Source organism: Barbus barbus (genome assembly GCF_936440315.1).
Source record: "Barbus barbus genome assembly, chromosome: 24".
NCBI lineage: Eukaryota > Metazoa > Chordata > Actinopteri > Cypriniformes > Cyprinidae > Barbus > Barbus barbus.
In genome coordinates, this window is record NC_136752.1 from 8377983 (window position 1) to 8449200 (window position 71218).

Consider the following 71218-nt stretch of genomic DNA (forward strand, 5'->3'; position numbering starts at 1 on the left):
TGTGGTCGCTTATTTCCGTTGTGCTGTGACTTTTCACTTGTTTCCATTGTGCTGTGGCTTGTTTCTATTGTGTTGCGGCTTGTTTCTATTGTGTTGCGGCCTGTTTCCGCTGTGCTGCGGCTTGTTTCCGTTGGGTTGCGGCTTGTTTCCATTGGGTTGCGGCTTGTTTCCGTTGTGCTGCGGCTTGTTTTGCTTGTTTCCGTTGTGTTGCGGCTTGTTTCCATTGTGCTGTGGCTTGTTTCTATTGTGTTGCGGCTTGTTTCTGCTGTGCTGCGGCTTGTTTCCGTTGTGTTGCGGCTTGTTTCCGTTGGGTTGCGGCTTGTTTCCGTTGTGCTGCGGCTTGTTTCGCTTGTTTCCATTGTGCTGCTGCTTGTTTCCGTTGTGCTGCTGCTTGTTTCCGTTGTGCTGCTGCTTGTTTCCGTTGTGCTGCTGCTTGTTTCCGTTGTGCTGCTGCTTGTTTCCGTTGTGTTGCGGCTTGTTTCCTTTGTGTGGTCGCTTGTTTCCGTTGTGCTGTGGCTTGTTTCCGCTGTGCTGTGACTTGTTTTGCTTGTTTCCATTGTGCTGCTGCTTGTTTCCGCTGTGCTGTGACTTGTTTTGCTTGTTTCCGTTGTGTTGCGGCTTGTTTCCGTTGTGCTGCGGCTTGTTTCCGTTGTGCTGCGGCTTGTTTCTGTTGTGTGGTCGCTTATTTCCGTTGTGCTGTGGCTTGTTTCCATTGTGCTGTGGCTTGTTTCTATTGTGTTGCGGCTTGTTTCCGCTGTGCTGTGACTTGTTTCGCTTGTTTCCGTTGTGCTGCGGCTTGTTTCCGTTGTGTTGCGGCTTGTTTCCGTTGTGCTGCGGCTTGTTTCTGTTGTGCTGTGGCTTGTTTCGCTTGTTTCCGTTGTGTTGCAGCTTGTTTCCTTTGTGTGGTCGCTTATTTCCATTGTGCTGTGGCTTGTTTCCATTGTGCTGTGGCTTGTTTCTATTGTGTTGCGGCTTGTTTCCGCTGTGCTGTGACTTGTTTTGCTTGTTTCCGTTGTGCTGCGGCTTGTTTCCGTTGTGCTGCGGCATGTTTCCGTTGTGCTGCGGCTTGTTTCCGTTGTGCTGCGGCTTGTTTCCGTTGTGCTGCGGCTTGTTTCCGGTGTGCTGCGGCTTGTTTCTGTTGTGTGGTCGCTTATTTCCGTTGTGCTGTGGCTTGTTTCCATTGTGCTGTGGCTTGTTTCTATTGTGTTGCGGCTTGTTTCCGTTGTGTTGCGGCTTGTTTCCGTTGTGCTGCGGCTTGTTTCTGTTGTGCTGTGGCTTGTTTCGCTTGTTTCCGTTGTGTTGCGGCTTGTTTCCTTTGTGTGGTCGCTTATTTCCATTGTGCTGTGGCTTGTTTCCATTGTGCTGTGGCTTGTTTCTATTGTGTTGCGGCTTGTTTCCGCTGTGCTGTGACTTGTTTCGCTTGTTTTCGTTGTGCTGCGGCTTGTTTCTGTTGTGTTGCGGCATGTTTCCATTGGGTTGCGGCTTGTTTCCGTTGTGCTGCGGCTTGTTTCGCTTGTTTCTATTGTGTTGCTGCTTGTTTCCATTGTGTTGCGGCTTGTTTCCGTTGTGCTGCTGTTTGTTTCTGTTGTGCTGTGGCTTGTTTCGCTTGTTTCCGTTGTGCTGCTGCTTGTTTCTGTTGTGCTGTGGCTTGTTTCGCTTGTTTCCGTTGTGCTGTGACTTGTTTCCGTTGTGTTGCGGCTTGTTTCCTTTGTGTGGTCGCTTATTTCCGTTGTGCTGTGGCTTGTTTCCGCTGTGCTGTGACTTGTTTTGCTTGTTTCTGTTGTGCTGCGGCTTGTTTCGCTTGTTTCCGTTGTGCTGCAGCTTTTTTCGCTTGTTTCCGTTATGCTGCGGCTTGTTTCCGTTGTGCTGCGGCTTGTTTCCATTGGGTTGCGGCTTGTTTCGCTTGTTTCCATTGTGTTGCTGCTTGTTTCCATTGGGTTGCGGCTTGTTTCCGTTGTGCTGCGGCTTGTTTCGCTTGTTTCCATTGTGTTGTGGCTTGTTTCCGTTGTGTTGCGGCTTGTTTCCGTTGTGCTGTGACTTGTTTTGCTTGTTTCCGTTGTGCTGCGGCTTGTTTCCGTTGTGCTGTGACTTGTTTCGCTTGTTTCCATTGTGCTGTGACTTGTTTCGCTTGTTTCCATTGTGCTGCTGCTTGTTTCTGTTGTGCTGCGGCTTGTTTCGCTTGTTTCCGCTGTGCTGTGACTTGTTTTGCTTGTTTCCGTTGTGTTGCGGCTTGTTTCCGTTGTGCTGCGGCTTGTTTCCGTTGTGCTGCGGTTTGTTGCCGTTGTGCTGCGGCTTGTTTCCGTTGTGTTGCTGCTGGTTTCCGTTGTGTTGCTGCTGGTTTCCATTGGGTTGCGGCTTGTTTCCGTTGTGCTGCGGCTTGTTTCCGTTGTGCTGCGGCTTGTTTCCGTTGTGCTGCGGCTTGTTTCCGTTGTGCTGCGGCTTGTTTTGCTTGTTTCCGTTGTGCTGCGGCTTGTTTCCGTTGTGTTGCGGCTTGTTTCCCTTGTGTTTTCATTTGTTTTGCTTGTTTCCGTTGTGTTGCGGCTTGTTTCCGTTGTGCTGCGGCTTGTTTCCGTTGTGCTGCGGCTTGTTTACGTTGTGCTGCGGCTTGTTTCCGTTGTGCTGCGGCTTGTTTTGCTTGTTTCCGTTGTGTTGCGGCTTGTTTCCATTGTGTTTTCATTTGTTTTGCTTGTTTCCGTTGTGCTGCGGCTTGTTTCCGTTGTGTTGCGGCTTGTTTCCGTTGTGTTGCGGCTTGTTTCCGTTGTGCTGGCTTGTTTCCATTGTGCTGTGGTTTGTTTCCGTTGTATTGCGGCTTGTTTCCGTTGTGCTGCGGCTTGTTTCCGTTGTGCTGCGGCTTGTTTCCGTTGTGCTGCGGCTTGTTTCCGTTGTGCTGCGGCTTGTTTCCGTTGTGCTGCGGCTTGTTTCCGTTGTCCTGCGGCTTGTTTCCGTTGTGCTGCGGCTTGTTTTGCTTGTTTCCGTTGTGTTGCGGCTTGTTTCCGTTGTGCTGGCTTGTTTCCATTGTGCTGCTGCTTGTTTCCTTTGTGTGGTCGCTTATTTCCATTGTGCTGTGGTTTGTTTCCAATGTGCTGTGGCTTTTTTCCGTTGTGTTGTGCTAATTTCTTTGTGCTGCAGCTTGTTTCCGTTGTGCTGGCTTGTTTCCGTTGTGTTGCGGCTTGTTTCCGTTGTGCTGGCTTGTTTCCGTTGTGTTTTAATTTGTTTTGCTTGTTTCCGTTGTGTTGCGGCTTGTTTCCGTTGTGCTGCTGCTGGTTTCCATTGGGTTGCGGCTTGTTTCTGTTGTGCTGCGGCTTGTTTCGCTTGTTTCCGTTGTGCTGCGGCTTGTTTTGCTTGTTTCCGTTGTGTTGCGGCTTGTGTCCGTTGTTTTGCGGCTTGTTTCCATTGTGTTTTAATTTGTTTTGCTTGTTTCCGTTGTGCTGCGGCTTGTTTCCGTTGTGTTGCGGCTTGTTTCCATTGTGCTGCCGCTTGTTTCCTTTGTGTGGTCGCTTATTTCCATTGTGCTGTGGTTTGTTTCCGTTGTGTTGTGCTAATTTCTTTGTGCTGCGGCTTGTTTCTGTTGTGCTGCGTCTTGTTTCCGTTGTGCTGCGGTTTGTTTCAGTTGTGCTGTGGCTTGTTTCGCTTGTTTCCGTTGTGTTGCGGCTTGTTTCCGTTGTGCTGGCTTGTTTCCGTTGTGTTTTAATTTGTTTTGCTTGTTTCCGTTGTGTTGCGGCTTGTTTCCGTTGTGTTGCGGCTTGTTTCCGTTGTGCTGTGGTTTGTTTCCAATGTGCTGTGGCTTGTTTCCGTTGTGTTGCGACTTGTTTGCGTTGTGCTGTGGCTTGTTTCCGTTGTGCTGCGGCTTGTTTCGCTTGTTTCCGTTGGGTTGCGGCTTGTTTCCATTGGGTTGCGGCTTGTTTCCGTTGTGTTGCTGCTTGTTTCCGTTGTGCTGCGGCTTGTTTCGCTTGTTTCCGTTGTGTTGCTGCTTGTTTCCATTGGGTTGCGGCTTGTTTCCGTTGTGTTGCGGCTTGTTTCCGCTGTGCTGTGACTTGTTTCGCTTGTTTCCGTTGTGCTGCGGCTTGTTTCCGTTGTGTTGCGGCTTGTTTCCATTGGGTTGCGGCTTGTTTCCGTTGTGCTGTGACTTGTTTTGCTTGTTTCCATTGCGCTGCGGCTTGTTTCCATTGTGCTGCTGCTTGTTTCTGTTGTGTTGTGGCTTGTTTCGCTTGTTTCCGTTGTGCTGCTGCTTGTTTCTGTTGTGTTGTGGCTTGTTTCGCTTGTTTCCGTTGTGCTGCTGCTTGTTTCTGTTGTGCTGTGGCTTGTTTCGCTTGTTTCCGTTGTGCTGTGACTTGTTTCGCTTGTTTCCATTGTGCTGTGGCTCGTTTCCGTTGTGCTGTGGCTTGTTTCTATTGTGTTGCGGCTTGTTTCCGCTGTGCTGTGACTTGTTTTGCTTGTTTCCATTGTGCTGCGGCTTGTTTCCATTGTGCTGCTGCTTGTTTCCGTTGTGCTGCTTGTTTCTGTTGTGTTGTGGCTTGTTTCGCTTGTTTCCGTTGTGCTGCTGCTTGTTTCTGTTGTGCTGTGGCTTGTTTCGCTTGTTTCCGTTGTGCTGTGACTTGTTTCGCTTGTTTCCATTGTGCTGTGGCTCGTTTCCGTTGTGCTGTGGCTTGTTTCTATTGTCTTGCGGCTTGTTTCCATTGTGTGGTCGCTTATTTCCGTTGTGCTGTGACTTTTCACTTGTTTCCATTGTGCTGTGGCTTGTTTCCGTTGTGTTGTGCTAATTTCTTTGTGTTGCGACTTGTTTCCGTTGTGCTGTGGCTTGTTTCCGTTGTGCTGCGGCTTGTTTCGCTTGTTTCCATTGTGCTGTGGCTTGTTTCCGTTGTGCTGTGACTTGTTTCGCTTGTTTCCATTGGGTTGCGGCTTGTTTCGCTTGTTTCCGTTGTGTTGCGGCTTGTTTCCGTTGTGTTGCTGCTTGTTTCCGTTGTGCTGCGGCTTGTTTCGCTTGTTTCCGTTGTGTTGCTGCTTGTTTCCATTGGGTTGCGGCTTGTTTCCGTTGTGTTGCTGCTTGTTTCCGTTGTGCTGCGGCTTGTTTCGCTTGTTTCCGTTGTGTTGCGGCTTGTTTCCATTGGGTTGCGGCTTGTTTCCGTTGTGTTGCTGCTTGTTTCCATTGGGTTGCGGCTAGTATCCGTTGTGCTGCGGCTTGTTTCTGTTGTGTTGCGGCTTGTTTCCTTTGTGTGGTCGCTTGTTTCCATTGTGCTGTGGCTCGTTTCCGTTGTGCTGTGGCTTGTTTCTATTGTGTTGCGGCTTGTTTCCATTGTGCTGTGGCTCGTTTCCGCTGTGCTGTGACTTGTTTCGCTTGTTTCCGTTGTGCTGCGGCTTGTTTCCGTTGTGTTGCGGCTTGTTTCCATTGTGTTGCGGCTTGTTTCCATTGGGTTGCGGCTTGTTTCCATTGGGTTGCGGCTTGTTTCCATTGTGTTGCGGCTTGTTTCCGTTGTGCTGTGACTTGTTTTGCTTGTTTCCATTGTGCTGCGGCTTGTTTCCATTGTGCTGCGGCTTGTTTCCGTTGTGCTGCGGCTTGTTTCCGTTGTGCTGCTGCTTGTTTCCGTTGTGCTGCTGCTTGTTTCTGTTGTGTTGTGGCTTGTTTCGCTTGTTTCCGTTGTGCTGCTGCTTGTTTCTGTTGTGCTGTGGCTTGTTTCCGTTGTGCTGCGTCTTGTTTCAGTTGTGCTGCGGCTTGTTTCCGTTGTGCTGCGGCTTGTTTCGCTTGTTTCCGTTGTGTTGCGGCTTGTTTCCGTTGTGCTGGCTTGTTTCCGTTGTGTTTTAATTTGTTTTGCTTGTTTCCGTTGTTTTGTGCTAATTTCTTTGTGTTGCGACTTGTTTCCGTTGTGCTGTGGCTTGTTTCCGTTGTGCTGCGGCTTGTTTCGCTTGTTTCCATTGTGCTGTGGCTTGTTTCCGTTGGGTTGCGCCTTGTTTCGCTTGTTTCCGTTGTGTTGCGGCTTGTTTCCATTGGGTTGCGGCTTGTTTCCGTTGTGTTGCTGCTTGTTTCCGTTGTGCTGCGGCTTGTTTCGCTTGTTTCCGTTGTGTTGCTGCTTGTTTCCATTGGGTTGCGGCTTGTTTCCGTTGTGTTGCTGCTTGTTTCCGTTGTGCTGCGGCTTGTTTCGCTTGTTTCCGTTGTGTTGCGGCTTGTTTCCATTGGGTTGCGGCTTGTTTCCGTTGTGTTGCTGCTTGTTTCCATTGGGTTGCGGCTAGTATCCGTTGTGCTGCGGCTTGTTTCTGTTGTGTTGCGGCTTGTTTCCGTTGTGCTGTGACTTGTTTCTATTGTGTTGCGGCTCGTTTCCGTTGTGCTGTGGCTTGTTTCTATTGTGTTGCGGCTTGTTTCCGCTGTGCTGTGACTTGTTTCGCTTGTTTCCGTTGTGCTGCGGCTTGTTTCCATTGGGTTGCGGCTTGTTTCCATTGTGTTGCGGCTTGTTTCCGTTGTGCTGTGACTTGTTTTGCTTGTTTCCATTGTGCTGCGGCTTGTTTCCATTGTGCTGCTGCTTGTTTCCGTTGTGCTGCTGCTTGTTTCTGTTGTGTTGTGGCTTGTTTCGCTTGTTTCCGTTGTGCTGCTGCTTGTTTCTGTTGTGCTGTGACTTGTTTCGCTTGTTTCCGTTGTGTTGCGGCTTGTTTCCATTGTGTGGTCGCTTATTTCCGTTGTGCTGTGACTTTTCACTTGTTTCCATTGTGCTGTGGCTTGTTTCCGTTGTGCTGTGGCTTGTTTCCATTGTGTTGCTGCTTGTTTCCGTTGTGCTGCGGCTTGTTTCGCTTGTTTCCGTTGTGTTGCGGCTTGTTTCCATTGGGTTGCGGCTTGTTTCCGTTGTGTTGCTGCTTGTTTCCATTGGGTTGCGGCTAGTATCCGTTGTGCTGCGGCTTGTTTCTGTTGTGTTGCGGCTTGTTTCCTTTGTGTGGTCGCTTGTTTCCATTGTGCTGTGGCTCGTTTCCGTTGTGCTGTGGCTTGTTTCTATTGTTGCGGCTTGTTTCCATTGTGCTGTGGCTCGTTTCCGCTGTGCTGTGACTTGTTTCGCTTGTTTCCGTTGTGCTGCGGCTTGTTTCCGTTGTGTTGCGGCTTGTTTCCATTGTGTTGCGGCTTGTTTCCATTGTGTTGCGGCTTGTTTCCGTTGTGCTGTGACTTGTTTTGCTTGTTTCCATTGTGCTGCGGCTTGTTTCCATTGTGCTGCGGCTTGTTTCCGTTGTGCTGCGGCTTGTTTCCGTTGTGCTGCGGCTTGTTTCCGTTGTGCTGCGGCTTGTTTCCGTTGTGCTGCTGCTTGTTTCTGTTGTGTTGTGGCTTGTTTCGCTTGTTTCCGTTGTGCTGCTGCTTGTTTCTGTTGTGCTGTGGCTTGTTTCCGTTGTGCTGCGTCTTGTTTCAGTTGTGCTGCGGCTTGTTTCCGTTGTGCTGCGGCTTGTTTCGCTTGTTTCCGTTGTGTTGCGGCTTGTTTCCGTTGTGCTGGCTTGTTTCCGTTGTGTTTTAATTTGTTTTGCTTGTTTCCGTTGTGTTGCGGCTTGTTTCCGTTGTGCTGTGGTTTGTTTCCAATGTGCTGTGGCTTGTTTCCGTTGTGTTGTGCTAATTTATTTGTGTTGCGACTTGTTTCCGTTGTGCTGTGGCTTGTTTCCGTTGTGCTGCGGCTTGTTTCGCTTGTTTCCATTGTGCTGTGGCTTGTTTCCGTTGGGTTGCGCCTTGTTTCGCTTGTTTCCGTTGTGTTGCGGCTTGTTTCCATTGGGTTGCGGCTTGTTTCCGTTGTGTTGCTGCTTGTTTCCGTTGTGCTGCGGCTTGTTTCGCTTGTTTCCGTTGTGTTGCTGCTTGTTTCCATTGGGTTGCGGCTTGTTTCCGTTGTGTTGCTGCTTGTTTCCGTTGTGCTGCGGCTTGTTTCGCTTGTTTCCGTTGTGTTGCGGCTTGTTTCCATTGGGTTGCGGCTTGTTTCCGTTGTGTTGCTGCTTGTTTCCATTGGGTTGCGGCTAGTATCCGTTGTGCTGCGGCTTGTTTCTGTTGTGTTGCGGCTTGTTTCCGTTGTGCTGTGACTTGTTTCTATTGTGTTGCGGCTCGTTTCCGTTGTGCTGTGGCTTGTTTCTATTGTGTTGCGGCTTGTTTCCGCTGTGCTGTGACTTGTTTCGCTTGTTTCCGTTGTGCTGCGGCTTGTTTCCATTGGGTTGCGGCTTGTTTCCATTGTGTTGCGGCTTGTTTCCGTTGTGCTGTGACTTGTTTTGCTTGTTTCCATTGTGCTGCGGCTTGTTTCCATTGTGCTGCTGCTTGTTTCCGTTGTGCTGCTGCTTGTTTCTGTTGTGTTGTGGCTTGTTTCGCTTGTTTCCGTTGTGCTGCTGCTTGTTTCTGTTGTGCTGTGACTTGTTTCGCTTGTTTCCGTTGTGTTGCGGCTTGTTTCCATTGTGTGGTCGCTTATTTCCGTTGTGCTGTGACTTTTCACTTGTTTCCATTGTGCTGTGGCTTGTTTCCGTTGTGCTGTGGCTTGTTTCCATTGTGTTGCGGCTTGTTTCCGTTGTGCTGTGACTTGTTTTGCTTGTTTCTGTTGTGCTGCGGCTTTTTTCGCTTGTTCCTGTTGTGCTGCGGCTTTTTTCGCTTGTTTCCGTTATGCTGCGGCTTGTTTCCGTTGTGCTGCGGCTTGTTTCCGTTGTTTCCATTGGGTTGCGGCTTGTTTCCGTTGTGCTGCGGCTTGTTTCGCTTGTTTCCATTGTGTTGCGGCTTGTTTCCATTGTTCTGCTGCTTGTTTCCGTTGTGCTGCTGCTTGTTTCCGTTGTGCTGCTGCTTGTTTTGCTTGTTTCCGTTGTGCTGTGACTTGTTTTGCTTGTTTCTGTTGTGCTGTGGCTTGTTTCCGTTGTGCTGCGGCTTGTTTCCGTTGTGCTGTGACTTGTTTCGCTTGTTTCCGTTGTGCTGTGGCTTGTTTCCGTTGTGTTGCTGCTTGTTCTCTTTCATAGGTTCACTCAACGCTGCGTAGCTTACGCAATGGGAACACCCCCAGGTGTGACGATTGTCTGAAGCCCTTATAGAATCACGCCAATTCATTGGCTGATGGCGCGAGATGCCGCCCCTACGTCATACGTGATTGACATAGATAGCGCCATCTTACTCCTCAGATTTTCCTCTCTTCAGAAGCGTTCGCTTCTCGCGGTTTTTCTGGCCCATTTCTCGAAGACGTTTTAGTCTGGGATTCTTTCCACTTCAGCGACCGCATCTGTGGAATTGTATTCTCCTAGTGGTGTGTGTGGAATGGATTTTAGGCGATGCCAACTGCTGTGCTCTCTCCTCATCGCGAGTGATGACCAGCACTGTAAGTACGTCAGATGTGTGGGCCTGGCCCACGCGCGAGACGCTATCTTTGGTATTTCTAACTGCAAGTACTGCGATAATTTTACTCTTAAAACGTTGCACGCTAGACTCGCGGTTTTTGATCGAGAATCTGCCGTTCTCCCCCCGCCGCGCTGCTCCGGAGGCCTCCTCCCTCCGCGAAGCCGGGGCTTGGGGTTTGGATGCGGAGCTCGAGGCTATGGAGAGTGAGCAGTTTTCACTTTCTCTCCCTCCATCGCCTAGGCGTTACCGTGCGATTTTCTCCGGTCCAGTTTTCTCGCGGCTGTCTTGCACCCAGCCCGGAGGCACGGGAAGCCGTTTCCTTCGGGTTGGAGGCTATTTTATATACTGCGGCCTCCGACTCTGAGGACTTCGGAGCCGCGTCATTCGACGTTCTCCCGCCTAGCGGCCAGGAGGCGCGGCCTTCTCCGGCCTATACTGAACTCGTGGATGTTTTGGCGCGCGCCACTGAGAAGTTGAACTTAGATTGGCGGACGAGCCTTGCGAGTCCCAGTCATCTAAGCTCGACGAGCGTTTCCTCAGTGGCTCTGGTTCGCGCCCGGCGAGGAGAAAGTTGCCTTTCTTCCTTGACCTGCATCACAAGATTTCCAGGTCTTGGAAGCAGCCTTTCTCCTCCCGCCTCACTAATGCAGCGGCCGCTGACTTCACCAACCTCGTTGACTTCACCAACCTCCCAAGTCCGAGAGGAGGACTGGTTCGTCACTGTCGACTTGAAGGATGCCTACTTCCACATCCAGGTGGTTCAGAGACACAGGAAGTTCCTCAGGTTCGCCTTCGGGGGAAAGGCTTACCCCGCGGCGGCTTCTTCGGGTCGCTCCTGATATGAGTATCAGGAAGAGGAGAGCTTCCCCCGCCTCGCGACGGACCGTTAAAACGTTGACCGTTAAAACTCTGAGATGCTCTCCTCCGCCAACTGCGCCATCCTCGCCGGTAGTGACGTCTCGAGGAGCGCAGGCCACTTCCCCTCTTCGGCGACCATTGAAGGTAAGAGACACTTCAGGTTTTCTCCCCTCAGAGTTGCTGCAGGCTGCAGACATTGTACACACGGTAAGGGACGCCCAGCGCTTTCCCCCCGTACCAGTATCTCCTGCCCTTACCTTTATGGCCTCATTAGGTCATGCCTCCATGCACGAGGACGCTGTGAGCTCTCCTCTGCTTCGGCCTGATACATGCCCCTCCCTTCAGGGGGACGTTCAAAGCAGGGACCCCGTGTTGGTATCCCCCTTGATATGTTCCACTCCGCTACCTCTGTCGGCCTTCCTCCACGCCTGGAGGGACCTGCCGGGAGTGTCGCCCTGGATTCTTCGTACGATCCAGTTTGGTTACACACTCCAATTTGCACGCAACACCCCCCCCCCCCCCCCCCCCCCCCCCCCCGTTTCAACGGGGTTCTTCTTACTGCTGTGAAGCGCCAACGAGGCTTGGAAGTCTCCTCGTTTCTGCTCAAAGGGGCAATAGAGGAGGTCCCCTCTTCGGACCTAAACCACGGCTCCTTCAGCCGTTACTTTCTAGTCCCGAAGAAGGATGGGGGTTTGCTTCCTATACTAGATCTGCGCAGGCTGAATTACTCTCTCTACAGAGGGAAATTCAGGATGCTGACGCTCAAGAGCATTCTTTCCCAAGTCCGAGAGGAGGACTGGTTCGTCACTGTCGACTTGAAGGATGCCTACTTCCACATCCAGGTGGTTCAGAGACACAGGAAGTTCCTCAGGTTTGCCTTCGGGGGAAAGGCTTGAACAGGCATGTGCATCGGCTGCTTCTTTGGGCACAGGGCAGATTCTTGTCCCTGAGAGCGGTCCATGTCCCAGGGGTCCTGAACCTAGCGGCGGACTTTCTGTCGAGGCAAAAACTCAAGTCGGGGGAATGGATGCTGAACCACCGGACGGTGGATCAGATTTGGGAACGTTTCGGCGCAGCAGAGGTGGACCTCTTTGCGTCTCAGGAGTCGACCCAATGCCCCCTTTGGTTCTCCCTCTCTCATCCTGCCTCTCTGGGGATAGATGCGCTAGCGCACCCCTGGCCAGACATGAGTCTGGCCTTCCCTCCGGTCAAGCTCATCCCGGCAGTATTGTGCAGGGTGAGGACATACGGAGTCCGTCTTCTCCTAGTAGCCCCGTTCTGGCCTTCCCAGACATGGTTCTCGGAGTTGGTCTCCCTTCTGGAGGGCGAGCCGTGGGAGATTCCAGTCAGGAAAGACCTGCTGTGTCAGCTTCAGGGCAGAATTTGGCACCCACATCCGGAGATCTGGAAGTTGTGGGTATGGCCGATCATAGGTCGCCCTTAGCTTTTGGTCTCTCAGATGGAGTCCGTGAGACCATTAATAGTGCCAGAGCCCTTTCCACTAGGAAGCTCTACTCCTCCAAATGGAGGGTTTTTGAATCCTGGTGCTTGGCTCTTGTTGTAGACCCAGTTAACTGCCCGGTTGGTTCAGTGCTGGAGTTCCTGCAGGATAAGTTTTCGGCTGGAGCGGCCGCTACCACCTTGAGGGTCTACGTTGCGGCTATTGCTGCTCGAAGGGACTCAGACGATGTCCCGCTGGGTAGACATCGTTTAGTATCCTCCTTTATGCGTGGGGTAAAGCGCTTGAGGCCGGTTCGTCCTCCTAGTTTCCCTTCTTGGGACCTTTCTGTTGTCCTGAAGGGGTTGATAGAGTCTCCTTTTGAACCTCTAGAGTCAGCTCCCGTGAGGATTCTGACATTAAAGGTTACTCTTTTGTTGGCGTTGGCCTCGTTTAAGCATGTGGGAGATCTGCAGGCTCTGTCGGTCAGCGAGTCCTGCACTGAGTTTGCTCCTGGTCTGGTCAAGGCATTTCTGAGACCTAGGCCTGGTTATGTCCCCAAAGTTCTCTCTACGTCTTTTCGTTCACAGGTGGTAGTGCTGCAGGCTTTCTCTCCCTCCTCCTCGAGTGAGGGTGATGATCTTCATCTGCTCTGCCCTGTTAGAGCCCTGAAGATGTATGTGGACCGTTACAGCCAGTGGCGTAAGTCCCTACAACTGTTGGTGTGTTTTGGTGCAGGCCGCAAAGGGCTAGCCGCGTCTAAACACACAATATCCCACTGGGTTAGGGATGCTATTTCGTTGGCCTATGAGGTTCGCAGTCTGCCTTCACCTCTGGACATCATAGCTCATTCCACCAGAGGGGTGGCCTCCTCCCAAGCTTTGTTTAGAGGGGTTCCCCTGGAGGACATTTGTATGGCGGCAGGTTGGTCCTCTCCGCATACTTTTGTGAGGTTCTACAACCTTGATGCGAATACAGCTCCTGGTTCCCAGGTTCTATCTGTTTGAGCCAGCTAGGTTTGTAGTGTTCTGGTCTGTAATGGGCCAGGTCTGGCAGCGCGTTAGCTTGGCGTGTGTGGTATATCGTTCCCATTGCGTAAGCTACGCAGCGTTGAGTGAACCTATGAAAGAGAACGTCTCGGGTTACTTACGTAACCCATGTTCTCTGAGTAGGGAACGAGACGCTGCGTCTGCTGCCAAGCTCCTCCTGCTGTCGACCTGCTTCTTCGACAGGAAAATCTGAGGAGTAAGATGGCGAGATCGCGGGTCTAGGTCAATCACGTATGACGTATGGGCGGCATCTCGCGCCATCAGCCAATGAATTGGCGTGATTCTATAAGGGCTTCAGACAATCGTCACACCTGGGGGTGTTCCCATTGCGTAAGCTACGCAGCGTCTCGTTCTATGTCCTACTCAGAGAACATGGGTTACGTAAGTAACCCGAGACGTTTCCATTGTGTTGCGGCTTGTTTCCGTTGTGCTGCTGCTTGTTTCCATTTGTGTTGTGGCTTGTTCAAAAAACACATTATTTTCCACATACTGTACATTATTGTTGCTCCTCTATGCCCCCCTTTCTTATTTTAGCTCATCATTCTGAGAAGCGAGGCGTGCTCTGATTGGCCAGCTATCCAGTGCGTTATAATTGGCCGAATGCCTCAAGCGCAAGATGGAAATGTTACGCACTTCACCGTATTGTGATGGCCTTTCCCGTCGAGACAAGACTAAACAATAAAACCCATTACAAACGAGGCATTTGTTGCATCCAGTGGGGACATAATTACTGAATATACTGTTGCGTTGTATCGCGCCGCATAAACATTGCCATGTCTGCATTTGTGATCAGAGAAATGACAAACAACAAGCACTACACTGCTCAAAACTCACGTTTGACTAGTCAGTAGCAGAAATGTACTTACAGGCTGTGAGTCAGAAGTGCCAGACTGTCCCTGCAAAGTTGGAATCGCCCCACTTTATAGAAACAGCCTTTGTGCAAGCCTGCAAGCAAGGCTACTCTCCTGCCAGGTTCAGGAAACAGTTCTCCGTAAATTGCGCCGAACGCACTCTAATATTTGGGTTAAACTCTTCTGGAACAGTGTTGTAAATACAACTTAACCACTGATTTAGTTGTGTCCTCTTTTGGAAGCCCAAACAAAGTACTTTCACTTTCACAAAGCATCTCTACGACATGGCAGTGGCAGCAACAATACTGCAGCGAGAATAATTGTTCTGCGTTCTTTCTTTGTGTATACATTTGGGCGGTGTTTTGCAAATCTCCCCACACCGTGACGTAGACATGTGGGGACGCGTTTGAATAAGCCGTTTTAAGGGGGCGAGTCTTAACTTTTATAAAGAATATCTCTTTGGTTCTGAGACTTTAGTCCTTGCAACTTCAGGGACCTTACCTATGCACGAACAGCTTGTAACACTCCAAAGAGAAAGAAAAACTTGGAAATCACATCATATGACCCCTTTAAAAAAAATCAAGGATTTTGTTTTTTGTTATGTTGTTGTTTTGTAGAAAAGGTACATTGCCATCTTATTCTGACCAAATGATTTAAATGCAACTGATATTGTAAATGCGAACTTTCCAGGGCGTCTTGAACGCACCATTAAAGTACACGAAGAACAGTGACACTGAAGCTAGCTAAAGAACCACTGAATGCACCTTTAACCCTCTAAGCACCAAAGTTGCAAAATTGCGACAAGACGTCATACTTCATGAAATAGACTGTAATTCCTAATATGGTGTAATATCTCATTTGTATTCCCTTCCACTAGATGGCAGACATGTAGTACTTCGATTCTAGACCAAAAATGTTCGACCAAAATAGCAAAGCAAGTGAGCTATCGTGTCATTTATGTGGAAGCAGTTCAGCTCATAGCGTCTGAGTAAATTGTGAGATTTGTGAGAGAAAATCGCCAAATGGCTAATAAAAAGTTGTACTGTGAGGATGTTGCAAATGTTCTGACTCTGAAGGGGAATATTTGCCTTTTGGAAATGACGATCGGCCGTCTAATGATCGCGCTTCTCCAGGTACATCTTTTCCGCGCAATGGTGCCGCCACGCAAGGAGTGATCGTTCACAAAGCACAAACAAGTGATAATTTCAACACTTTTCCCAACGGAATTTCTGACCAGGACCGCCTGCTCCCGCAACCTGCGTATTCCACTCCCGCCCGCACCTGCAATGTTTGTCCACTCCCGCGGACTTTCTCTCAGAGCTTGTAAAAAATGTTGGCTACACAAATACTCAAATATTCGTTCAACTTAACATCCAGAATAGCAGGCTTTAAACATGATTGCGTTTAAATAAGATGAAGTAATGCTAAACCAAAGCACCACACCTGTCAAAAACATTGGTAGGCCTATTTATTTTCTTATTAGCGTTATAAAACATTAACCGTTAAAACAAAAGCACAAATAGCAGCACCTCAGTTTTTAAAAGTAGCCTACTGCTTGATACACAAGCACCAAACGATTTACTAAAACAGTTTAAAGGTCATTTCACACCCAGTCCAAAATTTTCACATGTTAAAAAATAAATACAACCTCACTTTATGTCAGTCACGTTTACACACTGCCTCCGAAACTTTCGTCCGTCATAAAAAAAAAAAAAAAAATCAGATCAGGTTCGAGTTTCTGCGTTTTCGTGTCCATAGCATGCATCTTGATAGGAAAGAATGAGGAATACGAAAAATCTGAAAAATGCATTAATTTCGGACTCAGTGTGCAATGACCTTAACTGTTAACAGTTTAAGTAGGCTAAATAAGCCAAAGTAAAATATGAAATAACTTTAACATAAATAAACACATAGAACTTAGAAAATAGGTATGTCGCCTCAGGGCAGAGGTGCCAGGTGTATGTCCTTGTGCACATTTATCGCAAATTACGAAGTTTAACTCTTTCGCATTTTTTTTCAGTGACAATTGAGAATTGTTTCCAGATGTCTGACTTGCCTTGCTTTGCTTTTGTCAAGTAAACAGCCGCTTTAATTTTCTTCTCAACTTAATGTGTTGACTCAATTTCTATTACTCACCAAATCTCACATCCCTGCGGGTGTCCCGTGAAATTTTCTAACCGCCCACTCCCGTCAGCAGCAAAGGTAAAACCGCCCGCTCCCGCGAGATTTGCGTTGGGTCTCGCGGGAGCCAAACCCAATGCAGCTCTCTAGTACCATACTCTCAAGAACTATAAACTGTGTCACCTAGATACCTGATTGGGCAGATAGCTGGTCAACTGATCAAAAAATAGGCACATGTATTTTACTATGGCACAGTAACATAGTAATAATTTACTACATTCTCCTGTTTTACTGTCGATTTCCTCTTTTCCAGATCATTTGGAATGAGGATAAAAAGACAACAACAAAACAAAAAACCCTGCAAATAAGTTAAAATATCCATTCAATATCTATTATTTCCTGAATATTACTGATCAAAAAGTATAGGCTACTCTTCACATGCGTTTTACTACTATATAGTATACTAATATAGTAATAATTTAGTACTTTATCCTGTTTTATTGTTGGTTTCCTCGTTTCTGATCATTTGGAATGAGGATAAAAAGACAAGACAAAAAAAATAAAATAAAACATCAATTCAATATCTACTATTTCCTGAGCATTATGAAATTCAAGAGGGCCGCCCCTGATGACGTCATAACATGCAAATTAGATGATTATATTTACGCCCCACATAAAATTTCGGTCATGCCCAACACTTTTCTAATTGACAGTAGATCTCTATCTTTAAGCCCTTTCAAGCCACAAGCTTTTGAAATCTTGTTGTCAAATCCAGCATTTTTTCCAAAAAACCCTGGCGCCTAAAGGGTTAAGCTATTGTGCTCATATGGGGAATGAAGGTTCACATTCAGAATCACAGCATTTCTCAATTCTGTCCCCTTGCCTACATCCACTCCATAATCTGGATGAATAACCATATTCTTGCCTAAAAAAGAATACATTTTTTAATGTATTTGAATCTCAAATGGAACATAAACCCTGTCATTTTTTTCCTAATGTGACTCCTCCTCAAATAAATATTTTCATGTGGATTCTTATGAAACAAAGTGCTGTCTGTGGTTTAAAATAGAGCATATTTATAAACATTTGGATATCTGTGACAGCTCTCCAACGTGGATTCCCAACACAGGTCACGAGTTTCTCGCCCATTTATCGCAATCATCTCTGAGACCTGCGTTTCACTTTCACGTACACTGTGTGCGTCATTACAATAACCTGTCATAACAAACGGTTCTTTACTTTCTCAGTATTTTAACCTACAAAGAGACTTCAGGTCTGACAATGTTGTCTGGCTGAATAAAACTGTGATGCTTCATTCAGCGTTCTCTCTGAGGAGACTCTTATCCATAAGAAGGGCAGATGTCTTGTCTCTTTGTCAGTTGTATACGTTTCCCAGGCTCCTCTGCATGAGCAAGACAATTAATGAGGTCACATCTCTGAGCTTTTAGCCCTTATAAGCCAACTAAATCCAGTAGGAAGTGTAGTTTATGTCCACATATGCATACTTATACTGCTTACATATGGAAAGACGGAGAGGATGTGAAACTGAGATAGGATTGGCTGTAGTGACATTTTGTGGAGAACTGAATTCAAGTGCTTATTTCCTGGATCTGACAAGGATGCAGACATGCTGTCAAAAAAAAGAAAAGTTTGGTTAATGTTTTCGATCCACGCTGATTTAAAATAAAATTGCACAGTAAGTCAAGCTGCTGAAAAAGCAGAGATGTGAGTCATGGAGATTTACTGATATTGTCTGTTTAAACAGACCGAGGATTAAATGATAGATTGCAAGTCTCCCTCTTGGCTGTGGTCTTATTCTTGTAAATAAAATGATGCCTCTTTAATTGTATTTTTCATTTAAGTTAGTCCACCGAATTTACACTAAATCCATCATTGGAACCAGAGAGCTCTATTCAGACAGAATCCCAGATGGGGCCGTGATGCTAAGAATCAACTTTCTGCTGCTTTTTAAAGGAATAGTTTGCCAACACTGAAAATTCTGTCATTGTTTATTCTTATGCTATTAGTTTTTTGGTAACAATTTATTTTGATGGTCCCTTTTGAACATTCTGTTGACAATATGTTGCACCAGTCCAGTACATACTCTCATTAGAGTATTAGTTGACCGTCTGGGTCACTATGAACTGTTGTGAAGATTGCTGTGAACATAGACTTCAATTGAAAAATTAAAACACATAGAATTGGAATGACGTGAGTATGAGTAAATGAGATGAAAATACGTCTTGCTGTAAACAGTTTGTCCTCTGTGGGAAAGATGTCTGGTCAAATGATCACCAAAAGGAAGTGACAAAAATGCAGAATGTGGGTTTTAAGCCCACATTGTGAACATTTGTCTTTGACATCAATGTTCAGTTACACTGTTTAACACACTATTTCCTTCATTATTTACTTTTTTTCAGTAAATCTTACATGTTTGGGGAACTGTATCCATAAACTCTTCATTTACACTTATGTTTTGCTTGAGTTGAAAAATTAAAACTTTTTTTTTAGTTTCATTGCCTTTACAAAAATGTTCAGTATATCCTGGTTATGGGCTCTTTCAAAGTAACTCACAAGATTATTATTTACATTTTGCATTCACTTTTTGCACTTTTCCCCCCCTTGCTTATGAAATGAATGGTTGTGCTGCCACTCAGTGGTTGAGCTGCTTCAGTTGCACAAGGCCTTCTTCAGTGTTTATAGAGAGGATGGATTCAGTTCATGCAGCAGGGAGGAGGTTCATTAGGGTTCTTGGGAGATGTATAAATGTGCATGGTCTGGTGCCTTTGAGCAAATACAGAACCAGCTTCATATTATTTTGGTTTTAGTATGACACATCATCAGCCAACTGCAATAATAAACCATACACCTATACACCTATCTTAAAATCTAACTTCTAAAATACATTAAAAAATTTTTTAAATGTATTCAATAACTCTAAAAATGCTATAATCATCACAAATTATTTTTTTATTTTTCCTTTCACTATTTAGTTAGTTAGTTAGTTAGTTAGTTCATTTACACTCCAATACACTCAAGGTGTTTCAGGAAAAAAAAAAAAAAATCATGATCCTAACCTTTATCTGAAATACCGAATCACCAGACAGTGATTCATTGTTTCTGAATTGCTAAAATATTGGTGTTTAGAACATTGTGTGCCTGTAGACTGTATTAAACACTTACCAAGAAGACTGAAACAGGATGGGGAAATAAAAAGTTGGACGTTAATGCTATCGACAACTTTAGTTACTAATATTCTTCAAAATATCTTTCTTTTGTGTTCACCAGAAGAAAGAAATTCATACAGGTTTGGAACAACTTGAGTTAAAAGAGAATTTTAGTCAGTTCAAGTCAATTCTGATCGAGTGCCCATCTCTGTGTGTCATAAATCTTAGACAATAACAAATTATATTAGACCTAGGAACTATTTGAATGAGTTATTTTTAACCAACTGTTGTCAAGGTGATTTTTACTGGATTTATAAAATCAGTCATTGGCTTATTTTTGAAGCCTACTGTATTTTGTGAAGTGTTTTGATATTTCTGTGGAATAAATGTGATTTTTGTTTTGTAATTCAGACATCTATAAATGTGATTGTGGTTTAAGTGTTCAAATGCTTTTTATGAATGTTCCATAACCGGTTGGTCAGGTGTTAGTGTACAGTTTCCATTCATGACTATGTTCCATGACTACAAGTGAAAGAATGCAATGTGGTTAAAAACTTTTTTTTTTTTTTTTTTTGCTTTTGTTGTTGTTGTTGTTGTTGTTGTTTTTTGGAGGTTTTGAACAAAAACAAACAAACAAATAAATAAATTCACATTTAATCAGAAATATCTTAATTTGTGTTCTGAAGATGAGCAAAGGTCTTACAGGTTTGGAAGGATGTGACGGTGAGTAATTAATGACAGAATTTAATTTTTTGAGTGAAATATCCCTTTAAGTAACATAAAACATTGTTGACAAGATCACATGACAGATGCAATTGGAGAACACTAGAAATGTTAGTTTAGAATTTTTAGTTTACAATGTTTGGACTGGAAAGTATTTGGAATAGCAGTTTAAAATTTAACCTTAACCTGTTCTGCATGTTATTCTGTACTTCACTTTCATTCATTCATTTCTTGTCATTTCCAGTCTTCCTGTGAAGAAATCCTGAATGAGGGTCAAAAGTTCAGATCAAATGGCTGAAAGGGAATCAAATGGCTATGCTTCCAAGGCTCATGTATGAACAACTTCGAGAATCCATGTACAATTTGCACTTTTCAAATTTCAACATGGAACTTGGACTGAAAATGCAGAAAAAAGTAGTTTCCTCAAACTGGCAAATGGCAAGAGATAACAAAAGCACACAAACACTTGGAGCCCTGCTTTTAAAGGTGGAGTAAGTGATTTCTGGAAGCCAATGTTGATATTTGAAATCACCAAAACAAACACGCCCCTACCCCAAAAGGGTCTCAACCCTATTTTGATAGCTCTGCCCCACACATAACGTAGCCTATGCAAGCCAGGCAACGATTAGTTCTGTGAAACAAAGCAAAACATTATGTTTAAAGAGAATAAAAAATAATATAAAAAGGATTGGTCCTGTCTGTTGTTTATTAATTCAAGCGGTAATGTTCTATAATGTTGCCCGTTCACTGTAACAAAAAAAAAAAAAAAAAAAAAAAAAAAAAGTTGAGCCAACTTAAAAATTTAAGGCAACCAGACTGTAAAAAAAGACAGACGACGAGTCTATGCTTCCTTCCACTATAGAAAAGTGAAGCCAATTAAGCATCAAAGTATGGCTGCTGCCATCGTGAGTACATGACGTCATTTGGAGCCAGAGTCTGCGCAGTAGAGATTCGTTTGGCGCCCGAGTCTGCGCAGTAGAGATTCGTTTGGCGCCCGAGTCTGCGCAGTAGAGATTCGTTTGGAGCCAGAGTCTGCGCAGTAGAGTATGTGCAGTAGAGATTTGTTTGGAGCCCGAGTCTGCGTGGTAGAGATTCGTTTGGAGCCCGAGTCTGCGCAGTAGAGATTCGTTTGGAGCCCGAGTCTGCGCGGTAGAGATTCGTTTGAAGCCCGAGTATGCGCGGTAGAGATTCGTTTGGAGCCCGAGTATGCGCGGTAGAGATTCGTTTGGAGCCCGAGTATGCGCGGTAGAGATTCGTTTGGAGCCCGAGTCTGCGCGGTAGAGATTCATTTGGAGCCAGAGTATGCGCGGTAGAGATTCGTTTGGAGCCAGAGTCTGCGCAGTAGAGATTCGTTTGGAGCCCGAGTCTGCGCGGTAGAGATTTGTTTGGAGCCCGAGTCTGCGCGGTAGAGATTCGTTTGAAGCCCGAGTATGCGCGGTAGAGATTCGTTTGGAGCCCGAGTATGCGAGGTAGAGATTCGTTTGGAGCCCGAGTATGCGCGGTAGAGATTCGTTTGGAGCCCGAGTCTGCGCGGTAGAGATTCGTTTGGAGCCCGAGTATGCGCGGTAGAGATTCGTTTGGTGCCCGAGTATGCGCAGTAGAGATTTGTTTGGAGCCCGAGTATGCGCAGTAGAGTATGCGCAGTAGAGATTCGTTTGGAGCCCGAGTATGCGCGGTAGAGATTCGTTTGGAGCCCGAGTCTGCGCGGTAGAGATTCGTTTGGAGCCCGAGTATGCGCGGTAGAGATTCGTTTGGTGCCCGAGTATGCGCAGTAGAGATTCGTTTGGAGCCCGAGTATGCGCAGTAGAGTATGCGCAGTAGAGATTCGTTTGGAGCCCGAGTATGCGCAGTAGAGTATGCGCAGTAGAGATTCGTTTGGAGCCCGAGTATGCGCAGTAGAGTATGCGCAGTAGAGATTTGTTTGAAGCCCGAGTATGCGCAGTAGAGTATGCGCAGTAGAGATTCGTTTGGAGCCCGAGTATGCGCAGTAGAGTATGCGCAGTAGAGATTTGTTTGGAGCCCGAGTATGCGCAGTAGAGATTTGTTTGGAGCCCGAGTATGCGCAGTAGAGTATGCGCAGTAGAGATTTGTTTGGAGCACGAGTATGCGCAGTAGAGATTTGTTTGAAGCCCGAGTATGCGCAGTAGAGTATGCGCAGTAGAGATTCGTTTGGAGCCCGAGTATGCGCAGTAGAGTATGCGCAGTAGAGATTTGTTTGGAGCCCGAGTCTGCGCGGTAGAGATTTGTTTGGAGCCCGAGTCTGCGCGGTAGAGATTTCTTTGGAGCCCGAGTCTGCGCGGTAGAGATTCGTTTGAAGCCCGAGTATGCGCGGTAGAGATTCGTTTGGAGCCCGAGTATGCGCGGTAGAGATTCGTTTGGAGCCCGAGTATGCGCAGTAGAGTATGCGCAGTAGAGATTCGTTTGGAGCCCGAGTATGCGCAGTAGAGATTTGTTTGGAGCCCGAGTCTGCGCGGTAGAGATTCGTTTGGAGCCCGAGTCTGCGCGGAAGAGATTTGTTTGGAGCCCGAGTATGCGCAGTAGAGATTTGTTTGGAGCCCGAGTCTGCGCGGTAGAGATTTGTTTGGAGCCCGAGTATGCGCAGTAGAGTATGCGCAGTAGAGATTTGTTTGGAGCACGAGTATGCGCAGTAGAGATTCGTTTGGAGCCCGAGTATGCGCAGTAGAGTATGCGCAGTAGAGATTTGTTTGGAGCCCGAGTCTGCGCGGTAGAGATTTGTTTGGAGCCCGAGTCTGTGCGGTAGAGATTCATTTGGAGCCAGAGTATGCGCGGTAGAGATTCGTTTGGAGCCCGAGTCTGCGCAGTAGAGATTCGTTTGGAGCCAGAGTCTGCGCAGTAGAGTATGTGCAGTAGAGATTTGTTTGGAGCCCGAGTCTGCGTGGTAGAGATTCGTTTGGAGCCCGAGTCTGCGCGGTAGAGATTTGTTTGGAGCCCGAGTCTGCGCGGTAGAGATTCGTTTGAAGCCCGAGTATGCGCGTTAGAGATTCGTTTGGAGCCCGAGTATGCGCGGTAGAGATTCGTTTGGAGCCCGAGTATGCGCGGTAGAGATTCGTTTGGAGCCCGAGTATGCGCAGTAGAGATTTGTTTGGATTCGTTTGGATTCGTTTGGAGCCCAAGAGATTCGTTTGGAGTATGCGCAGTAGAGTATGCGCAGTAGAGATTCGTTTGGAGCCCGAGTATGCGCAGTAGAGTATGCGCAGTAGAGATTTGTTTGAAGCCCGAGTATGCGCAGTAGAGTATGCGCAGTAGAGATTCGTTTGGAGCCCGAGTATGCGCAGTAGAGTATGCGCAGTAGAGATTTGTTTGGAGCCCGAGTATGCGCAGTAGAGATTTGTTTGGAGCCCGAGTCTGCGCGGTAGAGATTTGTTTGGAGCCCGAGTATGCGCAGTAGAGTATGCGCAGTAGAGATTTGTTTGGAGCACGAGTATGCGCAGTCGAGATTTGTTTGAAGCTCGAGTATGCGCAGTAGAGTATGCGCAGTAGAGATTCGTTTGGAGCCCGAGTATGCGCAGTAGAGTATGCGCAGTAGAGATTTGTTTGGAGCCCGAGTCTGCGCGGTAGAGATTTGTTTGGAGCCCGAGTCTGCGCGGTAGAGATTCGTTTGAAGCCCGAGTATGCGCAGTAGAGTATGCGCAGTAGAGATTCGTTTGGAGCCCGAGTATGCGCAGTAGAGATTTGTTTGGAGCCCGAGTCTGCGCGGTAGAGATTCGTTTGGAGCCCGAGTCTGCGCGGAAGAGATTTGTTTGGAGCCCGAGTATGCGCAGTAGAGATTTGTTTGGAGCCCGAGTCTGCACGGTAGAGATTTGTTTGGAGCCCGAGTATGCATAGTAGAAATTTGTTTGAAGCCCGAGTCTGCGCGGAAGAGATTTGTTTGGAGCCCGAGTATGCGCAGTAGAGATTCGTTTGAAGCCCGAGTATGCACAGTAGAGATTCGTTTGGAGCTAGAGTCTGCGCAGTAGAGATTTGTTTGGAGCCCGAGTCTGCGCAGTAGAGATTTGTTTGGAGCCCGAGTCTGCGCGGAAGAGATTAGTTTGGAGCCCGAGTATGCGCAGTAGAGTATGCGCAGTAGAGATTCGTTTGAAGCCCGAGTATGCGCAGTAGAGATTCGTTTGGAGCCCGAGTATGCACAGTAGAGATTCGTTTGGAGCTAGAGTCTGCGCAGTAGAGATTTGTTTGGAGCCCGAGTCTGCGCGGAAGAGATTAGTTTGGAGCCCGAGTATGCGCAGTAGAGTATGCGCAGTAGAGATTCGTTTGGAGCCCGAGTATGCACAGTAGAGATTTGTTTGAAGCCCGAGTCTGCGCAGTAGAGATTTGTTTGGAGCCCGAGTATGCACAGTAGAGATTCGTTTGGAGCCAGAGTCTGCGCAGTAGAGATTTGTTTGGAGATTGTTTCATTTTCCGTCGGTCTTAGTACACGATGTAACTACAGAAGAGTCAAGCTTTAAATAGGAAAAATATCGAAACTCTTTGGTCATTTTTGAGCGCGATGCTAACGGTCTAATCCGATTCAATGATCTATGCTAAGCTAAAAGTGCTACCGCCAGACCCAGAGATCGGCTGAATGGATTCAAAAACGGTAAAACTCAACTGTTTAACTCTAGGAGAGGTGTAAAATGACCCCCCCCCCCCCCCACCCCACACACACACAAAAAGTGGAGTGTTCCTTTAAATTATTTTCTCACTTGGGTTTTATAACATGGGATCATAACATTTTATTGTTTTGATTTGATCAGTTTCAGTTTCACTGTAAGAACATTTATCACAACAATACACTGAATAACCACAAGCGTACAAAATAGATTTACACATTATAGGCCTATTTATTAGTATTGCAGTTAGTATTTTACTATTAAAAGTGATACGTAGCACAACAATAAAATGGCATGTGTGCTGTTTATTATAAAAAGAAAAGTATTTTTAAAAAGACGATGTTTGCCTCTTTTCTTGTAACCGGCCTAAAGCCCTTGGTTGTATTTACTCGCTCGTCCAGTAGGTGGCGGTAACGCGCGTCAGATGGTTTTGCCAGCCTCTATCATTAAACACCACGAAGAAGCGCGAGAGCCAAGCGGCCCTGAACATGGCGGATAACAGGGAGAAAGGTTTACAAGACTACAGAAAGAAATTACTGGAGCATAAAGAGATTGACGGACGCCTCAAAGAGCGTAAGTGTGATGGATTTCTATGCACGTAAGGCTGATATTGAGCAGTTTGACAGCTTCTCCGGCTCCTGTTTGCTTTATGTCGGCTGTCTGTGCTGTAAGTCGCTTTGTCATGCAGTGCTGAAATCAATTAGCCGCTAATGGTAACAACAAATATTAACAACGGACACCTATTAAATTACTAAATAAAGGCACACAGCATGCTTTTAAGTGTTCTATTTGTATTTAATAACACATACAATTAAAAATAGTAATTTCTTAGTTATTCTCCACGAGGAAACACTCACAATGAACCTTTAGCATCTCTGATACATGAAGCAGAGGAAACTGTCATCACGTTTGTACATGTGAATAAACTCTTTATCGCTTCGTATTGTCCTGAAACCGCTGTTGCAGTGAGAGAGCAGCTGAAGGAGCTCACTAAACAGTATGAGAAGTCTGAGAATGATCTGAAAGCTTTACAGAGTGTGGGACAGGTAAGATCTAAGCTAAATCTGTTACAGTTGTATTATTTCCGCAATACATGAGCTAGATATCTGTATTTCTTGTGGTCTGATCGATTCGTTGTTTTTTTTTAGATTGTCGGTGAGGTGCTGAAACAACTGACAGAGGAGAAATGTAAGTCCAGATCAACTTTATTCTGGTGTATTTGATAGTCTAGTCTAATGCTGGTCTGTTCCTAAAGTACTTCTTCTTTTGTAGTTATTGTCAAAGCAACTAATGGCCCTCGTTATGTGGTTGGATGTCGCAGACAGGTGAGCATATTGATTGTAATTTATACTTCATATTTTTGTGTGAATCATTTGTCTTACCTGACCTTGTATTGCTGTTTCAGCTGGATAAAACCAAGCTTAAACCAGGCACTAGAGTGGCTCTGGACATGACGACTCTCACGATCATGAGGTAAGAAGAACAAAAAACAATGTTTAGTTCTGCTTGTGCTCATAGATGCCTGTCTAGGTATGTTTGTGTATCTGAAATTGCCTTTAATATTCAGTATGTTTTACAAGTATCTTTTTTTTTTCTATTTTTTTAAGGTATTTGCCCCGTGAAGTGGATCCTCTAGTGTACAACATGTCTCATGAAGACCCTGGCAGCGTTTCTTACTCTGAGATTGGTGGATTGTCTGAGCAGATCCGTGAGCTGAGAGAGGTCAGAAAGACAATAGCATAATATCATTATCAGCTGATGAAATACACTGTTGTACAAAAGTTTGGAATAATTTGGGTTTTTTGGGAAAAAAAATCTTATGCTCACCGAGGATGCATTTATTTGATTAAAATATAGGAAAAAACTTAATATTGTTAAATATTATTATCATTTAAAATGACTGTTGTCTATTTTAATACATTGTAAAATGTTATTCATTTATGTGATGCAAAGCTGAATTTTCAGCATCATACTCCAGTCTTCACTCTCACACGATCCTTCAGAAATCATTGTAATATGCTGATTTGGGATATATATGTGTATATGTGTGTGTATGTGTATACATGTATGCATGTATGTATGTATATATATATATACACACATACACATACACATACACATATATATATATATATATATATATATACACGTGTGTGTATATATACATGTATCTCGTTGATGAATACGTAGATAACGCTGATGAATATATATATATATATATATATATATTTATTCGGATTCTTTGAGGAATAGAAGTTCAAAAGAACAGCAATTATGTGAAAAAAAATATGATTTTTAAAAAATATATATGAAAGGCTTTACTATCAGATTTGATCAATTCAGTGTCTTTGCAGAACAAGTTTTCATTTCTTTCAAAACAAAAAAGAGAGAAAAAAATTCTTATTATCTCAAACATTTGAAGTCTTTATATTGCCAATAAATTTTTTTTTTGCTGATATTGTGTGCAAATGTGCTGTGGTCATGTGTGTTTAAATAGGAAGAATACGTTAAATCACTTTTTTTCTTCCCAATCTCGATCATTTTCATATGTGGTTAGAAATCTGATACATATCCAATACTCAGTCACCTGATATATGTCCAACTTTTTTTTTTTTTTTTTTTGCAATTTCATGTCATTTAATATTCTTTCTCACTACATGTGTTTATGTCTGTGTATGTAAATACTGTAAAGCATGTAAAGAAAAATCATGTTTGGTGGTGTTCATGAAGATTGCGACTGGAGTTCTTACATGGCTAGGCTTGATAGAGCTGATTGTGTCAATATTTTAAACGTTCACGCATGTCTGACCATAAACAGACAGAATATGTGTTTAAAGACTGGGCCTGTGCATTACACCTTGCAGTGTAAATGCAGCTTGGCCTTTACTGAACTCATTGACATGTCTTGATTATGAATGAATGATTATTTTTTTTTGTAGGTAATTGAGCTGCCTCTGACTAATCCTGAGCTGTTCCAGAGGGTGGGCATTATTCCTCCCAAGGGCTGCCTGCTGTACGGACCGCCAGGTCAGTCACTCTATTATGCTTTGTTGGGCAGTTACTTCAGTTAATTACTGATATGCATGTGAAATGGTACGTTTTCACTCAAAGTGCTTAATTTTTAAAGGTACTGGAAAGACCCTTCTTGCCAGAGCTGTGGCCAGTCAGCTGGACTGCAATTTCCTGAAGGTATGTTGATTTGGATGCTATAAACAGTTTGGCTCTGGTCGCACTGACACACTTAACACAGGACAACTGTTATGCTGTAAGGTCATAGTGTTGAATAAAACGTATCATTTTCAGGTGGTGTCCAGCTCCATTGTTGACAAGTACATTGGTGAGAGTGCCAGACTCATCAGAGAGATGTTCAACTACGCCAGAGACCATCAGCCCTGCATTATCTTCATGGATGAGATCGACGCTATCGGTAATGCTCTTCTGCAAAGTGCAGTCCAAGGCATTCTTATAATGCATAATGGAAATTCAGTTGTTCTTAATTGATTCAACACACAATTTCTCTTTGAAGGTGGACGTCGGTTTTCTGAAGGAACCTCTGCAGATAGAGAGATCCAGAGGACACTGATGGAGGTATGGAGGTGGTTTGTAACTTACCTTGTGAATGAAGCTTATGAAATGAAGCTTAACAAAATGAATAAACTTTTTCTTGTTAATTGATGCTTAATTATTTGAATTGAAATCTTCCTATATGTCATTGTACAAGCAAAAAAAAAAGCACTAATTGGAGCAAATATTTCTGTCTGTCTGTCAGCTGTTGAATCAGATGGATGGATTTGACACTCTGCATAGAGTCAAGATGATCATGGCCACCAACCGGCCAGACACTTTAGACCCTGCCCTGTTGCGTCCTGGCCGATTGGACAGAAAGATCCGTAAGTTTGACTCTTACACTATCATCCAGTGACTTTGGGCAATCTTGAGCTCATTTTTATTTTTCCCAACGTACAGACATTGAGTTGCCCAATGAACAGGCTCGACTGGACATCCTGAAGATCCACTCTGGACCCATCACCAAGCATGGAGAGATAGGTGCGCTTCTGTCTTTCTGGTTTGGTTTTTACAGCTGTGACTCTTATTTTATTTTTATTTGGAAGTAGTTCCTTTTCCTCTCTCATCACATTTCCTTTTATCTCCAGATTATGAAGCCATCGTCAAGCTTTCAGATGGTTTCAATGGAGCTGATTTGAGGAATGTGTGCACTGAAGCTGGTAAGAAATGTCATATGCATTGCAATATGGAGTCCTAAAAAAGCATTGAAGGAATAATTCATAACTGTTGATTTAAAAACTATGTTGTGCACCATGCTAATACAATTAGGGCTGCAACTTTTGATAATCGATTAATCTGTAGATTGCCTTTGATTAATCAGATAAAAAGTCCCAATTTATTTTCAATATTTTAAAAGTTATTCTGCATCCTGTCCAATGTTGCCCCCATACAATGTGTAAATTGAAGGCTATGAAAACAACTATAGTATATGTATTTGTTGAATAAATTTCACATGCAATATAATTGTAAAAACATGAACATTTCTAAAATTTGCCAAAGAACAACAAAAGCACAGACTAAACTCAGTCACTCATCTGAACATTGTATTTATATTACATGTATACCCCATGACAACAGTCCCTTTACTCATTAAATTACAATTACTTGTTTCATGAAGCATTTTTAACAAAGTCAGAATTGTAGTGTTCACTTTCTATTGCAATCTGTATGTTTGTTGCTCCTGTTAAGTTTAATGGAGACTCACTCAAATGTTCGATATGCACCCAGACAGATCAAGCGTTCTTAGATTCTTAGTAGTTTGAAGCACTGAATATGAAGCCTATGTTCAACTTGGGTCGTGCACTTTTTCTGCAACGTGAAGTGACTGTCGGATGTTTGTTCATGCACAAATGCGATTCATCAAATTCAGTAATCGTGTTCATTGATTTATTTACTTTATCAATTAGTTGTTGCAGCCCTAAATATAATGAAACATTTAAAAAAAAAAAAAATTGTCAGTATTTACAACTTTTTTTAAATAGCTGTTAGTGGAAATGTTTTGGGTCTAATTGCATGATGCTAACCAGCCAAACCTTGAACCTTTGAGCCTCTAGAATTCCCACTGTATGACCTCTCCTCATTTTTGTCCAACAGGTATGTTTGCCATTCGTGCCGACCATGAGTACGTGACTCAGGAGGATTTCATGAAAGCTGTGAGGAAGGTGGCAGACTCTAAGAAGCTGGAGTCCAAACTGGACTACAAGCCTGTATAAAACCATTTTTATTTTTTTTTTGTGCAAAGTATAAATGTGAGGGGGTTTCGGTCAGTAAACAGTAGTCCATGGACACAACACTTTTTTATTTTTTTTTAGTTACTGCAATAGTTTTTTTGTCAACATTTGAAAGCATTCTGATGTTCCATTTCTATTACTACCATCAAGTGACTTCAGCTGTTCAGTTAATGCATCGTTTACCCCAATTTGATAAAAAATAATATTTACCTGTTGGCCAAGTGTAGACTTGTATGATGATACAGCTCTTTAGAAATCTGCGTGATCAGTTATATAAACTGTGTGCCTGGCCTGCTTTTCCACATTATTAAAGTCAACGATTAAAGAAATAAATAAAATAAACTACCACAGTATTTCTGTATCTCTCAAAATCCTTTGGTGGGAAGAAAAACTCCACAATCATTCCTTCTGAAATGTGTATTTGTTAGTTTAACCAATATATTGAAATAAATATTCTATTCAACTTAAAATCTCTATATTAAACATCTTACAAGCACACTCAACTTGAAAAGCCTGATATAATTCTGAAAGAGTTCATACTTGGGTTTAAAGGTCAGCTGCCTGCATCTCTTTAACTTGAAGATGCTGTGTCTCCTTTTTGAGTTTAGCCTTTTCAGCAAAGGCTTGTTTTTTAATACTTGGTTTAGTCTTCTGATAAGAAGTCCTCTTCCTCCTCATCACAAGCTGGTCGGTTAGCCAGAGCAAAAGATTCAAGGACAAACGCCCGGCAGATCGGACAGTGCTGAAAATGGCACACACAGCCGTTGCATACGCATGCATGTCTGCATGGCAACAGCACTCTGTTTATCGGTGCATTCTGACACACCACACAGTCCCTGCCTTGGGTATCAGGCCACTCCCCTTCTGAATCAGACTCCTCCCCCTTCTCACCTGGCCTTTCAGGCTGTGGCTCCGCCCCTTGCGTGCTAGTCGAAGGCTCTGTGGTTCCAGACAGTTTGCTGTTGTCTGCTGACATGAAGAGAGGCTGTGGAAAAAGAGTAGTTTTAATCACACAATCCCGCTCTAGACAAGGCACTTAATCAACGGTATATAATTAAACACTGTCTCACTTTGCTTTAGGGACACTAGGTGATGAAGGTTAAGTGTGATCAAAATGAGCATACAAAAACTGATCCCCGAACAGTAGAAAATTACAATGTTGTGAACACGTTTTCATACCTTCAGATCGTACAAATTCCCTTGTGCCGTGAGGAGATACTGAAACAAGATTCTCGCAGAGAGTCTGTATTTGTCATCAGGAACGTGCAGCACTGTCACACCGGCCACCTAGAAAGACAACAGAATAATGGACTTCGTCTTGTCCCATCAAGCACATGATGAAGAAAAGACTGCTGCTTACAATATTGTAGTTGTCTCTGGTTTCCAGATTGGCCAGTGTCAGCACAGCCACCAAGGGGTATCGATCCCGGGGGAGCAACCCAAAATCCGTTACTCTGAGATCTGGAGGCATCTGAGTGAAGTATTCTTCTTTTTCTTCTTTATGTATACTAATGCTATGTTAAGGACAAAGCATGCACTTGTGTTCCATCATATTAATTTTAAAAAGTTTTATTTGTCACATAGGGGAGAGTGGGAGACATGTAAAATGCATTTTATCACCGTATATTTAGGAAGTCATATACAGAGAACGGTCCTGCCACATTTGCAATTTCTGAATATTACACCCTTTCCTGGCTGGTTTATAAAAACGTAAGCAATGTGAATGTGCTTGCAAAATAGATTTGTATATATATATATTAATAGTGATTGACAGTATCCAAAACAAAAGTATTTGTTTACATAATGTATGTGTGTATATTTAATATGTATATATAAATACACACACATACAGCATATATTTAGTATATAAACGTAACATTTTTCTTAAATATAATATAAATACATGTGTGTGTATTTATATAAACATAATAAATATACACCGCACACACTTATATTATGTAAACAAATCTTTTTGGATGCGATTAATCGCAATTAATTGTTTGACAGCACTATACTGGCAAAAGTATTGGGTCACCCCCTTCTAATGAACATGTTTGACTACTTTAGTCATTTCTATGAGTACAAATATTAATGTTTAAGCATTTATTGATATTCTAGGGAATTGTGTGCTTCTAATTTTATTGCAACAGTTTGGACAGAACCCTTTTCTATTCTAACATGACAGTGCCTCTGTGTATAAGGCACGGTTCAAAAAGACATGATTGATTCAGTCAGTGTGGAAGAACTTGACTGGTCTGCATAAAGCCAAGTCCTGATCCCAGCTGAACTCCTCTGGTGTGACTTTATATTGCAGTTAATGGCACACATCCAGAAATACATTTAGACATATTAGTTTTACTTCCATCTATTTTTGTCTTTACCCCGAGGACAATTTGAATCAAAAGTGGCAGAGTTTCCCTCATTTTCCCCTGTTCTGTTGCAAAGATAATGTGAAATGTTTTTACAGAGCTATTTCGAAGACAAATGAAGAGGATACTTGAAGCTTTGGTGGTGAAGGTAGCTTAAGTCCAGAGCCTCTTGAAACAGCTCTGGTGTGCGGAGCCGGAGCCCATGCTGGTGACTCTGAAGGGCCCCCTGGAGAGCCTGGACCCCACAGCCCCAGAAACAGCTGAGGACGCAGTCTTCAAGACAATACAGCTGCAAACTCACACCCTCTGACATAACGAGAAAACACATACACTTACTGACCATATTTTACTCATTTCACATTGATTCAGCTTTATTACTGATAATTCCTCACCAGTTACTGTACCAGCCATAGAGTCCATCTCCAAAGCAAAGGGATTGGTCACCTGCACCATCTTCCTCTCAGGGACAGGTGTTAAAGATTCAGTCTCATCTGAACTGCGTAAAATGACCGGGACATCAAATCCAAACCTTGACAGACGAGGCCAAAGTTAGTTAGATAGAGATTAAGGATGTAACCACCAACTTCTGCTTGTAAGGGAACTAGATTATGCCATATTAAACCCCAAAAAACATCAACTTCACACCTTAAAGAAGTCCAACCATCTAATAATGGACTAAAACGATAGTTTATTTGATAAATATACTTACCAGCCCAACACAACAGCCACAGTGATAATGAAACACACAGATATGACAGTAATGTAAAAGAGAGGAGAATACTCGTACAACATCACTAAAAACTCCGCGGCCATTATTAAAATGTTGCATTAATACAATGCGCATAAATATCGGTACGTCTGATAAAATAAATACTTTTTTAAAGTGCGGTAATCTTGTTTCCTTCGCAGACTTGCGTTGAGCTGTCACCCACCCTGCAAGTCTCACAAACGTAAACTTCCGGTTGTGACAGCCGCTACGGTGGTCCGGAGGTCCAAATCCGCACATGACTCCAATACTGTCACGCGTAGGGAGGAGCGTTACAGCAAGACAGTGAAGGGAAGTCCGATTCAGTCCACGAATCGGCTCTTTCAAACAAATCACTTTAATGAACTGGTTCAAACATGATTCAGTTTTGGTTACGTCATCACGTAACTCAGCGTCATTTTTGATGTAAAATTGCACCATCGTTCAAACCTTCTTCCGCTTTCACTTTGTTTTCTGTTATTTTTTTTTTTAACGCAAATACCAAACATTATACAATAATGCATGCAAAACTAAAGCATAGCAATATTTTATTACATAATTATATATAATAGTATACACATTAGAACAACTGCAATCGGGCAGCTTGTAAAGACATCAAATACATACAAATAATAATAATAAAAACCTCACGATTAATAAAACGATAAATAATCTTTCCATGGTTTGTTAGGATCGGACAATATCTGGCTGAGATACAACTATTTGAACATCTCGACGCTGAGGGTGCAAAAAAATCAAAATATTGAGAAAATCGCCTTTAAAGTTGTCCAAATGAAGTCCTTGGCAATGCATATAAAAAAAATAAGTTTTGATATATTTACGGTACAAAATATCTTCATGGAACATTATGATTACTTAATATCCTAATGATTTTTGGAATAAAAGAACAATCAATAATTTTGACCCATATAGCCTATTGTTGGCTTTTGCTACATATATGCCCTGCTATTTATGACTTTGTGGTCCAGGGTCTATGAGTAAAACAATTAAATACACTTTTCATCTCTTCTTTATGTATATTGTATTCAATGTAGCCAAAAAGTAAAAGTGGACACTGAATAGGATATTTTAACTGAAACAAATGTATCTCTCAATAAGTTTGCCTAAATAAAGGCCAAGTTGATTCATATAGTTTTCACAGAAAGTTCAGTTTATGCTTTTTAAAGTATATTACGTTTTTGTTTATTAATTAGGTTGTTTACTGCATTTTTAACCTAGCTTATTAAAACAACGTTATTTAAAATAGGCCTGCAGCCTACTTATATTATTTAAGCCAAATAAAAATAGACTATAAACAGTTTAAGCCTAAGACATATTCCAAGTATGTGATATTTCAAAAAACAGCAAAGGTTTAACTGGGACTCGAGAACCGCTCGGACAGATTCACTCGAGAACGACTCGTTCAGACTGATTCTGTGAACCGGTTGAACCAATTCATTAAAAAGATCCGACTCAACAGAAAGATTCATTCTCGAGTAGGACAGACGCCGCTAAAGAGCAAGAGGGGCTCCACAGAGAGAAATACAGTCGGCATATTAATGGAAAGTGGCGTGTAAGTTGAGGACTGTGCGACTGAATTCGCCGTTATTTAATGGGGTTTCAAGTCCAGCGCGTGTGATTGACGCATCCGGACAGATGCTGGCCGCTCCGGTCGCGCCGGGGGAAGGAGAGGTTTTGACATCGTTAGATTTGTTGTTATTATAATCAGCTGACCGGTGCTGGAATCGTGTTTTCTAGAAAGCGGCGACAGCGATGAGCGCTTGTCAGGACAAAACATCTTTGAGTTGTTCGCAAAGCAGGGAAAATGTCAGTGAATGGGGAAGGATGGAGGATGCGTGTGTGTCCTGCTTCGACGAACCCACGGGCGACGCGATACGCGCCGGGATGGACGCGGTGCAGCCGGGTATAGACGGACATCTGCCGCTACCCCGAGGCCAACGGATGCTAGGCCTGGTGGAAGAGGGTTTCGCCGGCTATCATGGTCGACTCGGTTCCGATCCGGACTCCGTTTATCTCGACATCCCCGTAGACCCCAACTACAGCGAAAGTGATGGGACCGTCGCAACGAAAAAGCGCAACCGCTCCAACAGCTCGCGGCACCGCGGGGAAGTCGTCACGGATCTCGGACCCGAGGAGGTGCGCTGGTTCTACAAAGAGGACAAGCGGACCTGGAAACCGTTTGTCGGACACGATTCTTTGAAAATCGAGTTGGCTTATCGCAAATACTGCGAACTTAACCCGAACGAGGTCAAACGGAGGGATGCGGGGGAAGAAGCGGAGGATTTATTCGAGTCACCATCGGGATGCGAAGCACCGGAGGTCCGGAGACAGTCGGTAACCGAAAGCCCGGAGGCTGGATGCGCAACAGAAGAGACGGAGCTGGATTCAGAAAGCATCAACGTGGACGCAGTGTGTGTCCGTGGAGGACTCTACGAGGTGGACATCAACAAGAAAGACTGTTATCCTGTTTACTGGAACCGTGAGTTTTTTTTCAAGCTTACATTAAAGAAAACAATGTTAATTTGCAGAATGTCCATACAGCTCTTATACATGCATTCAAACCAAAATTTATTCAGACACCTTCAACGTTTCTCACATTATCACAGTTTAGAAAATGGCAATAAGAACTGTATCAGAACAAATTCATCTTGATAGAAAGGTATGTAACAAAACATGGGCAGGTCAAAGTGTCAAATCAGTTTTACTGGTAGTCCACTGCATGAAGAATTTGTGGGTGTAATATGTCACAGTTTACTTTATTTTGCTATCCTCCTCGCTTACATGAACTATAGTGTCCTGCACCCACTTAAAAGTATCAAATTATATCTGGTGTCCGAATAATGTTTGGTTTGACTGTATAATAATATTACAGTTACTTGAGGCTCTCAAGCTCCAAAAGCACCATGAAAGTGTCCTAAAAGTAGTAGTACATAGTTCATTGTGTGAAATGATAATATAATGATAATCTCGTGTGAGAAAAAACAAACTGAAATTTAACTTATTATTTGCCCCCAAAACTGCCGTAACTCTTCAATCTCAATGAGCTCGATATTTAAACTTGACCCTGAAAGTCATGCATCAGATTTGATGTCAGTCACGTTAGATTGAGTGTGGTTTACATTACGGTCTGTTCCTCAAATGGATTGCACTAGTCCCTTTGGCTACTTTACTAATGGAGCATTATAGTGCAACATCACATTTTGTGTTTGTAATAATGGCAGACTTTTATTTTAAACCTTTTATTCAAAGGTGCAGACAGATTTCAGTGAATTCTTGTGGGTGAAATCAATGTTTAGGTCGGTCACCCTGATTTGCACTGTTTACTTCATACAAGTTTGGAACAACATGAGGGTGAGTAAATAATGACAACAATTTCATTTCTGGATGAACTATTCCTTTACGGCCTGCTATACACTACAATGTACCGTCTCTCGTATGTACAATAAATTGTAGCCAAGACATCTCGACACAATTCAGCATTGAAATCAGTTGTCATTCTGTACTTGCATTCTCAATTTCAAGCTGGGTGTTCACAGTCCAAAACTAAGAAACTAACTACCATACAGACAAAAGTTCACTTCAAGAGTGAACAAAGTGCCATCGATGAATATGAATTTAGGTGTTTGAGAAAACAGCACAAACGTAAAGAAAAAAATTAATCTATATATTGCTTTTCTCTATATGAAGCATAGACTTTAAAGCCACAAAAAAAGTCATAAAAGTCATTATGTACGTGAATAACGAATATAATTTAATTTAATTAATCGCAAAAACCATGAATTCGTCACACTAGGCGATCAAAGACTCACAAATTACCCTACACTGTAAAATATGACTGATTTTAATGGTAAATAACTGTGAAAATGCTACAGTAAAAACCTGTATAAAATATATACAGTGAAAAAAACTGTAATAGACATTTCAGACAATTTTTCGATGAAATACCGTTTTTGGAAGCGAAAAACAATGTAAAATTTACAGGGGAAAAAACGTAAATTGACATTCCCTGCGTTGCATTTCAAATTGGATGTTTTTTCTTTAAAATAACTTTCTTCTTAGTTTCTTCTTATCAGTTATGCTTATTAGGGTTGTATGTTACATCTATTTTTGTTAAATTAATGTTTGTTGCATATTTCAGTTTAATGGTCACCATGATGGTGTTTAGTGTTTGTGTGAATGACACTGTGCATCTTCTATATATGTTATTAATTAAAAGCTGCTTGTGATGGGCTTTGGTTCATCATGTGACTTTCTCATCACCACCTGCATTTGGTGGTAATCAGTGCATTTCAAAGGTACAACACAGATTTCAGTACTTCCATAGGTTGGTATATTAACATGATATAAGTTAATGAAATGACAGTATTTAACTGTAAATTTAAGTTAAAACCGTAAAACCTAAAATGTTGCTACCGTATTTTTTACGGTAGAATGCAGGCAACCACAGCTGCTTACAGTGTACGATAACTGTATTTGGGCTTAAGTCAGATAAAATGTTTGTTCAGAAACGGATAACAATATTCATACTGCCTGCATTTACAGAACAGGACCACATCCAGGTCATGAGAGGCCAGTGGTTCACGGACGGGACCTGGTTGCCACTGGAGGAAGAGGACAGTGACCTCATTGAACTGGAGTACCTGGCCCGTTTCCGAGGCCAGCAGATGAAAGACACCTTTGACACGGAAGTGGTGGCCACCACGGTGGACAGCAAAGATGGTAATAAACAATGTTACGAATAGGACTCAGGGTTAGGGAAGCTTTGTTTTAGGGGTCAAGAACACAAAAAAGGCTGACTTAACATTGACGCTTAGTTCAGTTGATCTAGATTCTAGAGGCACGGTCATGAATGAACCACAACCCAACCCAGACATCCTGTTTGTCTCATATGACACACATATGAAGTAAGACAAACTCTGGTGACATGTATTCTACAGAAGGGCTATTGGCTGTCACTTGTGTTTGCAAATAGTCAAAAAGACCCTTAATTGAAATGAACTGAGCTGGTTAGGCATTACTTAACAGTCAGGTAATTTGAAACAGACGTGTTTGACTTCTGCCCTTAATTCACTTAGCCATTCACAGTCTGAAACTGAGCCGAAGCCACGTGGACTGGCACAGCGTGGATGAAGTGTACCTTTACAGTGATGCTACCACTTCAAAGATCGCACGGACTGTTACTCAAAAACTGGGTTTCTCCAAAGGTTTGTAACAATCTTGAGTAAGTTCATTCTCAATGGTGTTTTTCATTAAAAAAAAGACCACATGAAATGGCTTGATGAGTGCAGTATTCTGTCTTAAAGGGATAGTTCACCCAAAAATGAAAATTCTGTCATTAATTACTCACATTCACACATTTTCTGTTAAAATTGGATGTTTAGGCAGGACATATTTACCCACATTTTAAAATTGCCAATCCATGGTTGAACTCAAAATTTCTGCAAAACAAAAGTGTAGTACATTATGCTAGTATGTTGTTCCAAATTCAGTGCATGATTTGCTATTTGCTGTTTGAATGATGTGGGAGGGACTTTCATATTCTAGTGTGCATTTGATGGGACAAAAATCTGTGAGTCATCAATATTTTTGGTGCAGTTTCCCAAGAGAAAGAGAATTAACTTTTCAATTCATGTATCTGCTGAAATTACATTATTAGAGTACACTAGCCTAGCAAAAAGACAAAAATAAAAACACAATTTTTAAAATGTTGTACTTTAATGCTGTTGTACCATTAAATCAAGAGATTATGTACTGACAGTGAATGTACTGTGAATAAGTCTAATCCTCAGTAGTAACTATTACTGAGATAATATACTGTGTAAGAATATACTTAAGTGCAAACTAAATTTAATGTTTTCGGACACGTGTTAATTGCATGTTAATCCAAATTAAATGAAAATGTATTTTATTTTAAATTTATTAAATGCAATTAGCTGACCTTTAGAGTATTTTTTGACCCAAGAAGTACTTCTCTTTTTATTTATTTATTTTTTTAAATATGGTTAAAGTGCACTGCCAAATATGCTGACAAGCGTTTGTTAAACTAAATTATGCTTTAATGTAATTTCTATTGAAACCTGTATGACATGTATTTAATTATATTTTCAATTACACATTTATAATGCTGAAGTTGCAATTTAGTAAATTCACAGTATATTTAAATGTAACATTAAGTGATACACTAGAGTAAGTAATTTACATAAGTTTTAGTATGTTAGTCAACTGAAGTAAGTGTACTTCTTCAAAGCATAGCAAAAGTTTATTAAACATAATAATTTAAAAAAGTACTTTAAAGTAAAACCTTTATTTCACATTACGTAGTACACTTTTTAAAATCTCTTACCATACTTTTCAAAATATTTATTTTATGGTCAATAGAAGAAAGAAGCTCATATAGGTTTGGAAGAACATGAGGGTGAATAAATGATCACATAATTTTAATTTTGGGGTGAAGTATACCTTTAAGTACTCTAAAATATGACCCTGGACCACAAAACTGAGATACAACTATTTGAAAATCTGGAATCTGAGGGTGCAAAAAAAATCACAATATTGAGAAAATCGCCTTTAAAGTTGTCCAAATTAAGTTCTTAGAAATGCATATTACTAATCAAAAATTAAGTTTTTATATATTTACGATAGGAAATTTACAAAATATCTACATGGAACAAATAATCTTTACTTAATATCCTAACGATTTTTGGCATAAAAAAATCGATAATTATGACCCATACATTGTTGGCTGTTGCTACAAATATACCTGTGCTACTTATGACTGGCTTTGCGGTCTTTTGTCACATATGGCTTTTTATTTAATTAATGTTATATTATCTGCAAGTTCAACCATTCTTCTAAAATTTAAAGTACACAACAAGTGCACATTCAAAACCTTTCATTATTAAAACTAAAGATAAAATTAAGTGATTATTAATGTTACAAAATAGCAGAGTTTCTTACTTCATGTCTGGTTAGCGTCCAGCAGCGGGACCCGTCTCCATCGAGGTTACGTAGAGGAGGCAGCTCCAGAGGACACGCCCCCTGAAACAACGCACATAGTCTTTGTGGTACATGGGATTGGCCAGAAGATGGATCAGGGGCGTATCATTAGAAATACAAGCATGTGAGTCCACTGATCACACAGCTGAATCTGCACAAAACCAGTCATCTAGACCTGAAACTAACTGATGCATTTCACTGACGGACAGGATGCGTGATGCTGCCCGCAAGATGGAGGAGAAGCACTTTTCGGACCGAACAAATGAACACGTCGAGTTCCTTCCTGTGGAATGGCGATCTAAACTCGCCCTTGATGGAGGTATTGACCGTGGACAATAATAAAAAACGAAGTACATTATGTTTGAAAACTATTATCATTGATGATGAAGTATACTTTTTCAGACACCGTGGACTCCATTACTCCAGACAAAGTGCGAGGTCTGAGGGACATGCTGAACAGCAGTGCCATGGACATTATGTACTACACAAGCCCTTTGTACAGGGATGAGGTGACATACAGCCACAATCCTCCATTCTTTCCTCCATTTTCTCATAATTTTTTTCTTTCTCAGCTCTCTAACTCATTATTAACTAGTCATGTTTCAAAATCTAGTACATAAACAACATGCTCCTTATGCAAAGACTATACTTAAATTATGCTGCCTTCTAAAATTTCTTATTTTGGCCAAAATCTAAGGCAGCATCATGTGTTCTTTTTAAAGGAGGATTTCCCATGTAAAAAAGAAATTACACATTAGCATTCTTAAAAGTTACTATGAAAATAGTATGCTTATAAAATAATATATTTAAATGTTAACAATGCATTTTTTTCAGACACTTAATTGCATGTCAATTGCAATTAATTGAAAAAGTACGATAGTTTAAATTTATATTAAATGCAATTAGATGAACCTTAAAGTACTTTTTTGACCCACCTAAGTACATCTTTATGTGTGATTTTATAATTCTATTGTCTTTCAAATGTGGTTAGAGTGTATAGCCAAATGCACTTTAATGTCATTTCTACTGGAACTTATATGTAATGTATTTAAATATATCACATTTTCATGAAGAAGTTGCAATTTATTATATGTTAAATATATACATTTTCAGTGTAATACTGAGTTATAAAATTATAATCACATACTTTACATGCAACATATATTTTAGTCAACACATAAAAAAATTGTACTTATTAAAAGCACAACAAAAGAGTAAAACAATAAATGGACTTTAAAGTAAAACTTTTCATTTGACATTATTACGAATTGCACTTTTTAATAGTGTGCTTAAGTGTGTTAAGAAATATAGTCTTTAAAGTGTTCTCTGTTTGAGTGTGCTTAATTGGCCTTTTATTTAATTAATATTATATTATCTCAAGTATGTGCGTCTCTAAGTGTAATTTGTGGACCAGAAATGTTAAGTATAAAGTTCAGAAAGTATAAATAAATATAGGTCACTTATTATAAAAAATAAAATATTATTTTAACAAATACGTGTGTGTGCTATTTATTTTAGCTTATTAGAGTATTTTTGACTTAGCAACATTCAGTTGAAATCAGTTACTGAATTTCCCATGCACTTCACATGTTTTTTTTATTTTATTTAGTACCTATGGCCAGTGTTACAAGTCTGTCACTTATTAGGTTCCATTCCGAATGGATGATCATTTAGAAGGCAGCTGTCTATGTAGGCAGTATACAGCATGGCAGCTCACTAGGGTTTGGAGCATAGCTATTTCTCACTCTTTTTTTTTAACTTTGACTAAATGTCCCACACTGAAGCACACTGTGTCCTAATATTTCCTAGTACACAAATAAAGTGTCACAATTGTTCATTTAATGCTCACTGCACTTGCATCCTTAGATCACCCGGGGTCTGACCAAAGAGTTGAACCGACTCTACATGCTCTTTTGCGAGCGCAACCCAGAATTTGCAGAGAAAGGAAAGGTGTCCATCGTCTCCCACTCACTCGGGTGTGTCATCACCTTTGACATCATGACAGGGTGGGACCCTGTGCGCTTTGTTCATGAAGAGGTGCCAGATGCCATGGAGGCTGATGTTAGCAGACAAGAACGTCAGCTACTGGAGGATCTTCGTAACACATGCTTAAGGTTTACAACTAATTATAGTTGCACTCTACCCTCTCATTATATTAGTAAATCTAATAATAATCAGCAGCACAATGGCAATGCACATTCTAGAATTTCTTCAGAGTTTTAACAGTTTTAAACCTAAAACCCTGTTTTCTATGACCCCATTTCTATGACTCCAAAAGGAGGACACTTTATAAAAACAGAAAAATATTCTTAAACAAGTGACAAAAACGTTTGATTTGATTTGATTTGTTTTTTATTATTGTTATTAAATTGATTTCCATGGACTTTTTTTTTTTACTTTTTATAAGGCCAAACTTCTAATCTTATTAAATGTATGCATCATCGTTCATATAAATCTGTATATTTATTCAATAAATGCAATTACCAATCAAATGAAATCAATATCAACAAAATCTCAAGAAGCTGCATCTCCAGTTGCAGACTGTTTAAGATGCCATGAATGCATTTATACAATTGCATAAATAATGTGTTAAACAGTTTCCTTTAAAACGGCTGATTCATTCAGGAATGAAGAAAGTGACTTGCTGATTTCATTTCTGCATACTAGTATACTACTCTTGCAATTTGTACCTAAAAAGATATGCTAAAATAGTAAAAGTAGTATACTAGTGTGCAGTTTCGGATAACTGTCTTAATGAATGTCTTATTGAATCACTCATCCGATTCGTTCACAAATGCTGATTCACTCAGGAACGAAACACTACCATGCTGATCGGAGATAGAAAAAAAGAAATAGACCAAAACAGTCAATACTGACCATATTGTGTCTGAAATGTACATCACTTAATTTTAACTTATTTATTTATTATATACCATTTTATAATGTATGAAGGAGGACAAATGAGTGTCTGCTTTGGTAAACCAACCTGAAACCGGATGGGATGGCCACCTTAACTGTAGCAACTGCATAGCAACATGCTAACAACCACTCAGATTAATCTAGTAATTGTATAGCAATACATTAACATCCACCCAGAACACACTAGTAAGACACAACATGCTAACAAACACTCAAAACACACTAGCAACATATTAACAACCACTTAGAACACAATAGTAAGACACTTCTAACAACCTCTTAGAAAACTGTAGCATAGCAACACACTAATAGCTACTCAGAACACTATTAATACACTAACAACCACTCAAAACACTCAACCACTCAGAACACTGTAGCAGCAAAGAAACAAGCTAATAACTACTCAGACCACTATAGAAACATGCTAATATCCACCCGAACACTCAACCTCTCTGAACACTCAACAACAATCAAAGAGCAACACGCTAGCAATACTCCGAACACTCTAGCAACACACTAACAAACATTCAGAACACTAGAAACTGCATATAAATATGCTAACAACCTTTACCACTGCAGCAACATTTAGCATGTTAGCAAGCTTAACCACTGTAGCAACATGCTAACAACCACTCAGAACACTACTGCATATCAACATGCTAACAACTTTAACCACTGTAGCAACATGCTAACAACCACTCAGAACACTCTAGCAACACGCTAACAACCATTCAGAACACTACTGCATATCAACATGCTAACAACTTTGACCACTGTAGCAACATGCTAACAACCACTCAGAACACTACTGCATATCAACATGCTAACAACTTTGACCACTGTAGCAACATCCTAACAACCACTCAGAACACTCTAGCAACACGCTAACAACCATTCTGAACACTACTGCATATCAACATGCTAACAACTTTGACCACTGTAGCAACATCCTAACAACCACTCCGAACACTCTAGCAACACGCTAACAACCATTCTGAACACTACTGCATATCAACATGCTAACAACTTTGACCACTGTAGCAACATGCTAACAACCACTCAGAACACTACTGCATATCAACATGCTAACAACTTTGACCACTGTAGCAACATCCTAACAACCACTCAGAACACTCTAGCAACACGCTAACAACCATTCTGAACACTACTGCATATCAACATGCTAACAACCTTAACCACTGTAGCAACATGCTAACAACCACTCAACACTCTAGCAACATGCTAACAACCATTCAGAACACTACTGCATATCAACATGCTAAGAACATGCTAACAACCACTCAGAACACTCTAGCAACACGCTAACAACCATTCTGAACACTACTGCATATCAACATGCTAACAACTTTAACCACTGTAGCAACATGCTAACAACCACTCAGAACACTCTAGCAACACGCTAACAACCACTCAGAACACTACTGCATATCAACATGCTAACAACTTTGACCACTGTAGCAACATCCTAACAACCACTCAGAACACTCTAGCAACACGCTAACAACCATTCTGAACACTACTGCATATCAACATGCTAACAACTTTGACCACTGTAGCAACATGCTAACAACCACTCAGAACACAATAGCAAGACACTAATAACCTCTCTGAATACTCCATCAGTTGCATAGCAACACATTAACAATAAACACTCATAAAACTCTAGCAACATGCTAACAACCACTCAGAACACTAGAAGCTGCATATCAACATGCTAACAACCTTGTTACAGTTAACAACATGCTAACAACCACCCAGACCACTCCTGCAACACACTAACAACCACTAGCATTATGCTAACATCCACTTGGAGGACTGTAACAACCAAACAGAAACTTGCTAATAAACATTCACAACATCTTAGCCACTAACGTCCTGGCTGTCAGTTTTACATGGCTAGAACAAATATAGTTGTTATTTTAACTGTGATTTCTGTTGTCTGATACGATTTAGATTTAGAAATATCAACCTTTACAACCCTTTTCCATTAGTTCTTAATATATTTTCCATTTGTTTGTCAGCTGCATTGATTTTAGTGCTTCCCTGTTGTTTCCAATGCATTTAAGAATCATGAATTATTAAAAGCTTTTTAGTTTTGTCTGCACTCTACTCCACAATGACAATCCCTCTGTTAATCTGGTTTATGTTATGTTCCTCTCCAAAAATGTAATTTAATATTTCATTTGCAGAATGAGGGATTTGGAGGATAAGCTTCGGCATTTCCAAACCTCATCCTCAAGACCCTCTCCAGCCCTGAAATTCAAGGTATGTTAGTATAACCGTACCCTTCCTTTCTCCTTCTCACCTCCTGTTTGTGTTTGTCTTAATCAATAAACCATGTGATTTGGGATTGTAGGTGGAGAACTTCTTCTGCATGGGATCTCCTCTGGCTGTGTTCTTGGCTTTGCGAGGTGTCCGTCCCGGAACCAACAGAACACAGGACCACATTGTACCCAAGTCCATCTGCCAGAGGCTTTTCAACATCTTCCATCCCACTGATCCTGTAGTGAGTGTGATTAGATTGCAGTGTAAATATAGCTCAGGATCAGATTTCTCTTTTTACTGGTCCATATTATAAGACAGTTGGGAAACAAAACCTGGTCTGGAAATATAATGAATTATAGCATTAAAATACATGCAACTATATTAATAATTAGCTCTAATTGGTTGAAATAGTCCCTAAATTCTATTCATTCAAATGCATTCTTTAAAAAAAAAAAGTTTTATTTATTTTTACTGGCTTCTGTGGTTCCATGAACATTCATGGAACCTTTTCATTCCACAGAAGCTTCTTTATAGTGGAAAAAAGTTCTTTAGATTGTTAAAATTGTCTTCATGCTAAGACAAATGGTTCCTATAAAAACCTTTGATTGAAAGATTCAAGGAATCCAAAAAATGTTTCTTCCGTGCCTCACTGTGAAAACCCCCCTTTTGAACCATTATTTTTAAAATATGACAAACCAAACAGCCAAAAAAAAAAAATTGTAAATAAAACAAATATTATCAGAGTGTGTTTTACAAGGAAATAATATTTCAGTCTTTCTACGTCAATAATTCACATTCGATTTAATGTGTTACTTACCATTTCTTTGTAATTAAATGTGAAATTTACTAGCAATTTCTGTGTGAAACTTGTTTCTACACAATTTTTTCTTTCAATATAGTTCCTGTTATTGTAATCAAAGATATATAATATCTGTATATCAGTCAGGAAATATAAATAACAATCAAATAAAAACAAATGGTTTCCTTTTAGGCATACAGGTTGGAACCTCTGATCCTGAAGCATTATAGTAATATAGCACCTGTCCAAATTCACTGGTGAGTAAAAGTGTTAAATTGGAAAAAATATTGTAAGCAAATAAAGTACTGTTTCTATAATATATAATGCACTCTGTGACTGCATATAGTTTTGTACATTCATTTAACCATTGATTTTTTTTTTTTAGGTACAACACCACCAGCCCCACACCGTATGACCAGATCCGTCCCACTCTACTGAATCCATCAAAGGAAAGTGCTTCTGTGTCTGATACAGAGAGCCTCCCGAGCCCCTGCACCTCCCCTCCGCAGCCCCGCAGACACTACGGCGAGTCTATAACCAACCTGGGCAAGGCCAGCATCATGGGTGAGATGGAAAGAGAGAGGTCATTAAAGCTCGTCTGGAATAGTAAAACACTTGCAGGGGCGATCAGAATGTATAGTGTGCAGTGTAGGAGTAGGATTACGCTTCCCAAATACTGAGATAATGGCAGTCTGCCTTCAATTACTGCGTATCTGCAGTTTATATCTCTTGATTTTAGTGCGCAAAGCGATAAATAGAAACAGCTCAGCAAAGTATTGGATCAATAGGAAGCAATTAGGAAGTGTCGCAGAAACAACTTGAGATTTGTAAAACCCATAAGCCATAATATATATTATAGGTCAAAACAAACTTAACAGAAATGAACTATATTGTATATATTACTAGATGTGTATATAATTAATTATAATATATTACTAGATTGTATATATTACGGCTGTCAGTCGATTAAAAATTTTAATCTAATTAATTACATGATGTGTCGATTAATTAATCGAATTAATTGCAAATTACATTTGGCTGTGAAAATACCCACAAAAGATTATTTAAAGCTATTTTTGTGTTAAATGAAAAAGTATTAAGTAGACATTGCAAATAGTAGCTGTAATCAAATGTATTATGTATATATAAATACACACACATGCATGTGTATATAAATTATATGAATATAAATATAGACGTAAATATTTTCAAAATATATACTGTATGTGTGTACATTTATATATACATAATAAATAAACACAGTACACACACATATATTATGCAAACAAAAACGTTTATTTTGTATGCGATTAATCAGGATTAATCGTTTGACAGCTAATATATACACTGCCCGCCCTCCCAAAAAAGTCACCACCTGGATTTAATTAAGCAAATAGGTAAGATCCTCCCATTGGATAATTACTGCATGGATGATTATGTTATGTGACCAAAGAATGAGGTCAGCTGACTACCTGAATATATTGAATGACCAGGTTATTCCATCAATTAATTTTTTTTTGATGGCACGGGCATATTCCAAGATGACAATGCCAGGATTCATCGGGCTCAAATTGTGAAAGAGTGGTTCAGGGAGCATGAGACATCATTTTCACACATGGATTAGCCACCACAGAGTCCAGAGTCAGACCTTAACCCCATTGAGAATCTTTGGGATGTGCTGGAGAAGACTTTGCACAGCGGTCCGACTCTCCCATCATCAATACAAGATCTTGGCGAAAAATTGATGCAACTTTGGACAGGAATAAATGTTGTGACATTGCAGAAGCTCATCGAAATGATGCCACAGCGAATGTGTGCCATAATCAAAGCTAAAGGCGGTCCAAGAAAATATAAGAGTGTGTGACTTTTTTTTTGGAAAAAAAGTCATGCATGTGTCATGCATGAGTCTAAGTGGCCGACAGGGTGGACATTTTGAGCTTCAATTAACATATTAGCTTACAACAAACTGTGACTAGCTAAATATTTAGTCTGGTTGTTGAAGAGAATTTAATATATTTAAACTTACATATTTAAAAAAAAAAATTGCTGTATTCTAATCACTTCTGGCATATTTTATGGTGACAGGGTGGACATGTTAAACTTTGGCAAAGCAAGTAAGCAAACTGAAAAATCTCTTATTTACCAAAATATTAATAGGATAACAAAATGTTTACATTTTATGATTTTACAATATTCTACTATCATTCAAATTTAATGAGCAGTGCATGGGACATAGCAAAATAACATACATCCTCTTATACAAATCTAAAAAAAAAATCTAGAAAATGTATCTAAAGAGCAAAGTAATGCATTTGTCATGAATATAAAACACCTTATCATGGCAAATGAGTTATTTATGTACAGGACACCAAAAGGCACCCTACAGTGATATTGACCCATATATATACAAATAGTGCATGTGCCAAAGCATTCGTGATTTCTGAAATAAGAAGGCTTCATGACTCTTAAATTGTAACGTTTTCTGTGCATACTTGTTTTTTTTTCTGCAGGAGCAGCAAGTATAGGTAAAGGCATTGGCGGTATCCTGTTCTCCAGATTTTCCCGCTCTAGTGGACAGGTGGGTGGTGTGGAGGAGGAGCCATCAGACTCTGAAGGAGGGGCTTGTGAGAAAGGGGAAGATGGCCGGCCAGTGGAGTTAGACGATAAAGTTGAGGAAAAGACAGAGGAGAAAATCGAGGAGAAGACAGGAGACACCAGCATGTCACAATCAGCCTCTGTCGTTATGGATAACTCATCCTGTAAGAACCATCTACACAAAGAAGTCATTGTGCAATTTGATAATTTTCTCAGTACTCATAATTTCATGATTTCAGTATTTTGGTTTACAAAACCTGTTTGAAAACAAACTATATCTTTGCAGTTTGGTGCCGCTAATATTTCCGAAAACAGCTGTTTTTACTGATAACTTTTATCCTTTATTATAATGGAAACATGTTTCCACATCTGAGTGAGTAAAAAATAAAAAGGTAATTGTAAGTTAAGGTGTAAAGTATGAAATTAAGTCACGTATGAGATATAAAGTTACCAAACATAAAGTCGAATTGCAAGATATAAAATACATTGTGAGATGCAAAATCACAATTGCAAGTTATAAAGACAAATTATAGACATATAGAAAAGTTATAAACTCACAATTTGAAGATATAGTCAGAATTTTAAGAAATAAAATTACAATTATAAGAAACAAAGTCACAGTGTGAGATATAATATTGCAGCTCTGAAAAACAAAGTGACAATTGCAAGATATAAAATCATGTCATGGATATAAAATTGCACCATAAGATATAAAATCATAATTATCAGAAACAAAGTCGCAATTACGAGATATAAAGTCACAGTCCGGAGGTACAGTCACATTTTAAGGCATACATTTATTATTTGAACATATAAAATCTCAATTCCAAGAAATAAAGTTGCAATTTTAAGAAAGGAAGTCACAATTGCAAGATAAAGTAACATTCCTAGATACAGTATGAAGTCACAGTGTGAGATAAAAAGTTGCAACTGCAAGATGTGAAATCATAAAATTGCTCTGTCAGATATAAAGTCGCAATTATCAGAAACAAAGTCGCAATTGCGAGATATAAAGGTATATCACATTTTAAAGGGGTCATATGACTTTGCTAAAAAGAACATTATTTTTTAATTACTGATTATAATGACTCATACGGTCTTTTTACGTGTCGCATTGCACCGCGTCATGTAAACATAACACCATGTCTGCATTTGTGATCAGAGAAGCGACAAACAACAAGCTCTATTCTACTCTGCTCAAAACTCGCGTTTGAATCGACAGTGGCTAATTCTTTAAATAAGAAAACATACTTACAGGCTGTGAGTCAGAAGCATCAGACTCTCCTTGCAAAGTTGGAATTGCACCACCTTTGTGCACAGCCGGCATTGTGGGCTACCCATCCAGGTTCAGGAAATTGTCCTCCGTAAAATGCGCTGCACACACTCTAATATTTGGGTTGAACTGTTCCGGAACAGTGTTGTAAATATAACTTAACCACTGATTTCTAGTTGTGTCCTCTTTTGGAAGCCCAAACAAAGTACTTTCGCATTCACAAAGAAACACAGCGTCTCCAGGACATGCCGCCGGAGGCAGCAACAATACTACAGCGAGAATAATAGTTGCACCTTCTTTCTTTGCGTTTACATTTGGGCGGTGTTTTGCAAATCTTCCCACACTGTGACGTAGACATGTGGGGGCTTGTTTAAACAAGGCGTTTTAGGAGGGCGTGGTCTAGTCTTAACTTTTATAAAGAATATCTCTTTTATTTTGAGACTTTAGTCTTTGCAACTTCAGGGATCTTATCTATGCACAGCTTGTAACACTCCAAAGAGAAAGGAAAACTTGAAATCGCATCATATTACCCCTTTAATATATAAATTCACAATTTCAAAATATAAAGTCCCAGTTCCAGGAAATAAAGTTGCAGTTATAGGAAATAAAGTTACACACATGGCACATAAAGTCACAATTACGAAAAGAAGTTATGATGAGATGCAAAATCACATTACAAAATGTATTAATTCGGAGAGGTAAATTTGTACTTTGCAACATGTAACGTTACTTTGTGTGGTTAAGAATTCAAATTGTTAGATACAACATTGCAATTATGCTAAAGTCGCAATTGCGAGAAATAAAGTCACAGTTTGGAGATTTTTTACTCTAAGGTTGAAATGGCTTCCATAAGGAGTATCGAATGATTTGTCAAGTAGAAAATCAAACCTCCAGACCTTCAAAATGCGTGACAATGACATTGTTCTTGTGGCTGTTTTGCAGTTGAGCTCGAGAAACGCATCGACTTCGAGCTGAGGGAGGGCCTGGTGGAGAGCCGCTATTGGTCAGCGGTGACGTCGCACACAGCCTATTGGTGCTCCCACGATGTGGCTCTGTTTCTGCTAATGTTCATGTACAGACCAAATGAAGCGAATGACATGTCAGAAGACAACCCTGAGTCATAACAAACACACATATGAACTCTCACACAGCACCACCCTCGATCACTCCCTTAATTTAGTTTAGCAGACCTTGTTCACTGTGCATCAGAGATCCTGTCCTTGCCTTGTTTTCCCTAATTTAGAAGCACACCCATGGAAGAGACCTCCTCTCTCCACTACATCCATAGACTAGGATTGGTCTTAACCTCGATGAGATGGTGGTAATGATCCTACTTGTTGCAGCTTGGAAATTCTGACTATTCGCATCTTGATAATTACCAAAGCAGCAGACTCTTCATATTGACTGATGTGTATTGACTAAGTTGTGGTTGTATAGTATGACTGACAAAAATCTGCTGAATTGGAGGTTCACAATCAGAAGGGTACATAAGATGTGTTTTCTTGCCTAAAAATAATAGTTTAGATTTTTTTTATAAATTAAGCATAAATACTATATGTTTACATTATTTAGATGATAAAATACAATCTGCATCACTCCTAAAAGTGGCCAAATATTGAGTTGATAGTTGACGGGAGCAGTGCATGTAGATAATAACCATTAGTAAACACACATGAATGGTTCACCCAAAAACATTTTTTGTTCACCCTCATGTTGTTCCAAATTCATGTGATTTTCTTGGAACAAAAAGAGATATTTTGAAGAATTGTAGTAGTTGCTTTTTTACATGCAGTTACATTGAAAGGAGACCAGTGTTATTTTAGTATCATTGATATATTCATATTCATGCATCAGTGACTAACCACTGACCTGAGCTTCAGACGACTTGGAACATAGTTGTATGGATCCCTTTCATTATCCCTTTTGGACCTTGAAAGCCTCAGTTCCCATCGATTGCAATTGGAAAGATCGACCAGGGCTGCATTTCTCAAAAGCATTGTAAGCCCAAATTGATCATAACTCCATTGATGACAATGGATCAACTTTACAATGCTTTTGAGAAACACAGCCCAGAACATTCTTCAGAATTTCTCCTTTTGTCTTCCATGGAGGTCATACTGGTTTGGAACATCATGGTGGAGGATCACAGAATTTGTGTTTCTAGGTGAACTATTCCAGACATTTCCATTCCTTTTCCCCTTTCTCTTTCCAATACATTTGAGGCATTAATTTCTCCTCTGCACTCGCATGATAGACACTGAAATCTACTGCATATTTGAATGCACTCTTTGCTATGATCACCACTGAATTAGAGTTTATACTTTAACATGCATGAAAGACAAAGTCTGGATGTTTTCCACTGAGGCTGTTAGAAAAACCCCTTACAACTGGATCTCCTCTTAGTTCTGTCCAAGTTGAAACACTTAACTTTTTTTTTTCATACGTGGCATTCTCTGCAGTCTGCATATTAAACATGTTACTCGTCATGTTGTTTTCTAATGTATTATAGCACTAATGAACCGTACAGTCACAAAGACATTGCCATTTTAAATTAATACCATCTTTTTTGTGTTACGTCCATGTTTTCTTTATTAATTTTGTATGATTTGTTTACAGTAATCTTGAAAAATGACACCCCCATGCCTTTACGATGACAAGAGAAAAGCACTTAATATTTCTCCTTACCTCACCCTTGAATGTGCCAATAAACTGAAGAGTGCGATCTTCATCAGGTGTCTGAGGGAAACGTCTGCAGTGTGCATATAAATCAGAACTGGACTCCAGCGTGTCTGTTCATGTTTGGCTTCAGTGAACACAGAGCTGTTCCTCTTTTATGAACCTCGTGTTTTTCATTAAAATTGATATCGACCGCCTGCTCTGTCTCATTCTGTTAATTGCTTTTAAATTCTGACTTTATAGGTAATATAGGTATCAGCTATAAGCAGAGTTTGCTGTGGGCCTTGATCAGAATAAATGGAAAACAACTATATTTAGCTTTAACCATCAATAATGAGTCTTCAAATAGAGACACTAGAGCTGTTGTTCTCAACTGGGGGGGGGGGGGGACCCAATAAACAGGAAAGCAATACTATACATTTTTAAAATGGAAGGGTACAATTTTTTCCATACGTTTTGTTGTTATATCAAATATGCATTCTATCAAAATAAACAGTATTTTGGTGTAAATCCACCTGTCTTTTGATAATATGCCCAGTACTGATACTGTTTTTGTTACGTGTGTTAAACTGGTAAATTGCACTTGCTTGTTTGGGGTCATTTATTTATTTTTAATTAATACCACTTTAATATATTTTTATAAGATATTTATAATGTTACAAAAGATTTATATTTCAAATAAATACCTTTTTTTTTTTCAATTTCAGATTATCAGATAACCCTGAAAGAATGCATCCTGATTTCCACAAAAATGTTAAGAGGCTGAAACTGTTTTCAACAATGAAAATAATAATAAATGTTTCTTCAGCACTGTGACACTGAAGCAGTCATATTTTGGTATCATTGAGATAGTAGGCTATTATACTTTTTATTATTTATTTATTATATTTATTTATTTATTTATTTTATTTTTTTTTGGGGGGGGGGGGGGGTTGAGTTTGGATGGGGAGGTCACTAAGCACCTGTTCACTGGAGTTGTTCCATTTATTATTATTATTATATTTTGCATTTTATTCTATTTTTCTGTTTTAGTTTCAGTTACAGTGTCTTGCGAAAGTATTCATACCCCTTCATTTATGCCTTTAAAGGCTTATGTTAAACAGTTTTTTTCCACATCAATCTACACTCCATACACCGCAATGAAAAAGCAAAAACAGAACTGTCACTAAATTTATAAAAACAAAAACCTTCTGCCCTGTCTGAGGTTCTGGATGCTTTGGATTGGGTTTTCATTAAGACTACTCTAATAGAGGAAAAGCCCAATAGCATGAGGCTGCTACCAGCACACTTTACTTTTGGGATGGTGATGAGCAGAGTCTGGTTTCCTTCAAACATGATGCTTGGTATTGGTTCATGAGACCAGAGAATCCTGTTTCTCGCAGTCTGAGGGTCCTTTAGATGCTTTTTTGCAAATTCCAAGAGGGTTTTTGTTGGTCTTCACTAGGAGAGGATTGAGTCTGGCCACACTGACAAGCACAGATTGGTGGAGCGTTGCAGTGATGTTTGTCCTTCTGTAGGTTTCTCTCATATGCATGAGTACTAGAGTGACCATCAGTTTCTTGATCACCAGTCTAGACACGGCCCTCCATCAGTTGCTCAGTTTGGCCAGGAAGCCAGCTCTAGGAAGAGTTCTAGCTGTTCCAAACATCAACCATAAAATAACGTTCCCAGAATGTTGCAGGGTGGTGGTTTGTAAAATAACCTAAAAATAATTTACAGAGAACGTTCCCTAATGGTTATTTTTAGGTTATTTTTATATATAACCGTCTTTCTAATGAATACGCAGATGTTGTGTGTGTGTAATGACCTATACAAAGCTCTGATAAGTTTTAATTTGTAATATAGCCAGGATTAAGCAAGGAGTGATAACAGAAATCATACCTCGAGGCATCTGTCTTCCACTGAGAGCCGCGCGCTGCGGAATAAAAAATTAGGTAATTTCGGTTTACTCATACTCGCTAGTTTATCGCTCTATTTATTGAATGATTACTTAAAATTAATAGTTATGACAGTAAATATGATTTCGGAGGGATTTGACAAGCTTGACCAAAGAGAACATGATGTTAAGCGATAAGTTTTTTCTTTACGGATCAAAAGAGGAGTGTTCCGCTGTACAAACTACACTTCAGTGGTAAAAAATGTACTGATATCCTACTTTGTCAAGTCATTTTTTATTCTTTTTTAATATCTGTGAAAAAACGTAATTTTATAAACCATACATTGTGTGAAGTAGTTTTTATTTAGTGCTGAAGAAATAAAATCTGGGTAGCTACCCCTTAATCGACGTAGGCCTATTTAGTTTTATTTAATCTTACATAGTTGATGTGCTCAGATTTTTTTTTTTTATTAATTAAACAATAGATAAAAACAAGATAATGTTTTTTTATAATACTGATTAGGCGTCCATACGGATATCCATGCCACTTCTACTGTACTGGGCCGTGTGTGCTGGATGATTACTGACCTACAGTGGAGTGGTCATACTGGAGTAAATGGGTTAGGGAAACGTTAGAATAACATTCTAAAAACCACAAATAAACGTTCTGGGAACGTTAGAATAACGTTATAATAACGTTCTACAAACCAAAAACTAACGTTCTATTTCTGTTAAGAAAACTTTCCTGGTTAACCAAAAACAAACCATAAAAACTAACGTTCACAGAATGTTTTGGGAACCAATAATTGTTAGTATGGAGCACATTAAACAGGACACCTACCGTGCTATTTACCACAGTAACTGTGTTTTTACTGTGATATTTGAGGTTAAAACACAAACATGACACACTTTACCATGCTATTACCACAGTAACTCTGGTTTACTGTGATATTACCATGCTATTACCACAGTAGCTGTGGTTTTACTGTGATATTTGACGTCGAAACACAAACAAAACACACTTTACCATGCTTTTACCATGGTAACTGTGGTTTTGCTGTGGTAGTTTTGGTAAAAAGCACAATAATTTCAACGCTTATCATGTTTTTACTGCCATAACTTTATTTTTTACTGTGATATATAGTAGTACCTCAACAACCACCAAACTTACGATGGTTTTAACACTATAATGGTAGTTTTGATGTGCTTTTACAACAAATATCACAGTAATCGCAACACTTACCATGCTTTTAATAAATTTTTTATGTAAAATCCAAAAACCAGTGTTTTTTTCCATCTTGCAGTTCATTCATACCATTTCATTCATTCATACCATATCTTAAATATTTAGCTCACGTATATTTTTTTTACATTCTCAATATAATGCTATTTTATAAAACTCCCCAATAGCCCTATTAGTAAGAAGAACTGTAAACAAAGTCTCACATCAGTGTATTAATCTCAAAACTCTGGCCATTTGATAATACCTAGAATAAAAATCAACTGCAGACGGGAGATCGTTTTCATATTTAGCACCCAAACTCTGGAACAATCTACCTAATACTGTTTGGGAAGCAGACACACTCTGTCAGTTTAAATCTAGATTAACGACCCATCTCACACATAATACATTAACACATTTCTTCTTACTAATAGGCCTATTGGGGAGTTTTTAAGACAAAGTTTAAGAAACAACAAATGCTGTGCAAATTAATAGCAGGATTGTTTGATAAAAGGGTAAATCTAACACTGACCTACCACTGCAAATGTCTTCTTTCTGTCTTCTCTGTTTCTGAATGAATACCTCTCTACAAACAAGACTGGTTTGACTGGGTTCTTTCTTCTCAGCTAAAAAAAATAAATAATAATAATAATAAAAGAAAGGGGAGAGAAAACAAAATAGCATTATATTGAGAATGTTAAAAAAAATATATGTGAGCAAAATATTTAAGATATAAAATGGTATGAAGTACACACACACACTTACATTTCATTGCTGGTTATACTCTGTATAATTGTGTATGTGACGAATAAAAAATCTTGAATCTTGAATGAACTGCAAGATGGAAAAAATACTGATTTAAATTATGGTTTTTGGATTTAACATTAAAAAATTTATTAAAAGCATGGTAAGTGTTGCGATTACTGTGATATTTGTTGTAAAAGCACATCAAAACTACCATTAAGTGTTAAAACCATCGTAAGTTTGGTGGTTGTTGAGCTACTATACATATCACAGTAAAACTAAAGTTATGGCAGTGAAAACATAAGCGTTGTAATTATTGTGCTTTTTACCAAAACTACCACAGCAAAACCACAGTTACCATGGTAAAAGCATGGTAAAGTGTGTTTTGTTTGTTTCAACGTCAAATATCACCGTAAAACCACTGTTACTGTGGTTACCATGATTTTAGTACAAATACAACTGACGTCTTTGAAACTGATATGAATAATTAACTGATCAAAGATCACGTCACGTGACAGATAGCGTTTAATCAGTTAGCAGGTGTTCATTTAGTTAAACGCAATGAAACGCACAATCAGCCTCGGATGACATATGACAGCAACCCCCCCCCCCCCCCCCCCCCCCCCCCCCCGCCCCGCTGTGTTTCAACTCTTAAATGAAGACACGTTTCATATCAATTTCTTCAGCTGTTGATAAAATCAGTGTCAAGTCAAGTCACAGTTTTGAGATGGTCCTCAAAGCAGAACACAAGATCCAGGGGGCGGGGTGGGATCTAGAAACCACTCCTCCCTTACATACACCTGAAACTACCCGTCTCCACCCCCTGATCCCTAAACCCACCCATCCCCACCCCTAAACCTACCAATCTCCACCCCCTGATCCCTAAACCCACCCACCCCCACCCCTAAACCTACCAATCTCCACCCCCTGATCCCTAAACCCACCCACCCCCACCCCTAAACCTACCAATCTCCACCCCCTGATCCCTAAACCCACCCATCCCCACCCCTAAACCTACCAATCTCCACCCCCTGATCCCTAAACCCACCCACCCCCACCCCTAAACCTACCAATCTCCACCCCCTGATCCCTAAACCCACCCATCCCCACCCCTAAACCTACCAATCTCCACCCCCTAGATGTGGATCCAACCCCGCCCCCTGGATCTTTGTTCTGCAGCGAGGGGCTACTGACAGTTTTCGGTGTGTGTGTGTGTGAGAGAGAGAGAGAGAGTGTGTCTGTGGCTCTGTCTCAAGTACAAGCCGCTAAACTAGACAGCATGTTTGAGCTCAACTGACTCAGATGCGTGTATGGTCCCTAAAGTGCTCACTCAGTAGGCAGCTCACTATAGCACACAGCCTGTGGGTTTTCCACGGGGCTTGCCACACGCCCAACACTCTTTCAGTGGATGCGGGATAAAGATGGCTTGAGGCGCAGACACAGACAGGGCTGCTGGACACTTCTCACCGCTCTTCAGAGCTCGAGGGAGGAAGAAAGCTACAGGAAGAGGAAGCAGAAGGTGTGTTGATTTATATATTTATTCAAAGATTTGTGTAGTTTTAGGAATTCACAAAGTTTTGTGTTTAGGAAACTTTTAGAGCAACGGTGAGCTAACGTGTCATTTAGATTTGAAATGTGCTAACTTTTTAATAAAAACATTTAACATTCAAACGTTGGTTGTTTAAAAATGCAATATTAAATGCTTTTTTGACCATATCTATTAACTTTGTTGGTCACACTGGGGCTGGTTGTCACTTATTACTCAAGTGAATATTTCAATATATAGATACATAACTTAAACTTGGCAACTATATATACATTATACTGTTCAAATTATCTTAGAAAAATGTTAAAGTTCTTAGGAAAAAAAGTTTTCTATTTTAATATATTTTAAAATGTAATTTATTGCTGTGATTCAAAGCTGAATTTTCAGCATCATTACTCCAGACTTCAGTGTCACATGATCCTCAGAAATATTAACATTATAATATGATGATTAGCTGCTCAAGAACATTTATTATTATTATCAGTGTTGAAAACAGTGTGCTGCTTAATTTTTGAATTTTTTTTGGAAACTGATACTTTTTTCATGATACTTAAAAAAAACGTTATTTAAAGTTAAATTACAGCAGTAGAACTATTTTGTTCTAAAGTATTTAATATAAAAAAAAGTAAAAAAAAAAAAAAAAAAAAAAGTATTATATTAGTGCTGTCAAACGATTAATTGCATCCAAAATAAATGTTTTTGTTTACATAATATATGTGTGTGTATTATGTATACTTATTAGGAATATATAAATACATACACATATACAGCATATATTTAGAAAATATTTACATGTATATATTTATATTCATATAATTTATATAATATATAAATATATTTAATATATAAACATATTTTTCTGAAATATATACATGCATGGGTGTGTATTTATATACACATAATAAATATACACAGTACATACACATATATTATGTAAACGAAAACTTTTATTTTGGATGCAGTTAATCGCGATTAATCGTTTGACAGCACTAATTATTTATATATATAATATGAACCAGCAGAAAGATAAATATTAAACCATTAATTTGATCGAGAAATATTAATCAGTTTAATTAATTTATGTTTTATAATGGTAGTTGGTTCAAATTCTGTGTTCCAATATTTCCTGTTGGGCACAAATATATGTTTTGTTCATTTTTTGGAAACATTTATACAAGGCATTTTGAAGATGAACATTCAGTCAGCCATCAGCCGTGAGATCTTTGTCCCAAGAGATGAAAAGTTACTGGTAGCCATTGAGGTGAGGAGGAGGATGAAGAGGAAAGGACTGTCCTTCCTCAAAGCAGGTGGCAAGAAGGACTACTTAACCTACCTCTGCCTGTCAGGTAATGTGTGTCTTCATAAACTCGAAGTATCTAAACTAGTTACTAGTTTAATCGTTTGTCGAACAGTTGGATGTTCTTGAAGTTTGATGGAAACATCATTGTTTCCATGTAGTTTCTAACAGCAGACCAGCTCAAGTCCTCATCACTAAGGTTAAGAGGTATCGAGGCACAAGACAGCTTGCTAAAAGGTCTCAGTGGTCCGTGGAACAGCTGCGGCAGGTCAATGGCATCAACCCTGATAAGGTGACCATCCTTCTTAATGCAGCTTTTATTTTCCAGTATAGTCCGTTATTCTGACCAAATGTATATTTTCAGGACACTCCTGAGTTCGACCTAGTGTTCGACCGCACCACTGATCAATGGGTGGCCAGCTCAGCTGCAGAGAAATGCGTGTTTGTGCAGATTCTGTACCATGCTTGTCAAAACTACTGGGAGGCCAAGCTTGTCCAAGCCAACCCAGCATCCCCTGCAGACCAGAAGACAGCAGGAGCTCTGGAGAACAAGAAGAACCCTGGAGCTCCAAGAAAAACTAGCTTTGTCAACTGTCAGCAGAAGCTAATGGGAGGTGAGTGGGCTGAGAAAGACAGATCGCTGTATTGACCTCGTTGCAGAATAAATATGTATGGAGAACCTGAGAACTATAACAAAATAAAGCCCTGTTTTCTTTCTTTCTTTCTTTCTTTCTTTCTTTCTTTCTTTCTCTCTTTTCCATATTTCAGATGCTTGTTCTGTTAATATGGTTATCTACCGCTGCAAGATTTTTTTGAACAGAATGAAGAACAGTATGACAGCAAACCAGGGTCGGCCACAGCGAGAAGGTAAGTAGGATTTTGTGTGTGTGTGTGTGTGTTTATTTGTTTTCCAGATTCGGAAATTTGTAAATTTCCTACTGTAAATATATAAAATCTTAATTTGTTATTAGTAATATGCATTACAGGACAACTTTAAAGGCGATTTTCTCAGTATTTAGATTTTTTTGCACAGTCAGATTCCAGATTTTCAAATAGTTGTATCTCGGCCAAACCTTGTTCTATCCTAACAATCAATGGAAAGCTTATTTTTTCAGCTTTCAGATGATGTATAAATCTCAATTTTGAAAAATGTACCCTTATTTTTTTCTGGTCTTGTGGTCCAGGGTCACATATTATGAATTGCAGTTTCAATTAATTTTTTTTATAAATTATTAGAAAAAAGAAAGGAACATAATGTCATTGACCCCTGGGCAGTGTATTAGAAATGCATCTTTTAGGCAGTTGCGTTCATTTCCATCCTGCCCTGTCTGTGTCGTTGTGTGGGTCACATCAGTCAGGGTCCAGGCAGGAAGAGAGGGCGCTTTGTCGGCGGGAGGTTGTTTGTAGTGCTCTGATAGATCTCTCGGTAGCGCCAGAGAATGGTTCCATTGCAAAGAGGGCCCGATTAGTTCAGAGGCCACTTTGTTCTGATGAAGGCATGCGCGGGGACACAAAGACAGGCGTTGAGGAGGGGGAGAGGAGCGGAGATGAGTGAAGTGGCACCAGCCTTCACAGCGGATCATGGATGAATGGTGTGTAATGAATAGGAGAGGTGCCAAACCGCCCTGGAGCCGCAAAATGCAGCATACCACATACCTCAGCCCTAGTCATAGACTGCCATGTCTGTTTTTTGCAATTAACGAGATTAGTTAATGGCATAGCAGAATTTTCAAGTGTATATAATGGCAATCCATAAACGAAACCTGCTGCTATCATTTTCTGTTGTCCCCTTTCATGTTCATTAGTAAATTAAGCAAGCTTATTATAGATCAAAAGATTTAAACTACGCTTTCAGTTGCTGATCTGTAATATTTGTTTTCCATCACACTAATAGTAAAGCATTAAACTGAAAAACTGATCCTAGACCATATTCCAGAGCAGCAGCAGACAGTGGATAGATAAACTTCCACCGATACTAAACTCTTATGCATTATTATTTAAAATAAGTCTATTTAGTAACCTATACAGTAAATGTGTCAAATAAAAGAATGTTTGGAACTTGACAGGATGCTCATGTGTGGTTCTGAATATTTCCACAGCAGCAGCTGTTAAAACATCCAGGAGCAGGAGCAGCCCATCTCCTCCGGCGGTGAGGAAGATGGGGAACGTGATGCGGAGGGCCAGTCAGGTTCTGGGTGAACGCGGGGAGCGTCTGATGAGGGCCGACGATAAAACCAGCCACTTGCTGCACGGGGCCAAGTAGTTTGCAGAAGGTGAGCTACTCTGATTTACCAGAAATTAAACTTCACATTATCATGAACACCCAGGCAGTGAAATAGATGTAAAGATACAGGTTTATATTAGTGCTGTTAACGTTGAAGCATTAATGCATGTGATTAATCTAAATATTTTTACGCGTTAATATTTTTTTAACACAAATTAATACTTTGATAAGGTTTGGCCCCAACGTTTTACCGTCATCGCAGCGCGGAAAGAAACCATCGCCTGCGTCCCAATATGCACACTATCCATCCTAAATTCTATATGATATTAGTAATTTTAAATACTATTTAGGGCAGATAGGGTGTATGTACATTGGGACGCAGGGATTGTGTGATTATGAGGCGCCGGGCTTGACAAAAGTGAAGCGAACGTGGAGAGAGAGAGCGAATATCTGAGAGAGAGAGAGATATGTATAAACATATGTGATAAGGGTACAGCGGGAGGATGGAAAGTGGTGGGGCACAGTAAGTCGTTTGGGGGGGCACGGCCCGCGAGTGCCCCCCCTTGGCGCCGGCCCTGCTGGGATTGAAGCTTGGTAAACGTTTTATTGCCGGTATAAAAGCTGATAATGGCTGAATTAAAACAAAAGAATAATAAGTCTCATACCTAGCGGAGATGTGAAAGGTTATGTTTCCTTAAACTAGTTTGTCATGCATTCCTTTATTTCAACACATTTACAGGTAAATTCTAGTATTTAAAATTTGCGAATTAATCATGATTAATCACAGTCCAGGACTGTGATTAACGCGATTTAAAATTTTTAATCGATTGTCAGCAGTATTTAATATATATATATATATACACTCACCTAAATGATTATTAGGAAAACCATACTAATACTGTGTTTGACCCCCTTTCGCCTTCAGAACTGCCTTAATTCTACGTGGCATTGATTCAACAAGGCGCTGAAAGCATTCTTTAGAAATGTTGGCCCATATTGATAGGATAGCATCTTGCAGTTGATGGAGATTTGTGGGATGCACATCCAGGGCACGAAGCTCCCGTTCCACCACATCCCAAAGATGCTCTATTGGGTTGAGATCTGGTGACTGTGGGGGCCATTTTAGTACAGTGAACTCATTGTCATGTTCAAGAAACCAATTTGAAATGATTCGAGCTTTGTGACATGGTGCATTATCCTGCTGGAAGTAGCCATCAGAGGATGGGTACATGGTGGTCATAAAGGGATGGACATGGTCAGAAACAATGCTCAGGTAGGCCGTGGCATTTAAACGATGCCCAATTGGCACTAAGGGGCCTAAAGTGTGCCAAGAAAACATCCCCCACACCATTACACCACCACCACCAGCCTGCACAGTGGTAACAAGGCATGATGGATCCATGTTCTCATTCTGTTTACGCCAAATTCTGACTCTACCATCTGAATGTCTCAACAGAAATCGAGACTCATCAGACCAGGCAACATTTTTCCAGTCTTCAACCGTCCAATTTTGGTGAGCTCGTGCAAATTGTAGCCTCTTTTTCCTATTTGTAGTGGAGATGAGTGGTACCCGGTGGGGTCTTCTGCTGTTGTAGCCCATCCGCCTCAAGGTTGTGCGTGTTGTGGCTTCACAAATGCTTTGCTACATACCTCGGTTGTAACGAGTGGTTATTTCAAAGTTGCTCTTCTATCAGCTTGAATCAGTCGGCCGATTCTCCTCTGACATCTAGCATCAACAAGGCATTTTCTCCCACAGGACTGCCGCATACTGGATGTTTTTCCCTTTTCACACCATTCTTTGTAAACCCTAGAAATGGTTGTGCGTGAAAATCCCAGTAACTGAGCAGATTGTGAAATACTCAGACCGGCCCGTCTGGCACCAACAACCATGCCACGCTCAAAATTGCTTAAATCACCTTTCTTTCCCATTCTGACATTCAGTTTGGAGTTCAGGAGATTGTCTGGACCAGGACCACACCCCTAAATGCATTGAAGCAACTGCCATGTGATTGGTTGATTAGATAATTGCATTAATGAGAAATTGAACAGGTGTTCCTAATAATCCTTTAGGTGAGTGTATATATGTAATGATACATGTATTCATACGGAACCATCACGGTACGGACATCTCGGTTCAGTGCATGAGGCCGTACAATGAATACAAGCAATTCACCCCAATCCAGAAGGGGGTGCCCGCAGTAATGCAGCGCTGTTTGATAACCGCCAGCAGAAGAACAGCGAATGTGAGTGGCACACTTGATAACAAAGCCCACTAGATAGTGACCATGTGCTGATTCTGAACGTGTCTCTCACTGACAAAGGAGTATACTTTAAAGGCTTGCGTACTCAACTGTTTGTGAAATGGAGCTTTGTGCTCGTGTATCCTACCTCTCTCTCGGCACAAATCCAAATATTCCATAATATTTCCATATTTGCGATGTATCTGAATGCAAAACTATTATTTATTATGTAAATGATAGGCTTTGTACTTCAGTCGTGCTCCAACGGTGACACAGAGGCGGGCGCGCTGATGTTTGGTTCACTGTTTTTTATTTTGATAAAGTAACAACTGCGCTGTCAAGTTAGCAGTGCTGGAACTGATATGTTGAACTGATATTGTGTGTGTGCGCCAGCGCGATTACTTCAACTGTTTCCTTATACCAACAGAATCAACTTAAAAACATCTTAATAATGCAACACTGTAAAAGGTCTACTTTTATTTGTTTACACTCACAATGAAAACATTGTGCTTTTGTAAAATAAAGAAAATAGGATGTTGCTTTCTGCCATTCGCGTTTCTTTTCTGTGAACAAATTAAGCGTGTCACAAAAATGAACAAACTCAGCATGTATAGGCTACGTTATGTGCAATCGCACTGTTTTTTTCCCCTTGTTTATCTGTGAACTAAATCAAATATATTTAAAGTATTTATTCCTTGTATGTATATTTACTGCAGATTTTATATATATAACATTATAATTGAATATAGTATTCAGTATTTTCACATCTAGGTGAATTTTTTTTAAAATTTGTACTACTGTCTGTTCAAAATAGATTTTTAAAAATAGATACCGAACCGTGACGTGTGTACTGTTACACCTCTTGTGTGTGTGTCCATTTGCAAACATTAATTTTGCCATTAATTGTAATAATCCAGTAAGATTTTTGTTTGCACAACAGCCAGAGCTCCACACAGAGATCTGATCTGATCATCCAGTCTGTCTGGAATGACATGAAGAAACAGAACAAACTGAGACAGACTGAATCCAGAAGAACTGTGGCAACGTCTCCAAGATGCTTCAAGAAACCTACCTGCAAACTAACTGAAAAACTATGATGTGCAAATGCACCAAAAGCTGCTTTAAATGCAAAGGATGCTCACAGCAAATGTTGATTTAATTTAGTTCATAGAAGTTAATTTATAAGGAAAATTTATTTTTGACAGAATCTTAATTTTACAGCATTTTTACAGAAGTGCCTAAAACTTTTAACAGTGCTGTAGCTTTGCAGGTAGGTTTCTTGAAGCATCTTGGAGACGTTTTTTTTCTTCTGATTCTTCATGTCATTCCACACAGACTGATGATGATGAGATCAGATCTGGTTGTTGTCAGACTCCTTGTACAAACAAAAATCTCACTGGTTTATTATAATTATGGCAAAATGAAATGTTTCGAAATGTAAACTTATATTTTCTACTGACACACTACAGCAAAAGATAGAAATAACTGACTTCAAAAAATATTTTAGCTGGTGAAAATACTAATGTTCTAATAATTTTGGCCACCACTGTATGTGTGTGTGTGTGTGTGTGTATGTATGTATATACACACACATTTAATTATTTTTTAAATATATAATTATAATATTGTAATAAAAAGCATTCAATGTGATGCTTAATTCAATTCAATTGTGTGTTTAATTCAATATGAATTAAAAATGAATTAAATAAAAAAAAAAAAATTAAAACCATTAAAATGTTACCAGAACAGTTAACTATAATATGCACTGTTGTTTTTAAATTATATGCTTCCCAAGGCTGCATTTATTTGATCAATATGCAGTAAAAACTGATTTCTATTTTAATGCATTTTAAAATGTAACTTATTCCTGTGATGGCAAAGCTTGAATATTCAGAAGCCATTACTCCAGCCTAATAATTTGAATATGCTAAATTGCTGCTCAAAAAAACATTTTGTCACGGTGCACACAGCAGGGAGGATCAAGGACACGCAGACGAGGACGTAAACTCAAACAATAGACTTTAATGTTCTTTAGAATAGAACGTTTTTATAAAAAGAGCAACATTCGTTTAAAATATAACTTTTTTTCTCTAACAATACAAAAATATTACCATCACTTTCAATAATACAAGTGCACCAAACTTTTGAATGGTAGAATAAATAATAAGCTATACTATTTGAAATATGTAGTCAGGAGCCGTTATGAGTGGGTCCTGGAGGGAAAAAAACAGCATTGTGTATAACTAGTAACCATTTCAATTAATTATATGTAATTAAATTAAAGCACCACATTTTTCTTTATTCCCACAGCTGGCTCTGAAGTAGATTAAGAGGTGCTCCTGAAGGCCTGAAAAATACACATTTTAAAAAGAAGCTCCTAATCATCTGCTCGCTGGATATTTTGAAATATAACTTCTCATCTAATTCAGATGCTGTTTTTGAGTGCAAAGCATTTTGTTCAGCTTCCTCTTCACCTGCGGCTTGGACTCATATTTATGTATTTTGTTTTTCTTAATGTATTTTTTGCAAGCCATTGAGCATTTTAAGCAGTTGTGTTGTGGTCTGACTTGCAGATCTGTTGATTTTGCCCTTTCTACAGTAAGCACAGTATAATATAGCAGCAGGTGGCTGATCCTCTTCTGTTGAGATATGAAATACTACTGAAACTGTGTATGTTTTGCGGTTATTTTTCTTGCAAAACAAGAAGAAATGGCCTCATTTGAAGTAATGCATCACATTGAAATGAAAGGGGTATAGCTGAACTTGTGTTGACTAATGATTAAAAAATCTTTTTGCGTTGTTGTTCTGCAAGCTACATTTCAGATTGTAATATTGCATTTTTTTACATGTATCGACACATTGTGAAGTGGCATTTTTAAGGGTTAGGGTTACTTTTGGGTGATATCACTTCAGCTTATTGGAAGCACCATTTCTTTTCCATTAACTATATAGCAATTATTTATTTTTAACTCTTAAAATAATACAATTATATATATATGATATATACAGTGTGTGTGTGTGTGTAGTATGCATATATAGGGTTGGGTATCGTTTGAATTTGATCAATTCCAATTTTAATTCTGATTCTTATCGATTCCCAGTTTCGAATCCTAATGTGGTTAAAAAAAGTAAAAACGTTTAGATATGAAACATATTTATTCTGTGTCTCTTTGTGCAAAACATTTATTTGCTGTTGAATGCCATGAACAAAAATCAGCCAGATACATAAAAACTGGACTTGATTAAGAGCTGTTTGTGTGCAAAATAGAGCTGCACGGTTCTGGATATATATATATATTTTTTTTAATATATATATATATATATATATATATATATATATATATATAATTTTTTTTTTTATTAATTTTTTTTTTTTTTTTTTTTTTAAATACAGGTTGTAGTTCTCTCACAATTCTGAAGAAAAAAATATTAGAAATAAAATCTCATGGAGTTTATGAATGGAATGATTCAATGACTCGCTGAAGATTTACTTGTTTCATTACTGGATGAATCAGTGTTTTTGAATGAATATATATATATATATATATATATATATATATATATATATACACACACACAGACACACACATATTTTAACATAACTGAAAGTTTAATGTCATTACTTATTTAATATTTTACATATTTAATGGGGGTTCAGATTATGATTGCCTACATGATAATGGTTAATTTAACAGTGGTAATTTACTTCAATTGATATAACACATAGAGATACTCGTGAATGGCTGTACGTCCCTCTGATGTTTAGTTCTGATCACACGAGGAAGCTGCTTTTATCTGCTTTTTAGATGAAGTTCCTTAAAGATGCTACAAGCTGTTTTATTTCATTGTGAATACGGTGTTTATCTGAATGTGATCTGTGTGTGAATAACACACTTTTGTTCTTCTGTCAATGCTGTCTTCGTCTCCTGATTCTGTGTGATGTGATAACAGTCAGCTTTGTTTGTGTGATTGTGATCAGCAGTAGCAGGAGCTGCATGTCATGAGAGGCCAGAGGGTGTTTTCCGCATGGAGTCGGACTCCCTGTTTGGTGTTGGCATGTGTGATGCATCCTGTTTTCTGCTGTTGTCCTTATGCTGTCATTTTGCTGTCTCCTAGGTGGCCTATGTGTTATAGCCTATTGCTTTTATGTCCATTTTCAATTTCATAATATATGTGTAACAGAGAATTGTATCTGTCCTTGTCTTTGTCTGTGCTCCTGTACACATTTAAAATATGTTAAATGTGTTAACACCCATCTTTTGAGCAATAAATGACGCGAACCCACTTCTTGTAATGAAATGTGTATTATTGCATGATATGTATGTGGTCTTTGCGCCTTCTGTCCACTAGATGGCGCTCGAATACAAACAGTTCAACATCCTGCAGAAAAGCATCAAGCAATAACAAACAAATAAAAGTGCAGTAAAGTAAAAGGGCGACATAACCAATGTCATAAAATGAAATTCTGAAATGTATGTTTTATTGTGTGTGTGTGTGTGTGTGTACACATTATTATGAATAAACATTAATATATATATATATACACACACACACACACACACACACACACACACACACACACATACACACATGGGCGGACTAGGGCCAAAAAGTGACCCTGGAATTTATGGCACAGAGTGGCCCATCAAACCCGGTCCTCAACACACTGCACCACACCATAAATGACTGGCATACTTCTTTACATTATAATTTGTATTTCTTGGTGTATATGGCAAATAGTAAATATTTTTTAAAGAATTTTTACGAGGGACAGTTGAATATCACAAAAGTTAAATACCTATATTATCAGTCCATATGACACAATGCTCTGGTATCGTCTCGATTCTAGACGATACCAGAGCATTGTGTCATATAGACTCTAGAACAGTGGTTCCCAACCCTGGTCCTGGAGGCACCCCAACACAGCACGTTTTGCATGTCTCCTTAATCAAACACCTGATTCAGGTCATCAGCTCATTAGTAGAAATGACTACATTCAAAATGTGCTGTGTTGGGGTGCCTCCAGGACCAGAGTTGGGAACCACTGGTCTAGAAGACTTGAATAGTGCAGAATGCAGATTGTTTTTATAGTGCCTTTCTATTGGTCATATACAGTAGGCCTATTTGTCCTTTTGCTGGAGCTTGACATCTATCATTTAAAGGAATAGAGCTCCAATTGTGGAAAAGAGTTTACTAATTATTTTGATGATGAAAAATACAGTAAACAGTACTATGTCAGTAAAATGTGTCTTCTATGCAAATATATAGTAAAATATAATTTATTCCTGTGATCAAAGCTGAATTTTCAGCATCATTACTCCAGTCTTCAGTGTCACATGATCCTTCAGAAATCATTCTAATATGCTGATTTGCTGCTCAAAAAACATTTCAGATTTTTTTTTTAAATATCCTAAATAGAAAACCACTATTTTAAGTGTAATATTTCATAATATTCTTGTTTTTACTGTATTTTTCTTCTTTCAAATAAATACATAAAGTAATAAAATCCTTATTTCAAACTTTTAACCACCAGTGTGTATATAAAATAATGCATGTGAATTAATAAGCAAATTATATTTTTTAGGCCTATCATATAAATCACTTTCCTATGCACAGCACTCGAAAGCAAAAGTCTTCAGATCTACAATGTTCTAGAGTAAGATTGAGAATAATTTTTATAGATTTTTAAACATTTTCTTAGACGTGAAATCATGGAAGAACACCTATATAGAGATATACATGAGATGAGATGTAAGTAAATGAACAATTTAGATTTTTAATATTGTAATAAATTCATTTAAATTGGATAATTTGAGATATATAAATACATTATTTAGTGTACTATTTTATATATTTAGTGCATTAATTGTTATTTTATTCATATTTTCACAACACATATATTTACAAGTCAGAATAATGAAAACCGGATGCATCCTGATCTGTGGTCTCAGTCTTTTAGACTTTTACACATCTCTAGTAATACCAGATGTGCACATATACATTTTTCTTGTTAATTTATGTAGCATTTGTGTAGCATTTACACTTGTGATGGTGTTGAGGCAGCACTGCTGGATCAGCATCTACTGCACGCAGCCTCCTCCTGAGCTGAGACCGAATGAAGGTCAAGACTCACCAATTGATTACTTGTAGGACTATGCATGCACTGCGTGGATTAATTCTCTCTAATTTCATAATCTGATGTGCTATAGATTATACAATAATTTGCCCCTCAGAAAAGCATTACGGTCATCAATCTATATGATTTTGCATTGCCGATGTGCCTCGCGGGTGTGATATTGACCCGGGAGTTATGTTTCCAGGAGTGCGAGGAGCTGTAAAAGCCAGAGGTGCGGGTCATGACTTTCTGACGATGAGATGGGAATTGTACATCAATTGCGTATTGACTCGCAAATGATCTTCTCTCTTGAGTTTTAACATTGTACCGGATCTTCAAATGACCACCGAATTACCTTTATAGGATTTTGAATGGCAACTGACCTTGTAATATAATATATAGAGAGCTCGTAATATAATGAGCTTCTTAACCGACTGTTCGCTGATTGTCCTTAAAAAGTGAGAGCTGACCCCATAGATGCTACTGGACTGGTCAATTCTGCCATTATTTACTTGGCCTCAAGTTGCTTCAAAACTCTGACTACTTTGTTTTGTGGAACACAAAATATGTATTTATTCATTTGTTTTGTTTGTTTGCTTATATCAAGGAATGAATTAATTTATGTATGTATGAATGAATGAATGAAAAGGTAATTGTGACTCACAATTCTGACTTGTTCTTGCAATTATGATTTTATATCTCACAATTCCAAGAATGAAAAGAATTGTGAGATACAAACTCAGAATTGAAATAAATAATTGTAAGATATAAAGTAAGATAATGTGATATAATTGTGAGATTTTCATTTTGGGTGACTATCCCTTTAACTGGTCTTCAAGAACAAGCAATTTTAATGCGAATTCAGGATTTAAATAATGCATTTGAGAATGAAAGTGAAGGGTCTTAGATGGAGAAAAAAATAGCACTGTTCATTGTCATCATAAATACCCTCCAAAACAGTTATTTAAATATGTTTTAAACACAATAAACAGCCCATGTACCCATAATTCCACCTCCCGATGAAAACTATAGCCTGTTTGTCACTGGTGAAAATGAAGACCTAGAAAAAGCGATTAGTGAATAGAGAGATCATACACCCGGCGCACAAACATCATCATTCTTCTCAAGCGTTCTCTGTTCCAGACAAATGCTGTGTAAGGGAGGGGGAAATGATGAAATTCAGTTTGCTGCTCATAAGAAAACAGAGAGTAGAAGAGCAGGAGAGAGAGAGATATTGAGAGATTTAGGCCAGATGTTAGTTAACGGAAGAAGTGGGACAGGAGAGTGTTTGTTTGTTTATCTCTCTCTCTCTCTCTCTCTCTCTCTCTCTCTCTCTCTCTCTCTCTCTCTCTCTCTCAATACATGTGGAGCTCTCTCTCTCTTATCTGTGTAAGAAGCCCATCAGGTCCTGGCAACACAGGACTGGATGAGTTCTCAACCTCTCTGAGGGGATGTCCGACCCACCAGCAGTCTCATTCAGGACAGATGTAGAGCAGTGAGGTTTTAATGGACTTGTGCAGCAGTCGGGTCATGCACATATGCATCTTGATCCTAATAATCTCCAGTTTGTATCTATATAGATTCAGTCCTAACAGATCTAACAGTTTGCAACTTGCAGCAAATTATCTGCAATGTATTATAAAGAAAGAAATATTACATTAGTATTAAGACATACCTGTTCAAGCTCTATAATTGATTACTGTTTTTTTTCAACTGCTTACACACATTTTCTAAACTTGACCTCTTTTTTTTCAAAACTTAACACATTAATCCAAGAATTGCACACACAAAATGCAAAATGCCTCACATCTCTTGCAAAATGACACACTGCATTCAAAAGATCACAAACACATC

General features: G+C 40.0%; 4 protein-coding genes across 5 annotated transcripts; 3 read left to right on the plus strand and 1 right to left on the minus strand.

Annotated features, from left to right (window-relative positions):
- Positions 1 to 22343: 22343 nt before the first annotated feature.
- Positions 22344 to 29773, plus strand: psmc6 (proteasome 26S subunit, ATPase 6). Its single transcript, XM_079375734.1, has 14 exons — positions 22344 to 24697; positions 25091 to 25170; positions 25273 to 25312; positions 25397 to 25449; positions 25530 to 25597; positions 25732 to 25846; positions 27064 to 27151; positions 27252 to 27313; positions 27428 to 27551; positions 27651 to 27712; positions 27894 to 28014; positions 28091 to 28171; positions 28279 to 28350; positions 29285 to 29773. Exons 1-14 carry the CDS (start codon positions 24613 to 24615, stop codon positions 29401 to 29403), a joined length of 1170 nt encoding a protein of 389 aa, XP_079231860.1. The 5' UTR covers positions 22344 to 24612; the 3' UTR covers positions 29404 to 29773.
- On the minus strand, positions 29390 to 32802 carry cgrrf1 (cell growth regulator with ring finger domain 1). 2 transcript variants are annotated; one of them, XM_079375735.1, is made up of 6 exons: positions 32500 to 32760; positions 32183 to 32319; positions 31919 to 32096; positions 30782 to 30929; positions 30601 to 30708; positions 29390 to 30406 (listed from the first exon to the last, which is right to left on the minus strand). In XM_079375735.1, the coding sequence occupies exons 1-6, from the start codon at positions 32601 to 32603 to the stop codon at positions 30065 to 30067; spliced, it is 1017 nt and encodes a 338-aa protein (XP_079231861.1). In that variant the 5' UTR covers positions 32604 to 32760; the 3' UTR covers positions 29390 to 30064. The 2 variants fall into 2 exon arrangements, with proteins under 2 accessions (XP_079231861.1, XP_079231862.1); XM_079375736.1 differs by having other exon boundaries at positions 29470 to 30406; positions 32665 to 32802.
- A 1084-nt stretch (positions 32803 to 33886) lies between these two features.
- ddhd1b (DDHD domain containing 1b) lies at positions 33887 to 52299 on the plus strand. Its single transcript, XM_079375450.1, has 13 exons — positions 33887 to 35035; positions 37099 to 37275; positions 37632 to 37760; positions 39529 to 39676; positions 39762 to 39871; positions 39955 to 40061; positions 41419 to 41666; positions 44682 to 44757; positions 44849 to 44998; positions 45749 to 45813; positions 45942 to 46120; positions 48067 to 48315; positions 50367 to 52299. Exons 1-13 carry the CDS (start codon positions 34309 to 34311, stop codon positions 50546 to 50548), a joined length of 2547 nt encoding a protein of 848 aa, XP_079231576.1. The 5' UTR covers positions 33887 to 34308; the 3' UTR covers positions 50549 to 52299.
- A 6378-nt stretch (positions 52300 to 58677) lies between these two features.
- stxbp6l (syntaxin binding protein 6 (amisyn), like) lies at positions 58678 to 61048 on the plus strand (the record flags this gene model as incomplete). Its single annotated transcript, XM_079376263.1, has 5 exons — positions 58678 to 58834; positions 58947 to 59077; positions 59150 to 59399; positions 59554 to 59652; positions 60891 to 61048. The coding sequence occupies 5 exons, from the start codon at positions 58678 to 58680 to the stop codon at positions 61046 to 61048; spliced, it is 795 nt and encodes a 264-aa protein (XP_079232389.1).
- Positions 61049 to 71218: the final 10170 nt, after the last annotated feature.

What these genes read in the sequence shown, in the direction of transcription:
- ddhd1b (XM_079375450.1), top strand. Translation starts at nt 34,309, where the DNA reads ATGAGCGCTTGTCAGGACAAAACATCTTTGAGTTGTTCGCAAAGCAGG. An exon ending in TTATCCTGTTTACTGGAACC is followed by an intron (nt 35,036 to 37,098) that starts GTGAGTTTTTTT and finishes CTGCATTTACAG; the next exon opens with AACAGGACCACATCCAGGTC. An exon ending in GCCCTTTGTACAGGGATGAG is followed by an intron (nt 40,062 to 41,418) that starts GTGACATACAGC and finishes TTGCATCCTTAG; the next exon opens with ATCACCCGGGGTCTGACCAA.
- cgrrf1 (XM_079375735.1), bottom strand. Translation starts at nt 32,603, where the DNA reads ATGGCCGCGGAGTTTTTAGTGATGTTGTACGAGTATTCTCCTCTCTTT. An exon ending in TATGGCTGGTACAGTAACTG is followed by an intron (nt 32,097 to 32,182) that starts GTGAGGAATTAT and finishes TCGTTATGTCAG; the next exon opens with AGGGTGTGAGTTTGCAGCTG. An exon ending in CTTCACCACCAAAGCTTCAA is followed by an intron (nt 30,930 to 31,918) that starts GTATCCTCTTCA and finishes ACATAGCATTAG; the next exon opens with TATACATAAAGAAGAAAAAG.
- psmc6 (XM_079375734.1), top strand. Translation starts at nt 24,613, where the DNA reads ATGGCGGATAACAGGGAGAAAGGTTTACAAGACTACAGAAAGAAATTA. An exon ending in TGGTTGGATGTCGCAGACAG is followed by an intron (nt 25,450 to 25,529) that starts GTGAGCATATTG and finishes TTGCTGTTTCAG; the next exon opens with CTGGATAAAACCAAGCTTAA. An exon ending in TCCAGAGGACACTGATGGAG is followed by an intron (nt 27,713 to 27,893) that starts GTATGGAGGTGG and finishes TCTGTCTGTCAG; the next exon opens with CTGTTGAATCAGATGGATGG.